This window comes from Phyllobates terribilis, unplaced genomic scaffold, assembly GCF_046119375.1.
Source record: "Phyllobates terribilis strain yellow unplaced genomic scaffold, ASM4611937v1 Scaffold_613__1_contigs__length_973857, whole genome shotgun sequence".
NCBI lineage: Eukaryota > Metazoa > Chordata > Amphibia > Anura > Dendrobatidae > Phyllobates > Phyllobates terribilis.
The window spans coordinates 649,612-721,700 of record NW_027363373.1 but is presented as its reverse complement, the minus strand read 5'-3'; positions in this window follow the sequence as shown (position 1 = coordinate 721,700).

The following is a 72,089-nucleotide window of genomic DNA, read 5'->3' as shown; positions in this document are numbered from 1 at the left end:
TCTGCACGAACCATCACAGAACGTCCACTTCCACGTCCCTTGCCACGCGCCTTGCCCATTATAAATGAAGTAAAATAGCTTACACTTGCACTATCAATGGAAAAAGGGTAATAAAGAGTAGATTAGAACCGTGGCAGAGGAAAACCACAGTTATTGTTTACTGGGGTATACCACACTTTTTTAAATAGAGATATTTGCGGCTGAACAGTGAGCGACACACTCAAACTGCTTTTTTTTTAGATACCAAAGGCCCAAAACTGGATAGTACAGCGATTTGACCCGTGGAACTGCGAAACCACACTGGGATGTCGGGCCTACACAAGACTATTTTCAACAGATATATTTTTGTGTCACAACAGTTAGGAGACACTACTGTTTTTCTTTACGGAAAAAACTACCAAAATATGAATAATAGAGATTTTTTTACCGTGGAACAGCAAAACCACAGTTATAATTTACTGGTGTATACCAGGCTTTTTAAAATATATATATATTTGCGGCTGAACAGTGAGCGACACACTCAAACTGTTTTATTTAGATACAAATGGCCCAAAAGTGGATAATACAGAGGTTTGTACCGTGGAACTGCAAAACCACACTTGTATTTCTTGGGCCTACACCAGACTATTTTCAACAGATATATTTGTGTCTGAAAAATCAGGGAGACACTATTTTTTTTTTTTTTACAGCAAAAAATGCAAAAAGCAGGATAATAGAGATTTTTTACCGTGGAACAGCAAAAGCACACTTCTGTCTCTCTGGCCTACACCAGACTATTTTCAACAGATATATTTGTGTCTGAAAAATCAGGGAGACACTATTATTATTTTTATACAGCAAAAAATGCCAAAAACAGGATAATAGAGATGTTTTACCGTGGAACATCAAAACCACAGTAATAATTTACTGGTGTATACCAGGCTTTTTAAAATATACATATATTTGCGGCTGAACAGTGAGCGACACACTCAAACTGTTTTATTTAGATACAAATGGCCCAAAAGTGGATAATACAGAGGTTTGTACCGTGGAACTGCAAAACCACACTTGTATTTCTTGGGCCTACACCAGACTATTTTCAACAGATATATTTGTGTCTGAAAAATCAGGGAGACACTATTTTTTCTTTTTTTACAGCAAAAAATGCAAAAAGCAGGATAATAGAGATTTTTTACCGTGGAACAGCAAAAGCACACTTCTGTCTCTCTGGCCTACACCAGACTATTTTCAACAGATATATTTGTGTCTGAAAAATCAGGGAGACACTATTATTATTTTTATACAGCAAAAAATGCCAAAAACAGGATAATAGAGATGTTTTACCGTGGAACATCAAAACCACAGTAATAATTTACTGGTGTATACCAGGCTTTTTAAAATATACATATATTTGCGGCTGAACAGTGAGCGACACACTCAAACTGTTTTTTTTAGATACAAATGGCCCAAAAGTGGATAATACAGAGGTTTGTACCGTGGAACTGCAAAACCACACTTGTATTTCTCGGGCCTACACCAGACTATTTTCAACAGATATATTTGTGTCTGAAAAATCAGGGAGACACTATTTTTTTTTTTTTACAACAAAAAATGCAAAAAGCAGGATAATAGAGATTTTTTACCATGGAACAGCAAAAGCACACTTCTGTCTCTCTGGCCTACACTAGACTATTTTCAACAGATATATTTGTGTCTGAAAAATCAGGGAGACACTATTATTATTTTTATACAGCAAAAAATGCCAAAAACAGGATAATAGAGATGTTTTACCGTGGAACATCAAAACCACAGTAATAATTTACTGGTGTATACCAGGCTTTTTAAAATATATATATATTTGCGGCTGAGCGACACACTCAAACTGTTTTTTTTAGATACAAATGGCCCATAGAACTGCAAAACCACACTTCTGTTTCTCTGGCCTACACCAGACTATTTTCAACAGATATATTTGTGTCTGAAAAATCAGAGGCACACTTTTTTTTGGGGGGGGGACGGGACACCAAAAGGTTAATAAGATGGGTATTTGTACATTGTGAAGGAGGAAAAAAAAAAGAGGATTTTGATTAAAAAAAAAGGATTTTTCCTGGCCCCCGGGACCTGGAGCTAAGTCCAGCAATTTCAGCAACAGGAGCAGCACACAGGACTGTAATGCAGCGTTTGCTGGTATAACCACTGCGTCTCCTATACAGCCTGCCTGCCTGATATACCTGGGATGGATATTAGTCCTGAGAAGGACTGTTTGTTTGATCTGGCAGCCTTTACAGACCCTACACTATCTATTTTGCAGGATATATCTCTCCCTAAATCAGCAGCGCTGTCCCTACACTGTCTGATCCGGAGCGACTGTGTCCAAGATGGCGGCACCCGGTTTTAAATACTCGAGGTGACGCTGTGCGGCCAGCCAATCACTGTAATGCCCACAAACAACATGGCTGCGGCATTACAGTGACTGGCTGGCAATCCCTGCATGTTCATTGGCTCTGTAAAGAGCGCCAAACATGCAGGGCGGAGACCCGAGCTCCCGCCCGAGTAACCCGGAAATGCTCGGTGCTCGCCGAACATCCCGAATAGCGTGATGCTCGGGCGAGTACCGAGCAGTGTCGAGCATGTTTGCTCAACACTAGTCCTTACATTTCCAGGAGGGATTACAGAGGAAGTGCGTATAGTAAAGTTCTTACATTTCCATGAGGAATTAAAAAGGAAGCGCACAAAGTACAGTCGTTACATTTCCAGGAGTATTTACAGAGGAAGTGCAAAAAGTAAAGTTCTTACATTTCCAGGAGGGATTACAGAGGAAGGGCATAAAGTAAAGTTCTTACATTTCCAGCAGGGATTACAGAGGAAGTGCATAAACTAAAGCTCTTACATTTCCAAGAGGAATTACAGAGGAAATGCACAACGTTCTTACATTTCCAGGAGGGATTACAGAGGAAGTGCACAAAGTAGATTTCTTACATTTCCAGGAGGGATTACAGAGGAAGTGCATAAAGTAAAGTTCTTACATTTCCAGGAGGGATTACAGAGGAAGGGCATAAAGTAAAGTTCTTACATTTCCAGGAGGGATTACAGAGGAAGTGCACAAAGTAGATTTCTTACATTTCCAGGAGGGATTACAGAGTAAGTGCATAAAGTAAAGTTCTTACAATTCCAGGAGGGATTACAGAGGAAGTGCATAAAGTAAAGTTCTTACATTTCCAGGGGGGATTACAGAGGAAGTGCACAAAGTAAAGTTCTTACATTTCCAGGAGGGATTACAGAGGAAGTGCATATAGTAAAGTTCTTACATTTCCATGAGGAATTAAAGAGGAAGTGCAGAAAGTAGAGTCCTTACATTTCCAGGAGGGATTACAGAGGAAGTGCACAAAGTAGAGTCCTTACATTTCCAGGAGGGATTACAGGGGATGTGCACAAAGTAGAGATCTTACATTTCCAGGAGTATTTACAGAGGAAGTGCAAAAAGTAAAGTTCTTACATTTCCAGGAGGGATTACAGAGGAAGTGCAAAAAGTAAAGTTCTTACATTTCCAGGAGGGATTACAGAGGAAGTGCATAAAGTAAAGTTCTTACATTTCCAGGGGGAATTAAAGAGGAAGTGCAGAAAGTGGAGTCCTTACATTTGCAGGAGGGATTACAGGGGATGTGCACAAAGTAGAGTTTTTACATTTCCAGGAGGATTTACAGAGGAAGTGCAAAAAGTAAAATTCTTACATTTCCAGGAGGGATTACAGAGGAAGTGCATGAAGTAAAATTCTTACATTTCCAGGAGGGATTACAGAGGAAGTGCATAAAGTAAAGTTCTTACATTTCCAGGAGGGATTACAGGGGATATGCACAAAGTAGAGTTCTTACTTTTCCAGGAGGATTTACAGAGGAAGTGCATAAAGTAAAATTCTTACATTTCCAGGAGGGATTACAGGGGATGTGCACAAAGTAGAGTTCTTACATTTCCAGGAGGGATTACAGAGGAAGTGCATAAAGTAAAGTTCTTACATTTCCAGGAGGGATTACAGAGGAAGTGCATAAAGTAAAGTTCTTACATTTCCAGGACAGATTACAGAGGAAGTGCATAAAGTAAAGTTCTTACATTTCCAGGAGGGATTACAGAGGAAATGCATAAAGTAAAGTTCTTACATTTCCAGGAGGGATTACAGGGGATGTGCACAAAGTAGAGTTCTTAAATTTCAGGAGGGATTACAGAGGAAGTGCATAAAGTAAAGTTCTTACATTTCCAGGAGGGATTACAGAGGAAGTGCATAAAGTAAAGTTCTTACATTTCCAGGAGGGATTACAGAGGAAATGCATAAAGTAAAGTTCTTACATTTCCAGGAGGGATTACAGGGGATGTGCACAAAGTAGAGTTCTTAAATTTCAGGAGGGATTACAGAGGAAGTGCATAAAGTAAAGTTCTTACATTTCCAGGAGGGATTACAGAGGAAGTGCATAAAGTAAAATTCTTACATTTCCAGGAGGGATTACAGAGGAAGTGCATAAAGTAAAGTTCTTACATTTCCAGGAGGGATTACAGAGGAAGTGCATAAATTAAAGTTCTTACATTTCCAGGAGTAATTAAAGAGGAAGTGCACAAAGTAGAGTCCTTACATTTCCAGGAGGATTTACAGAGGAAGTGCACAAAGTAAAGTTCTTACATTTCCAGGAGGGATTACAGAGGAAGTGCACAAAGTAGAGTCCTTACATTTCCAGGAGGGATTACAGGGGAAGTGCAGAAAGTAAAGTTCTTACATTTCCAGGAGGAATTACAGAGGAAATGCACAATGTTCTTACATTTCCAGGAGGGATTACAGAGGAAGAGCACAAAGTAGATTTCTTACATTTCCAGGAGAGATTACAGAGGAAGTGCATAAAGTAAAGGTCTTACATTTCCAGGAGGGATTACAGAGGAAGTGCATAAAGTAAAGTTCTTACATTTCCAGGAGAGATTACAGAGGAAGTGCATAAAGTAGAGTTCTTACATTTCCAGGAGGGATTACAGAGGAAGTGCATAAAGTAAAATTCTTACATTTCCAGGAGGGATTACAGAGGAAGTGCATAAAGTAAAGTTCTTACATTTCCAGGAGGGATTACAGGGGATATGCACAAAGTAGAGTTCTTACTTTTCCAGGAGGATTTACAGAGGAAGTGCATAAAGTAAAATTCTTACATTTCCAGGAGGGATTACAGGGGATGTGCACAAAGTAGAGTTCTTACATTTCCAGGAGGGATTACAGAGGAAGTGCATAAAGTAAAGTTCTTACATTTCCAGGAGGGATTACAGAGGAAGTGCATAAAGTAAAGTTCTTACATTTCCAGGACGGATTACAGAGGAAGTGCATAAAGTAAAGTTCTTACATTTCCAGGAGGGATTACAGAGGAAATGCATAAAGTAAAGTTCTTACATTTCGAGGAGGGATTACAGGGGATGTGCACAAAGTAGAGTTCTTAAATTTCAGGAGGGATTACAGAGGAAGTGCATAAAGTAAAGTTCTTACATTTCCAGGAGGGATTACAGAGGAAGTGCATAAAGTAAAGTTCTTACATTTCCAGGAGGGATTACAGAGGAAATGCATAAAGTAAAGTTCTTACATTTCCAGGAGGGATTACAGGGGATGTGCACAAAGTAGAGTTCTTAAATTTCAGGAGGGATTACAGAGGAAGTGCATAAAGTAAAGTTCTTACATTTCCAGGAGGGATTACAGAGGAAGTGCATAAAGTAAAATTCTTACATTTCCAGGAGGGATTACAGAGGAAGTGCATAAAGTAAAGTTCTTACATTTCCAGGAGGGATTACAGAGGAAATGCATAAAGTAAAGTTCTTATATTTCCAGGAGGATTTACAGAGGAAGTGCACAAAGTAAAGTTCTTACATTTCCAGGAGGGATTACAGAGGAAGTGCACAAAGTAGAGTCCTTACATTTCCAGGAGGGATTACAGGGGAAGTGCAGAAAGTAAAGTTCTTACATTTCCAGGAGGAATTACAGAGGAAATGCACAATGTTCTTACATTTCCAGGAGGGATTACAGAGGAAGAGCACAAAGTAGATTTCTTACATTTCCAGGAGAGATTACAGAGGAAGTGCATAAAGTAAAGGTCTTACATTTCCAGGAGGGATTACAGAGGAAGTGCATAAAGTAAAGTTCTTACATTTCCAGGAGAGATTACAGAGGAAGTGCATAAAGTAGAGTTCTTACATTTCCAGGAGGGATTACAGAGGAAGTGCAAAAAGTAAAGTTCTTACATTTCCAGGAGGGATTACAGAGGAAGTGCATAAAGTAAAGTTCTTACATTTCCAGGGGGAATTAACGAGGAAGTGCAGAAAGTGGAGTCCTTACATTTCCAGGAGGGATTACACGGGATGTGCACAAAGTAGAGTTATTACATTTCCAGGAGGATTTACAGAGGAAGTGCAAAAAGTAAAATTCTTACATTTCCAGGAGGGATTACAGAGGAAGTGCATAAAGTAAAGTTCTTACATTTCCAGGAGGGATTACAGAGGAAGTGCACAAAGTATATTTCTTACATTTCCAGGAGGGATTACAGTGGAAGTGCATAAAGTAAAGTTCTTACATTTCCAGGAGGGATTACAGAGGAAGTGCATAAAGTAAAGTTCTTACATTTCCAGGAGGGATTATAGAGGAAGTGCATAAAGTAAAGTTCTTACATTTCCAGGAGTAATTAAAGAGGAAGTGCACAAAGTAGAGTCCTTACATTTCCAGGAGGATTTACAGAGGAAGTGCAAAAAGTAAAGTTCTTACATTTCCAGGAGGGATTACAGAGGAAGGGCATAAAGTAAAGCTCTTACATTTCCAAGAGGAATTACAGAGGAAATGCACAACGTTCTTACATTTCCAGGAGGGATTACAGAGGAAGTGCACAAAGTAGATTTCTTACATTTCCAGGAGGGATTACAGAGGAAGTGCATAAAGTAAAGTTCTTACATTTCCAGGAGGTATTACAGAGGAAGGGCATAAAGTAAAGTTCTTACATTTCCAGGAGGGATTACAGAGGAAGTGCACAAAGTAGATTTCTTACATTTCCAGGAGGGATTACAGAGTAAGTGCATAAAGTAAAGTTCTTACAATTCCAGGAGGGATTACAGAGGAAGTGCATAAAGTAAAGTTCTTACATTTCCAGGGGGGATTACAGAGGAAGTGCACAAAGTAAAGTTCTTACATTTCCAGGAGGGATTACAGAGGAAGTGCATATAGTAAAGTTCTTACATTTCCATGAGGAATTAAAGAGGAAGTGCAGAAAGTAGAGTCCTTACATTTCCAGGAGGGATTACAGAGGAAGTGCACAAAGTAGAGTCCTTACATTTCCAGGAGGGATTACAGGGGATGTGCACAAAGTAGAGATCTTACATTTCCAGGAGTATTTACAGAGGAAGTGCAAAAAGTAAAGTTCTTACATTTCCAGGAGGGATTACAGAGGAAGTGCAAAAAGTAAAGTTCTTACATTTCCAGGAGGGATTACAGAGGAAGTGCATAAAGTAAAGTTCTTACATTTCCAGGGGGAATTAAAGAGGAAGTGCAGAAAGTGGAGTCCTTACATTTGCAGGAGGGATTACAGGGGATGTGCACAAAGTAGAGTTTTTACATTTCCAGGAGGATTTACAGAGGAAGTGCAAAAAGTAAAATTCTTACATTTCCAGGAGGGATTACAGAGGAAGTGCATGAAGTAAAATTCTTACATTTCCAGGAGGGATTACAGAGGAAGTGCATAAAGTAAAGTTCTTACATTTCCAGGAGGGATTACAGGGGATATGCACAAAGTAGAGTTCTTACTTTTCCAGGAGGATTTACAGAGGAAGTGCATAAAGTAAAATTCTTACATTTCCAGGAGGGATTACAGGGGATGTGCACAAAGTAGAGTTCTTACATTTCCAGGAGGGATTACAGAGGAAGTGCATAAAGTAAAGTTCTTACATTTCCAGGAGGGATTACAGAGGAAGTGCATAAAGTAAAGTTCTTACATTTCCAGGACAGATTACAGAGGAAGTGCATAAAGTAAAGTTCTTACATTTCCAGGAGGGATTACAGAGGAAATGCATAAAGTAAAGTTCTTACATTTCCAGGAGGGATTACAGGGGATGTGCACAAAGTAGAGTTCTTAAATTTCAGGAGGGATTACAGAGGAAGTGCATAAAGTAAAGTTCTTACATTTCCAGGAGGGATTACAGAGGAAGTGCATAAAGTAAAGTTCTTACATTTCCAGGAGGGATTACAGAGGAAATGCATAAAGTAAAGTTCTTACATTTCCAGGAGGGATTACAGGGGATGTGCACAAAGTAGAGTTCTTAAATTTCAGGAGGGATTACAGAGGAAGTGCATAAAGTAAAGTTCTTACATTTCCAGGAGGGATTACAGAGGAAGTGCATAAAGTAAAATTCTTACATTTCCAGGAGGGATTACAGAGGAAGTGCATAAAGTAAAGTTCTTACATTTCCAGGAGGGATTACAGAGGAAGTGCATAAATTAAAGTTCTTACATTTCCAGGAGTAATTAAAGAGGAAGTGCACAAAGTAGAGTCCTTACATTTCCAGGAGGATTTACAGAGGAAGTGCACAAAGTAAAGTTCTTACATTTCCAGGAGGGATTACAGAGGAAGTGCACAAAGTAGAGTCCTTACATTTCCAGGAGGGATTACAGGGGAAGTGCAGAAAGTAAAGTTCTTACATTTCCAGGAGGAATTACAGAGGAAATGCACAATGTTCTTACATTTCCAGGAGGGATTACAGAGGAAGAGCACAAAGTAGATTTCTTACATTTCCAGGAGAGATTACAGAGGAAGTGCATAAAGTAAAGGTCTTACATTTCCAGGAGGGATTACAGAGGAAGTGCATAAAGTAAAGTTCTTACATTTCCAGGAGAGATTACAGAGGAAGTGCATAAAGTAGAGTTCTTACATTTCCAGGAGGGATTACAGAGGAAGTGCATAAAGTAAAATTCTTACATTTCCAGGAGGGATTACAGAGGAAGTGCATAAAGTAAAGTTCTTACATTTCCAGGAGGGATTACAGGGGATATGCACAAAGTAGAGTTCTTACTTTTCCAGGAGGATTTACAGAGGAAGTGCATAAAGTAAAATTCTTACATTTCCAGGAGGGATTACAGGGGATGTGCACAAAGTAGAGTTCTTACATTTCCAGGAGGGATTACAGAGGAAGTGCATAAAGTAAAGTTCTTACATTTCCAGGAGGGATTACAGAGGAAGTGCATAAAGTAAAGTTCTTACATTTCCAGGACGGATTACAGAGGAAGTGCATAAAGTAAAGTTCTTACATTTCCAGGAGGGATTACAGAGGAAATGCATAAAGTAAAGTTCTTACATTTCGAGGAGGGATTACAGGGGATGTGCACAAAGTAGAGTTCTTAAATTTCAGGAGGGATTACAGAGGAAGTGCATAAAGTAAAGTTCTTACATTTCCAGGAGGGATTACAGAGGAAGTGCATAAAGTAAAGTTCTTACATTTCCAGGAGGGATTACAGAGGAAATGCATAAAGTAAAGTTCTTACATTTCCAGGAGGGATTACAGGGGATGTGCACAAAGTAGAGTTCTTAAATTTCAGGAGGGATTACAGAGGAAGTGCATAAAGTAAAGTTCTGACATTTCCAGGAGGGATTACAGAGGAAGTGCATAAAGTAAAATTCTTACATTTCCAGGAGGGATTACAGAGGAAGTGCATAAAGTAAAGTTCTTACATTTCCAGGAGGGATTACAGAGGAAATGCATAAAGTAAAGTTCTTATATTTCCAGGAGGATTTACAGAGGAAGTGCACAAAGTAAAGTTCTTACATTTCCAGGAGGGATTACAGAGGAAGTGCACAAAGTAGAGTCCTTACATTTCCAGGAGGGATTACAGGGGAAGTGCAGAAAGTAAAGTTCTTACATTTCCAGGAGGAATTACAGAGGAAATGCACAATGTTCTTACATTTCCAGGAGGGATTACAGAGGAAGAGCACAAAGTAGATTTCTTACATTTCCAGGAGAGATTACAGAGGAAGTGCATAAAGTAAAGGTCTTACATTTCCAGGAGGGATTACAGAGGAAGTGCATAAAGTAAAGTTCTTACATTTCCAGGAGAGATTACAGAGGAAGTGCATAAAGTAGAGTTCTTACATTTCCAGGAGGGATTACAGAGGAAGTGCATAAAGTAAAATTCTTACATTTCCAGGAGGGATTACAGAGGAAGTGCATAAAGTAAAGTTCTTACATTTCCAGGAGGGATTACAGGGGATATGCACAAAGTAGAGTTCTTACTTTTCCAGGAGGATTTACAGAGGAAGTGCATAAAGTAAAATTCTTACATTTCCAGGAGGGATTACAGGGGATGTGCACAAAGTAGAGTTCTTACATTTCCAGGAGGGATTACAGAGGAAGTGCATAAAGTAAAGTTCTTACATTTCCAGGAGGGATTACAGAGGAAGTGCATAAAGTAAAGTTCTTACATTTCCAGGACGGATTACAGAGGAAGTGCATAAAGTAAAGTTCTTACATTTCCAGGAGGGATTACAGAGGAAATGCATAAAGTAAAGTTCTTACATTTCGAGGAGGGATTACAGGGGATGTGCACAAAGTAGAGTTCTTAAATTTCAGGAGGGATTACAGAGGAAGTGCATAAAGTAAAGTTCTTACATTTCCAGGAGGGATTACAGAGGAAGTGCATAAAGTAAAGTTCTTACATTTCCAGGAGGGATTACAGAGGAAATGCATAAAGTAAAGTTCTTACATTTCCAGGAGGGATTACAGGGGATGTGCACAAAGTAGAGTTCTTAAATTTCAGGAGGGATTACAGAGGAAGTGCATAAAGTAAAGTTCTTACATTTCCAGGAGGGATTACAGAGGAAGTGCATAAAGTAAAATTCTTACATTTCCAGGAGGGATTACAGAGGAAGTGCATAAAGTAAAGTTCTTACATTTCCAGGAGGGATTACAGAGGAAATGCATAAAGTAAAGTTCTTATATTTCCAGGAGGATTTACAGAGGAAGTGCACAAAGTAAAGTTCTTACATTTCCAGGAGGGATTACAGAGGAAGTGCACAAAGTAGAGTCCTTACATTTCCAGGAGGGATTACAGGGGAAGTGCAGAAAGTAAAGTTCTTACATTTCCAGGAGGAATTACAGAGGAAATGCACAATGTTCTTACATTTCCAGGAGGGATTACAGAGGAAGAGCACAAAGTAGATTTCTTACATTTCCAGGAGAGATTACAGAGGAAGTGCATAAAGTAAAGGTCTTACATTTCCAGGAGGGATTACAGAGGAAGTGCATAAAGTAAAGTTCTTACATTTCCAGGAGAGATTACAGAGGAAGTGCATAAAGTAGAGTTCTTACATTTCCAGGAGGGATTACAGAGGAAGTGCAAAAAGTAAAGTTCTTACATTTCCAGGAGGGATTACAGAGGAAGTGCATAAAGTAAAGTTCTTACATTTCCAGGGGGAATTAACGAGGAAGTGCAGAAAGTGGAGTCCTTACATTTCCAGGAGGGATTACACGGGATGTGCACAAAGTAGAGTTATTACATTTCCAGGAGGATTTACAGAGGAAGTGCAAAAAGTAAAATTCTTACATTTCCAGGAGGGATTACAGAGGAAGTGCATAAAGTAAAGTTCTTACATTTCCAGGAGGGATTACAGAGGAAGTGCACAAAGTATATTTCTTACATTTCCAGGAGGGATTACAGTGGAAGTGCATAAAGTAAAGTTCTTACATTTCCAGGAGGGATTACAGAGGAAGTGCATAAAGTAAAGTTCTTACATTTCCAGGAGGGATTATAGAGGAAGTGCATAAAGTAAAGTTCTTACATTTCCAGGAGTAATTAAAGAGGAAGTGCACAAAGTAGAGTCCTTACATTTCCAGGAGGATTTACAGAGGAAGTGCAAAAAGTAAAGTTCTTACATTTCCAGGAGGGATTACAGAGGAAGGGCATAAAGTAAAGTTCTTACATTTCCAGCAGGGATTACAGAGGAAGTGCATAAACTAAAGCTCTTACATTTCCAAGAGGAATTACAGAGGAAATGCACAACGTTCTTACATTTCCAGGAGGGATTACAGAGGAAGTGCACAAAGTAGATTTCTTACATTTCCAGGAGGGATTACAGAGGAAGTGCATAAAGTAAAGTTCTTACATTTCCAGGAGGGATTACAGAGGAAGGGCATAAAGTAAAGTTCTTACATTTCCAGGAGGGATTACAGAGGAAGTGCACAAAGTAGATTTCTTACATTTCCAGGAGGGATTACAGAGTAAGTGCATAAAGTAAAGTTCTTACAATTCCAGGAGGGATTACAGAGGAAGTGCATAAAGTAAAGTTCTTACATTTCCAGGGGGGATTACAGAGGAAGTGCACAAAGTAAAGTTCTTACATTTCCAGGAGGGATTACAGAGGAAGTGCATATAGTAAAGTTCTTACATTTCCATGAGGAATTAAAGAGGAAGTGCAGAAAGTAGAGTCCTTACATTTCCAGGAGGGATTACAGAGGAAGTGCACAAAGTAGAGTCCTTACATTTCCAGGAGGGATTACAGGGGATGTGCACAAAGTAGAGATCTTACATTTCCAGGAGTATTTACAGAGGAAGTGCAAAAAGTAAAGTTCTTACATTTCCAGGAGGGATTACAGAGGAAGTGCAAAAAGTAAAGTTCTTACATTTCCAGGAGGGATTACAGAGGAAGTGCATAAAGTAAAGTTCTTACATTTCCAGGGGGAATTAAAGAGGAAGTGCAGAAAGTGGAGTCCTTACATTTGCAGGAGGGATTACAGGGGATGTGCACAAAGTAGAGTTTTTACATTTCCAGGAGGATTTACAGAGGAAGTGCAAAAAGTAAAATTCTTACATTTCCAGGAGGGATTACAGAGGAAGTGCATGAAGTAAAATTCTTACATTTCCAGGAGGGATTACAGAGGAAGTGCATAAAGTAAAGTTCTTACATTTCCAGGAGGGATTACAGGGGATATGCACAAAGTAGAGTTCTTACTTTTCCAGGAGGATTTACAGAGGAAGTGCATAAAGTAAAATTCTTACATTTCCAGGAGGGATTACAGGGGATGTGCACAAAGTAGAGTTCTTACATTTCCAGGAGGGATTACAGAGGAAGTGCATAAAGTAAAGTTCTTACATTTCCAGGAGGGATTACAGAGGAAGTGCATAAAGTAAAGTTCTTACATTTCCAGGACAGATTACAGAGGAAGTGCATAAAGTAAAGTTCTTACATTTCCAGGAGGGATTACAGAGGAAATGCATAAAGTAAAGTTCTTACATTTCCAGGAGGGATTACAGGGGATGTGCACAAAGTAGAGTTCTTAAATTTCAGGAGGGATTACAGAGGAAGTGCATAAAGTAAAGTTCTTACATTTCCAGGAGGGATTACAGAGGAAGTGCATAAAGTAAAGTTCTTACATTTCCAGGAGGGATTACAGAGGAAATGCATAAAGTAAAGTTCTTACATTTCCAGGAGGGATTACAGGGGATGTGCACAAAGTAGAGTTCTTAAATTTCAGGAGGGATTACAGAGGAAGTGCATAAAGTAAAGTTCTTACATTTCCAGGAGGGATTACAGAGGAAGTGCATAAAGTAAAATTCTTACATTTCCAGGAGGGATTACAGAGGAAGTGCATAAAGTAAAGTTCTTACATTTCCAGGAGGGATTACAGAGGAAGTGCATAAAGTAAAATTCTTACATTTCCAGGAGGGATTACAGAGGAAGTGCATAAAGTAAAGTTCTTACATTTCCAGGAGGGATTACAGAGGAAATGCATAAAGTAAAGTTCTTATATTTCCAGGAGGATTTACAGAGGAAGTGCACAAAGTAAAGTTCTTACATTTCCAGGAGGGATTACAGAGGAAGTGCACAAAGTAGAGTCCTTACATTTCCAGGAGGGATTACAGGGGAAGTGCAGAAAGTAAAGTTCTTACATTTCCAGGAGGAATTACAGAGGAAATGCACAATGTTCTTACATTTCCAGGAGGGATTACAGAGGAAGAGCACAAAGTAGATTTCTTACATTTCCAGGAGAGATTACAGAGGAAGTGCATAAAGTAAAGGTCTTACATTTCCAGGAGGGATTACAGAGGAAGTGCATAAAGTAAAGTTCTTACATTTCCAGGAGAGATTACAGAGGAAGTGCATAAAGTAGAGTTCTTACATTTCCAGGAGGGATTACAGAGGAAGTGCATAAAGTAAAATTCTTACATTTCCAGGAGGGATTACAGAGGAAGTGCATAAAGTAAAGTTCTTACATTTCCAGGAGGGATTACAGGGGATATGCACAAAGTAGAGTTCTTACTTTTCCAGGAGGATTTACAGAGGAAGTGCATAAAGTAAAATTCTTACATTTCCAGGAGGGATTACAGGGGATGTGCACAAAGTAGAGTTCTTACATTTCCAGGAGGGATTACAGAGGAAGTGCATAAAGTAAAGTTCTTACATTTCCAGGAGGGATTACAGAGGAAGTGCATAAAGTAAAGTTCTTACATTTCCAGGACGGATTACAGAGGAAGTGCATAAAGTAAAGTTCTTACATTTCCAGGAGGGATTACAGAGGAAATGCATAAAGTAAAGTTCTTACATTTCGAGGAGGGATTACAGGGGATGTGCACAAAGTAGAGTTCTTAAATTTCAGGAGGGATTACAGAGGAAGTGCATAAAGTAAAGTTCTTACATTTCCAGGAGGGATTACAGAGGAAGTGCATAAAGTAAAGTTCTTACATTTCCAGGAGGGATTACAGAGGAAATGCATAAAGTAAAGTTCTTACATTTCCAGGAGGGATTACAGGGGATGTGCACAAAGTAGAGTTCTTAAATTTCAGGAGGGATTACAGAGGAAGTGCATAAAGTAAAGTTCTTACATTTCCAGGAGGGATTACAGAGGAAGTGCATAAAGTAAAATTCTTACATTTCCAGGAGGGATTACAGAGGAAGTGCATAAAGTAAAGTTCTTACATTTCCAGGAGGGATTACAGAGGAAATGCATAAAGTAAAGTTCTTATATTTCCAGGAGGATTTACAGAGGAAGTGCACAAAGTAAAGTTCTTACATTTCCAGGAGGGATTACAGAGGAAGTGCACAAAGTAGAGTCCTTACATTTCCAGGAGGGATTACAGGGGAAGTGCAGAAAGTAAAGTTCTTACATTTCCAGGAGGAATTACAGAGGAAATGCACAATGTTCTTACATTTCCAGGAGGGATTACAGAGGAAGAGCACAAAGTAGATTTCTTACATTTCCAGGAGAGATTACAGAGGAAGTGCATAAAGTAAAGGTCTTACATTTCCAGGAGGGATTACAGAGGAAGTGCATAAAGTAAAGTTCTTACATTTCCAGGAGAGATTACAGAGGAAGTGCATAAAGTAGAGTTCTTACATTTCCAGGAGGGATTACAGAGGAAGTGCAAAAAGTAAAGTTCTTACATTTCCAGGAGGGATTACAGAGGAAGTGCATAAAGTAAAGTTCTTACATTTCCAGGGGGAATTAACGAGGAAGTGCAGAAAGTGGAGTCCTTACATTTCCAGGAGGGATTACACGGGATGTGCACAAAGTAGAGTTATTACATTTCCAGGAGGATTTACAGAGGAAGTGCAAAAAGTAAAATTCTTACATTTCCAGGAGGGATTACAGAGGAAGTGCATAAAGTAAAGTTCTTACATTTCCAGGAGGGATTACAGAGGAAGTGCACAAAGTATATTTCTTACATTTCCAGGAGGGATTACAGTGGAAGTGCATAAAGTAAAGTTCTTACATTTCCAGGAGGGATTACAGAGGAAGTGCATAAAGTAAAGTTCTTACATTTCCAGGAGGGATTATAGAGGAAGTGCATAAAGTAAAGTTCTTACATTTCCAGGAGTAATTAAAGAGGAAGTGCACAAAGTAGAGTCCTTACATTTCCAGGAGGATTTACAGAGGAAGTGCAAAAAGTAAAGTTCTTACATTTCCAGGAGGGATTACAGAGGAAGGGCATAAAGTAAAGTTCTTACATTTCCAGCAGGGATTACAGAGGAAGTGCATAAACTAAAGCTCTTACATTTCCAAGAGGAATTACAGAGGAAATGCACAACGTTCTTACATTTCCAGGAGGGATTACAGAGGAAGTGCACAAAGTAGATTTCTTACATTTCCAGGAGGGATTACAGAGGAAGTGCATAAAGTAAAGTTCTTACATTTCCAGGAGGGATTACAGAGGAAGGGCATAAAGTAAAGTTCTTACATTTCCAGGAGGGATTACAGAGGAAGTGCACAAAGTAGATTTCTTACATTTCCAGGAGGGATTACAGAGTAAGTGCATAAAGTAAAGTTCTTACAATTCCAGGAGGGATTACAGAGGAAGTGCATAAAGTAAAGTTCTTACATTTCCAGGGGGGATTACAGAGGAAGTGCACAAAGTAAAGTTCTTACATTTCCAGGAGGGATTACAGAGGAAGAGCACAAAGTAGATTTCTTACATTTCCAGGAGAGATTACAGAGGAAGTGCATAAAGTAAAGGTCTTACATTTCCAGGAGGGATTACAGAGGAAGTGCATAAAGTAAAGTTCTTACATTTCCAGGAGAGATTACAGAGGAAGTGCATAAAGTAGAGTTCTTACATTTCCAGGAGGGATTACAGAGGAAGTGCATAAAGTAAAATTCTTACATTTCCAGGAGGGATTACAGAGGAAGTGCATAAAGTAAAGTTCTTACATTTCCAGGAGGGATTACAGGGGATATGCACAAAGTAGAGTTCTTACTTTTCCAGGAGGATTTACAGAGGAAGTGCATAAAGTAAAATTCTTACATTTCCAGGAGGGATTACAGGGGATGTGCACAAAGTAGAGTTCTTACATTTCCAGGAGGGATTACAGAGGAAGTGCATAAAGTAAAGTTCTTACATTTCCAGGAGGGATTACAGAGGAAGTGCATAAAGTAAAGTTCTTACATTTCCAGGACGGATTACAGAGGAAGTGCATAAAGTAAAGTTCTTACATTTCCAGGAGGGATTACAGAGGAAATGCATAAAGTAAAGTTCTTACATTTCGAGGAGGGATTACAGGGGATGTGCACAAAGTAGAGTTCTTAAATTTCAGGAGGGATTACAGAGGAAGTGCATAAAGTAAAGTTCTTACATTTCCAGGAGGGATTACAGAGGAAGTGCATAAAGTAAAGTTCTTACATTTCCAGGAGGGATTACAGAGGAAATGCATAAAGTAAAGTTCTTACATTTCCAGGAGGGATTACAGGGGATGTGCACAAAGTAGAGTTCTTAAATTTCAGGAGGGATTACAGAGGAAGTGCATAAAGTAAAGTTCTTACATTTCCAGGAGGGATTACAGAGGAAGTGCATAAAGTAAAATTCTTACATTTCCAGGAGGGATTACAGAGGAAGTGCATAAAGTAAAGTTCTTACATTTCCAGGAGGGATTACAGAGGAAATGCATAAAGTAAAGTTCTTATATTTCCAGGAGGATTTACAGAGGAAGTGCACAAAGTAAAGTTCTTACATTTCCAGGAGGGATTACAGAGGAAGTGCACAAAGTAGAGTCCTTACATTTCCAGGAGGGATTACAGGGGAAGTGCAGAAAGTAAAGTTCTTACATTTCCAGGAGGAATTACAGAGGAAATGCACAATGTTCTTACATTTCCAGGAGGGATTACAGAGGAAGAGCACAAAGTAGATTTCTTACATTTCCAGGAGAGATTACAGAGGAAGTGCATAAAGTAAAGGTCTTACATTTCCAGGAGGGATTACAGAGGAAGTGCATAAAGTAAAGTTCTTACATTTCCAGGAGAGATTACAGAGGAAGTGCATAAAGTAGAGTTCTTACATTTCCAGGAGGGATTACAGAGGAAGTGCAAAAAGTAAAGTTCTTACATTTCCAGGAGGGATTACAGAGGAAGTGCATAAAGTAAAGTTCTTACATTTCCAGGGGGAATTAACGAGGAAGTGCAGAAAGTGGAGTCCTTACATTTCCAGGAGGGATTACACGGGATGTGCACAAAGTAGAGTTATTACATTTCCAGGAGGATTTACAGAGGAAGTGCAAAAAGTAAAATTCTTACATTTCCAGGAGGGATTACAGAGGAAGTGCATAAAGTAAAGTTCTTACATTTCCAGGAGGGATTACAGAGGAAGTGCACAAAGTATATTTCTTACATTTCCAGGAGGGATTACAGTGGAAGTGCATAAAGTAAAGTTCTTACATTTCCAGGAGGGATTACAGAGGAAGTGCATAAAGTAAAGTTCTTACATTTCCAGGAGGGATTATAGAGGAAGTGCATAAAGTAAAGTTCTTACATTTCCAGGAGTAATTAAAGAGGAAGTGCACAAAGTAGAGTCCTTACATTTCCAGGAGGATTTACAGAGGAAGTGCAAAAAGTAAAGTTCTTACATTTCCAGGAGGGATTACAGAGGAAGGGCATAAAGTAAAGTTCTTACATTTCCAGCAGGGATTACAGAGGAAGTGCATAAACTAAAGCTCTTACATTTCCAAGAGGAATTACAGAGGAAATGCACAACGTTCTTACATTTCCAGGAGGGATTACAGAGGAAGTGCACAAAGTAGATTTCTTACATTTCCAGGAGGGATTACAGAGGAAGTGCATAAAGTAAAGTTCTTACATTTCCAGGAGGGATTACAGAGGAAGGGCATAAAGTAAAGTTCTTACATTTCCAGGAGGGATTACAGAGGAAGTGCACAAAGTAGATTTCTTACATTTCCAGGAGGGATTACAGAGTAAGTGCATAAAGTAAAGTTCTTACAATTCCAGGAGGGATTACAGAGGAAGTGCATAAAGTAAAGTTCTTACATTTCCAGGGGGGATTACAGAGGAAGTGCACAAAGTAAAGTTCTTACATTTCCAGGAGGGATTACAGAGGAAGTGCATATAGTAAAGTTCTTACATTTCCATGAGGAATTAAAGAGGAAGTGCAGAAAGTAGAGTCCTTACATTTCCAGGAGGGATTACAGAGGAAGTGCACAAAGTAGAGTCCTTACATTTCCAGGAGGGATTACAGGGGATGTGCACAAAGTAGAGATCTTACATTTCCAGGAGTATTTACAGAGGAAGTGCAAAAAGTAAAGTTCTTACATTTCCAGGAGGGATTACAGAGGAAGTGCAAAAAGTAAAGTTCTTACATTTCCAGGAGGGATTACAGAGGAAGTGCATAAAGTAAAGTTCTTACATTTCCAGGGGGAATTAAAGAGGAAGTGCAGAAAGTGGAGTCCTTACATTTGCAGGAGGGATTACAGGGGATGTGCACAAAGTAGAGTTTTTACATTTCCAGGAGGATTTACAGAGGAAGTGCAAAAAGTAAAATTCTTACATTTCCAGGAGGGATTACAGAGGAAGTGCATGAAGTAAAATTCTTACATTTCCAGGAGGGATTACAGAGGAAGTGCATAAAGTAAAGTTCTTACATTTCCAGGAGGGATTACAGGGGATATGCACAAAGTAGAGTTCTTACTTTTCCAGGAGGATTTACAGAGGAAGTGCATAAAGTAAAATTCTTACATTTCCAGGAGGGATTACAGGGGATGTGCACAAAGTAGAGTTCTTACATTTCCAGGAGGGATTACAGAGGAAGTGCATAAAGTAAAGTTCTTACATTTCCAGGAGGGATTACAGAGGAAGTGCATAAAGTAAAGTTCTTACATTTCCAGGACAGATTACAGAGGAAGTGCATAAAGTAAAGTTCTTACATTTCCAGGAGGGATTACAGAGGAAATGCATAAAGTAAAGTTCTTACATTTCCAGGAGGGATTACAGGGGATGTGCACAAAGTAGAGTTCTTAAATTTCAGGAGGGATTACAGAGGAAGTGCATAAAGTAAAGTTCTTACATTTCCAGGAGGGATTACAGAGGAAGTGCATAAAGTAAATTTCTTACATTTCCAGGAGGGATTACAGAGGAAATGCATAAAGTAAAGTTCTTACATTTCCAGGAGGGATTACAGGGGATGTGCACAAAGTAGAGTTCTTAAATTTCAGGAGGGATTACAGAGGAAGTGCATAAAGTAAAGTTCTTACATTTCCAGGAGGGATTACAGAGGAAGTGCATAAATTAAAGTTCTTACATTTCCAGGAGTAATTAAAGAGGAAGTGCACAAAGTAGAGTCCTTACATTTCCAGGAGGATTTACAGAGGAAGTGCACAAAGTAAAGTTCTTACATTTCCAGGAGGGATTACAGAGGAAGTGCACAAAGTAGAGTCCTTACATTTCCAGGAGGGATTACAGGGGAAGTGCAGAAAGTAAAGTTCTTACATTTCCAGGAGGAATTACAGAGGAAATGCACAATGTTCTTACATTTCCAGGAGGGATTACAGAGGAAGAGCACAAAGTAGATTTCTTACATTTCCAGGAGAGATTACAGAGGAAGTGCATAAAGTAAAGGTCTTACATTTCCAGGAGGGATTACAGAGGAAGTGCATAAAGTAAAGTTCTTACATTTCCAGGAGAGATTACAGAGGAAGTGCATAAAGTAGAGTTCTTACATTTCCAGGAGGGATTACAGAGGAAGTGCATAAAGTAAAATTCTTACATTTCCAGGAGGGATTACAGAGGAAGTGCATAAAGTAAAGTTCTTACATTTCCAGGAGGGATTACAGGGGATATGCACAAAGTAGAGTTCTTACTTTTCCAGGAGGATTTACAGAGGAAGTGCATAAAGTAAAATTCTTACATTTCCAGGAGGGATTACAGGGGATGTGCACAAAGTAGAGTTCTTACATTTCCAGGAGGGATTACAGAGGAAGTGCATAAAGTAAAGTTCTTACATTTCCAGGAGGGATTACAGAGGAAGTGCATAAAGTAAAGTTCTTACATTTCCAGGACGGATTACAGAGGAAGTGCATAAAGTAAAGTTCTTACATTTCCAGGAGGGATTACAGAGGAAATGCATAAAGTAAAGTTCTTACATTTCGAGGAGGGATTACAGGGGATGTGCACAAAGTAGAGTTCTTAAATTTCAGGAGGGATTACAGAGGAAGTGCATAAAGTAAAGTTCTTACATTTCCAGGAGGGATTACAGAGGAAGTGCATAAAGTAAAGTTCTTACATTTCCAGGAGGGATTACAGAGGAAATGCATAAAGTAAAGTTCTTACATTTCCAGGAGGGATTACAGGGGATGTGCACAAAGTAGAGTTCTTAAATTTCAGGAGGGATTACAGAGGAAGTGCATAAAGTAAAGTTCTTACATTTCCAGGAGGGATTACAGAGGAAGTGCATAAAGTAAAATTCTTACATTTCCAGGAGGGATTACAGAGGAAGTGCATAAAGTAAAGTTCTTACATTTCCAGGAGGGATTACAGAGGAAATGCATAAAGTAAAGTTCTTATATTTCCAGGAGGATTTACAGAGGAAGTGCACAAAGTAAAGTTCTTACATTTCCAGGAGGGATTACAGAGGAAGTGCACAAAGTAGAGTCCTTACATTTCCAGGAGGGATTACAGGGGAAGTGCAGAAAGTAAAGTTCTTACATTTCCAGGAGGAATTACAGAGGAAATGCACAATGTTCTTACATTTCCAGGAGGGATTACAGAGGAAGAGCACAAAGTAGATTTCTTACATTTCCAGGAGAGATTACAGAGGAAGTGCATAAAGTAAAGGTCTTACATTTCCAGGAGGGATTACAGAGGAAGTGCATAAAGTAAAGTTCTTACATTTCCAGGAGAGATTACAGAGGAAGTGCATAAAGTAGAGTTCTTACATTTCCAGGAGGGATTACAGAGGAAGTGCAAAAAGTAAAGTTCTTACATTTCCAGGAGGGATTACAGAGGAAGTGCATAAAGTAAAGTTCTTACATTTCCAGGGGGAATTAACGAGGAAGTGCAGAAAGTGGAGTCCTTACATTTCCAGGAGGGATTACAGGGGATGTGCACAAAGTAGAGTTCTTACATTTCCAGGAGGATTTACAGAGGAAGTGCAAAAAGTAAAATTCTTACATTTCCAGGAGGGATTACAGAGGAAGTGCATAAAGTAAAGTTCTTACATTTCCAGGAGGGATTACAGAGGAAGTGCACAAAGTATATTTCTTACATTTCCAGGAGGGATTACAGTGGAAGTGCATAAAGTAAAGTTCTTACATTTCCAGGAGGGATTACAGAGGAAGTGCATAAAGTAAAGTTCTTACATTTCCAGGAGGGATTATAGAGGAAGTGCATAAAGTAAAGTTCTTACATTTCCAGGAGTAATTAAAGAGGAAGTGCACAAAGTAGAGTCCTTACATTTCCAGGAGGATTTACAGAGGAAGTGCACAAGGTAAAGTTCTTACATTTACAGGAGGGACTACAGAGGAAGTGCACAAAGTAGAGTCCTTACATTTCCAGGAGGGATTACAGGGGAAGTGCAGAAAGTAAAGTTCTTACATTTCCAGGAGGAATTACAGATGAAATGCACAACGTTCTTACATTTCCAGGAGGGATTACAGAGGAAGTGCACAAAGTAGATTTCTTACATTTCCAGGAGGGATTACAGAGGAACTGCATAAAGTAAAGTTCTTACATTTCCAGGAGGGATTACAGAGGAAGTGCATAAAGTAAAGTTCTTACATTTCCAGGAGGGATTACAGAGGAAGTGCATAAAGCAAAGTTCTTACTTTTCCAGGAGGGATTACAGAGGAAGTGCATAAAGTAAAGTTCTTACATTTCCAGGAGGAATTACAGAGGAAGTCCATAAAGTAAAGTTCTTACATTTCCAGGAGGGATTACAGGGGAAGTGCAGAAAGTAAAGTTCTTACATTTCCAGGAGGAATTACAGAGGAAATGCACAACGTTCTTACATTTCCAGGAGGGATTACAGAGGAAGTGCACAAAGTAGATTTCTTACGTTTCCAGGAGGGATTACAGAGGAAGTGCATAAAGTAAAGTTCTTACATTTCCAGGAGGGATTACAGAGGAAGTGCATAAAGTAAAGTTCATACATTTCCAGGAGGGATTACAGAGGAAGTGCATAAAGCAAAGTTCTTACATTTCCAGGAGGGATTACAGAGGAAGTGCATAAAGTAAAGTTATTACATTTCCAGGAGGAATTACAGAGGAAGTCCATAAAGTAAAGTTCTTACATATCCAGGAGGAATTACAGAGGAAGTGCAAAAAGTAAAGTTCTTACATTTCCAGGAGGGATTACAGAGGAAGTCCATAAAGTAAAGTTCTTACATTTCCAGGAGGAATTACAGAGGAAATGCACAACGTTCTTACATTTCCAGGAGGGATTACAGAGGAAGTGCACAAAGTAGATTTCTTACATTTCCAGGAGGGATTACGGAGGAAGTGAAGTAAAGTTCTTGCATTTCCAGGAGGGATTACAGAGGAAGTGCATAAAGTTCTTACATTTCCAGGAGGGATTACAGAGGAAGTGCATAAAGTAAAGTTCTTACATTTCCAGGAGGGATTACAGAGGAAGTGCATAAAGTAAAGTTCTTACATTTCCAGGAGGGATTACAGAGGAAGTGCACAAAGTAAAGTTCTTACATTTCCAGGAGGGACTACAGAGGAAGTGCACAAAGTAGAGTCCTTACATTTCCAGGAGGGATTACAGGGGAAGTGCAGAAAGTAAAGTTCTTACATTTCCAGGAGGGACTACAGAGGAAGTGCACAAAGTAGAGTCCTTACATTTCCAGGAGGGATTACAGGGGAAGTGCATAAAGTAAAGTTCTTACATTTCCAGGAGGAATTACAGAGGAAATGCACAACGTTCTTACATTTCCAGGAGGGATTACAGAGGAAGTGCACAAAGTAGATTTCTTACATTTCCAGGAGGGATTACAGAGGAAGTGCATAAAGTAAAGTTCTTACATTTCCAGGAGGGATTACAGAGGAAGTGCATAAAGTAAAGTTCTTACATTTCCAGGAGGGATTACAGAGGAAGTGCATAAAGCAAAGTTCTTACTTTTCCAGGAGGGATTACAGAGGAAGTGCATAAAGTAAAGTTCTTACATTTCCAGGAGGAATTACAGAGGAAGTCCATAAAGTAAAGTTCTTACATTTCCAGGAGGGATTACAGGGGAAGTGCAGAAAGTAAAGTTCTTACATTTCCAGGAGGAATTACAGAGGAAATGCACAACGTTCTTACATTTCCAGGAGGGATTACAGAGGAAGTGCACAAAGTAGATTTCTTACATTTCCAGGAGGGATTACAGAGGAAGTGCATAAAGTAAAGTTCTTACATTTCCAGGAGGGATTACAGAGGAAGGGCATAAAGTAAAGTTCTTACATTTCCAGGAGGGATTACAGAGGAAGTGCACAAAGTAGATTTCTTACATTTCCAGGAGGGATTACAGTGTAAGTGCATAAAGTAAAGTTCTTACAATTCCAGGAGGGATTACAGAGGAAGTGCATAAAGTAAAGTTCTTACATTTCCAGGGGGGATTACAGAGGAAGTGCATAAAGTAAAGTTCTTACATTTCCAGGAGTAATTAAAGAGGAAGTGCACAAAGTAGAGTCCTTACATTTCCAGGAGGATTTACAGAGGAAGTGCACAAAGTAAAGTTCTTACATTTCCAGGAGTATTTACAGAGGTAGTGCAAAAAGTAAAGTTCTTACATTTCCAGGAGGGATTACAGAGGAAATGCATAAAGTAAAGTTCTCACATTTCCATGAGGAATTAAAGAGGAAATGCACAAAGTAGAGTTCTTACATTTCCAGGAGGGATTACAGAGGAAGTGCATAAAGTAGAGTTCTTACATTTCCAGGAGGGATTACAGAGGAAGTGCAAAAAGTAAAGTTCTTACATTTCCAGGAGAGATTACAGAGGAAGTGCATAAAGTAAAGTTCTTACATTTCCAGGGGGAATTAAAGAGGAAGTGCAGAAAGTGGAGTCCTTACATTTCCAGGAGGGATTACAGGGGATGTGCACAAAGTAGAGTTCTTACATTTCCAGGAGGATTTACAGAGGAAGTGCAAAAAGTAAAATTCTTACATTTCCAGGAGGGATTACAGAGGAAGTGCATAAAGTAAAATTCTTACATTTCCAGGAGGGATTACAGAGGAAGTGCATAAAGTAAAGTTCTTACATTTCCAGGAGGGATTACAGGGGATATGCACAAAGTAGAGTTCTTACTTTTCCAGGAGGATTTACAGAGGAAGTGCATAAAGTAAAATTCTTACATTTCCAGGAGGGATTACAGGGGATGTGCACAAAGTAGAGTTCTTACATTTCCAGGAGGGATTACAGAGGAAGTGCATAAAGTAAAGTTCGTACATTTCCAGGAGGGATTACAGAGGAAGTGCATAAAGTAAAGTTCTTACATTTCCAGGACGGATTACAGAGGAAGTGCATAAAGTAAAGTTCTTACATTTCCAGGAGGGATTACAGAGGAAATGCATAAAGTAAAGTTCTTACATTTCCAGGAGGGATTACAGGGGATGTGCACAAAGTAGAGTTCTTAAATTTCAGGAGGGATTACAGAGGAAGTGCATAAAGTAAAGTTCTTACATTTCCAGGAGGGATTACAGAGGAAGTGCATAAAGTAAAGTTCTTACATTTCCAGGAGGGATTACAGAGGAAATGCATAAAGTAAAGTTCTTACATTTCCAGGAGGGATTACAGGGGATGTGCACAAAGTAGAGTTCTTAAATTTCAGGAGGGATTACAGAGGAAGTGCATAAAGTAAAGTTCTTACATTTCCAGGAGGGATTACAGAGGAAGTGCATAAAGTAAAATTCTTACATTTCCAGGAGGGATTACAGGGGAAGTGCAGAAAGTAGGGTTCTTACATTTCCAGGAGGGATTACAGAGGAAGTGCATTAATTAAAGTTCTTACATTTCCAGGAGTAATTAAAGAGGAAGTGCACAAAGTAGAGTCCTTACATTTCCAGGAGGATTTACAGAGGAAGTGCACAAAGTAAAGTTCTTACATTTCCAGGGGGGATTACAGAGGAAGTGCACAAAGTAGAGTCCTTACATTTCCAGGAGGGATTACAGGGGAAGTGCAGAAAGTAAAGTTCTTACATTTCCAGGAGGAATTACAGAGGAAATGCACAATGTTCTTACATTTCCAGGAGGGATTACAGAGGAAGAGCACAAAGTAGATTTCTTACATTTCCAGGAGAGATTACAGAGGAAGTGCATAAAGCAAAGGTCTAACATTTCCAGGAGGGATTACAGAGGAAGTGCATAAAGTAAAGTTCTTACATTTCCAGGAGAGATTACAGAGGAAGTGCATAAAGTAGAGTTCTTACATTTCCAGGAGGGATTACAGAGGAAGTGCAAAAAGTAAAGTTCTTACATTTCCAGGAGGGATTACAGAGGAAGTGCATAAAGTAAAGTTCTTACATTTCCAGGGGGAATTAACAAGGAAGTGCAGAAAGTGGAGTCCTTACATTTCCAGGAGGGATTACAGGGGATGTGCACAAAGTAGAGTTCTTACATTTCCAGGAGGATTTACAGAGGAAGTGCAAAAAGTAAAATTCTTACATTTCCAAGAGGGATTACAGAGGAAGTGCATAAAGTAAGGTTCTTACATTTCCAGGAGGGATTACAGAGGAAGTGCACAAAGTAGATTTCTTACATTTCCAGGAGGGATTACAGAGGAAGTGCATATAGTAAAGCTCTTACATTTCCAGGAGGGATTATAGAGGAAGTGCATAAAGTAAAGTTCTTACATTTCCAGGAGTAATTAAAGAGGAAGTGCACAAAGTAGAGTCCTTACATTTCCAGGAGCATTTACAGAGAAAGTGCACAAAGTAAAGTTCTTACATTTCCAGGAGGGACTACAGGGGAAGTGCAGAAAGTAAAGTTCTTACATTTCCAGGAGGGATTACAGAGGAAGTGCATAAAGTAGATTTCTTACATTTCCAGGAGGGATTACAGAGGAAGTGCATAAAGTAAAGTTCTTACATTTCCAGGAGGGATTACAGAGGAAGTGCATAAAGTAAAGTTCTTACATTTCCAGGAGGGATTACAGAGGAAGTGCATAAAGCAAAGTTCTTACTTTTCCAGAAGGGATTACAGAGGAAGTGCATAAAGTAAAGTTCTTACATTTCCAGGAGGAATTACAGAGGAAGTCCATAAAGTAAAGTTCTTACATTTCCAGGAGGGATTACAGGGGAAGTGCAGAATGTAAAGTTCTTACATTTCCAGGAGGAATTACAGAGGAAATGCACAACGTTCTTACATTTCCAGGAGGGATTACAGAGGAAGTGCACAAAGTAGATTTCTTACGTTTCCAGGAGGGATTACAGAGGAAGTGCATAAAGTAAAGTTCTTACATTTCCAGGAGGGATTACAGAGGAAGTGCATAAAGTAAAGTTCATACATTTCCAGGAGGGATTACAGAGGAAGTGCATAAAGCAAAGTTCTTACATTTCCAGGAGGGATTACAGAGGAAGTGCATAAAGTAAAGTTCTTACATTTCCAGGAGGGATTACAGAGGAAGTGCAAAAAGTAAAGTTCTTACATTTCCAGGAGGGATTACAGAGGAAGTCCATAAAGTAAAGTTCTTACATTTCCAGGAGGAATTACAGAGGAAATGCACAACGTTCTTACATTTCCAGGAGGGATTACAGAGGAAGTGCACAAAGTAGATTTCTTACATTTCCAGGAGGGATTACGGAGGAAGTGAAGTAAAGTTCTTACATTTCCAGGAGGGATTACAGAGGAAGTGCACAAAGTAAAGTTCTTACATTTCCAGGAGGATTTACAGAGGAAGTGCACAAAGTAAAGTTCTTACATTTCCAGGAGGGACTACAGAGGAAGTGCACAAAGTAGAGTCCTTACATTTCCAGGAGGATTTACAGAGGAAGTGCACAAAGTAAAGTTCTTACATTTCCAGGAGGGACTACAGAGGAAGTGCACAAAGTAGAGTCCTTACATTTCCAGGAGGGATTACAGGGGAAGTGCAGAAAGTAAAGTTCTTACATTTCCAGGAGGGACTACAGAGGAAGTGCACAACGTTCTTACATTTCCAGGAGGGATTACAGAGGAAGTGCACAAAGTAGATTTCTTACATTTCCAGGAGGGATTACAGAGGAAGTGCACAAAGTAAAGTTCTTACATTTCCAGGAAGAATTACAGAGGAAGTGCACAAAGTAAAGTTCTTACATTTCCAGGAGGGATTACAGGGGAAGTGCAGAAAGTAAAGTTCTTACATTTCCAGGAGGAATTACAGATGAAATGCACAACGTTCTTACATTTCCAGGAGGGATTACAGAGGAAGTGCACAAAGTAGATTTCTTACATTTCCAGGAGGGATTACAGAGGAAGTGCATAAAGTAAAGTTCTTACATTTCCAGGAGGGATTACAGAGGAAGTGCATAAAGTAAAGTTCTTACATTTCCAGGAGGGATTACAGAGGAAGTGCATAAAGCAAAGTTCTTACTTTTCCAGGAGGGATTACAGAGGAAGTGCATAAAGTAAAGTTCTTACATTTCCAGGAGGAATTACAGAGGAAGTCCATAAAGTAAACTTCTTACATTTCCAGGAGGGATTACAGGGGAAGTGCAGAAAGTAAAGTTCTTACATTTCCAGGAGGAATTACAGAGGAAATGCACAACGTTCTTACATTTCCAGGAGGGATTACAGAGGAAGTGCACAAAGTAGATTTCTTACGTTTCCAGGAGGGATTACAGAGGAAGTGCATAAAGTAAAGTTCTTACATTTCCAGGAGGGATTACAGAGGAAGTGCATAAAGTAAAGTTCATACATTTCCAGGAGGGATTACAGAGGAAGTGCATAAAGCAAAGTTCTTACATTTCCAGGAGGGATTACAGAGGAAGTGCATAAAGTAAAGTTCTTACATTTCCAGGAGGAATTACAGAGGAAGTCCATAAAGTAAAGTTCTTACATTTCCAGGAGGAATTACAGAGGAAGTCCATAAAGTAAAGTTCTTACATTTCCAGGAGGAATTACAGAGGAAATGCACAACGTTCTTACATTTCCAGGAGGGATTACAGAGGAAGTGCACAAAGTAGATTTCTTACATTTCCAGGAGGGATTACGGAGGAAGTGAAGTAAAGTTCTTGCATTTCCAGGAGGGATTACAGAGGAATTGCATAAAGTTCTTACATTTCCAGGAGGGATTACATAGGAAGTGCATAAAGTAAAGTTCTTACATTTCCAGGAGGGATTACAGAGGAAGTGCATAAAGGAAAGTTCTTACATTTCCAGGAGGGATTACAGAGGAAGTGCATAAAGTAAAGTTCTTACATTTTCAGGAGTAATAAAAGAGGAAGTGCACAAAGTAGAGTCCTTACATTTCCAGGAGGATTTACAGAGGAAGTGCACAAAGTAAAGTTCTTACATTTCCAGGAGGGATTACTGAGGAAGTGCACAAAGTAGAGTCCTTACATTTCCAGGAGGGATTACAGGGGAAGTGCAGAAAGTAAAGTTCTTACATTTCCAGGAGGAATTACAGAGGAAATGCACAACGTTCTTACATTTCCAGGAGGGATTACAGAGGAAGTGCACAAAGTAGATTTCTCACATTTCCAGGAGGGATTACAGAGGAAGTGAAGTAAAGTTCTTTCATTTCCAGGAGGGATTACAGAGGAAGTGCATAAAGTAAAGTTCTTACATTTCCAGGAGGGATTACAGAGGAAGTGCATAAAGTAAAGTTCTTACATTTCCAGGAGGGATTACAGAGGAAGTGCATAAAGTAAAGTTCTTACATTTCCAGGAGTAATAAAAGAGGAAGTGCACAAAGTAGAGTCCTTACATTTCCAGGAGGATTTACAGAGGAAGTGCACAAAGTAAAGTTCTTACATTTCCAGGAGGGATTACAGAGGAAGTGCACAAAGTAGAGTGCTTACATTTCCAGGAGGGATTACAGGGGAAGTGCAGAAAGTAAAGTTCTTACATTTCCAGGAGGAATTACAGAAGAAATGCACAACGTTCTTACATTTCCAGGAGGGATTACAGAGGAAGTGCACAAAGTAGATTTCTTACATTTCCAGGAGGGATTACAGAGGAAGTGCATAAAGTAAAGTTCTTACATTTCCAGGAGGGATTACAGAGGAAGTGCATAAAGTAAAGTTCTTACATTTCCAGGAGGGATTACAGAGGAAGTGCATAAAGCAAAGTTCTTACTTTTCCAGGAGGGATTATAGAGGAAGTGCATAAAGTAAAGTTCTTACATTTCCAGGAGGAATTACAGAGGAAGTCCATAAAGTAAAGTTCTTACATTTCCAGGAGGGATTACAGGGGAAGTGCAGAAAGTAAAGTTCTTACATTTCCAGGAGGAATTACAGAGGAAATGCACAACGTTCTTACATTTCCAGGAGGGATTACAGAGGAAGTGCACAAAGTAGATTTCTTACGTTTCCAGGAGGGATTACAGAGGAAGTTCATAAAGTAAAGTTCTTACATTTCCAGGAGGGATTACAGAGGAAGTGCATAAAGTAAAGTTCATACATTTCCAGGAGGGATTACAGAAGAAGTCCATAAAGCAAAGTTCTTACATTTCCAGGAGGGATTACAGAGGAAGTGCATAAAGTAAAGTTCTTACATTTCCAGGAGGAATGACAGAGGAAGTCCATAAAGTAAAGTTCTTACATTTCCAGGAGGAATTACAGAGGAAGTGCAAAAAGTAAAGTTCTTACATTTCCAGGAGGGATTACAGAGCAAGTCCATAAAGTAAAGTTCTGACATTTCCAGGAGGAATTACAGAGTAAATGCACAACGTTCTTACATTTCCAGGAGGGATTACAGAGGAAGTGCACAAAGTAGATTTCTTACATTTCCAGGAGGGATTACGGAGGAAGTGAAGTAAAGTTCTTGCATTTCCAGGAGGGATTACAGAGGAAGTGCATAAAGTAAAGTTCTTACATTTCCAGGAGGGATTACAGAGGAAGTCCATGAAGTAAAGTTCTTACATTTCCAGGAGGGATTACAGAGGAAGTGCATAAAGTAAAGTTCTTACATTTCCAGGAGTAATAAAAGAGGAAGTGCACAAAGTAGAGTCCTTACATTTCCAGGAGGATTTACAGAGGAAGTGCACAAAGTAAAGTTCTTACATTTCCAGGAGGGATTACAGAGGAAGTGCACAAAGTAGAGTCCTTACATTTCCAGGAGGGATTACAGGGGAAGTGCAGAAAGTAAAGTTCATACATTTCCAGGAGGGATTACAGAGGAAGTGCATAAAGCAAAGTTCTTACATTTCCAGGAGGGATTACAGAGGAAGTGCATAAAGTAAAGTTCTTACATTTCCAGGAGGAATTACAGAGGAAGTCCATAAAGTAAAGTTCTTACATTTCCAGGAGTAATTAAAGAGGAAGTGCACAAAGTAGAGTCCTTACATTTCCAGGAGGATTTACAGAGGAAGTGCACAAAGTAAAGTTCTTACATTTCCAGGAGGATTTACAGAGGAAGTGCACAAAGTAAAGTTCTTACATTTCCAGGAGGGACTACAGAGGAAGTGCACAAAGTAGAGTCCTTACATTTCCAGGAGGATTTACAGAGGAAGTGCACAAAGTAAAGTTCTTACATTTCCAGGAGGGACTACAGAGGAAGTGCACAAAGTAGAGTCCTTACATTTCCAGGAGGGATTACAGGGGAAGTGCAGAAAGTAAAGTTCTTACATTTCCAGGAGGGACTACAGAGGAAGTGCACAACGTTCTTACATTTCCAGGAGGGATTACAGAGGAAGTGCACAAAGTTGATTTCTTACATTTCCAGGAGGGATTACAGAGGAAGTGCACAAAGTAAAGTTCTTACATTTCCAGGAGGAATTACAGAGGAAGTGCACAAAGTAAAGTTCTTACATTTCCAGGAGGGATTACAGGGGAAGTGCAGAAAGTAAAGTTCTTACATTTCCAGGAGGAATTACAGATGAAATGCACAACGTTCTTACATTTCCAGGAGGGATTACAGAGGAAGTGCACAAAGTAGATTTCTTACATTTCCAGGAGGGATTACAGAGGAAGTGCATAAAGTAAAGTTCTTACATTTCCAGGAGGGATTACAGAGGAAGTGCATAAAGTAAAGTTCTTACATTTCCAGGAGGGATTACAGAGGAAGTGCATAAAGCAAAGTTCTTACTTTTCCAGGAGGGATTACAGAGGAAGTGCATAAAGTAAAGTTCTTACATTTCCAGGAGGAATTACAGAGGAAGTCCATAAAGTAAACTTCTTACATTTCCAGGAGGGATTACAGGGGAAGTGCAGAAAGTAAAGTTCTTACATTTCCAGGAGGAATTACAGAGGAAATGCACAACGTTCTTACATTTCCAGGAGGGATTACAGAGGAAGTGCACAAAGTAGATTTCTTACGTTTCCAGGAGGGATTACAGAGGAAGTGCATAAAGTAAAGTTCTTACATTTCCAGGAGGGATTACAGAGGAAGTGCATAAAGTAAAGTTCATACATTTCCAGGAGGGATTACAGAGGAAGTGCATAAAGCAAAGTTCTTACATTTCCAGGAGGGATTACAGAGGAAGTGCATAAAGTAAAGTTCTTACATTTCCAGGAGGAATTACAGAGGAAGTCCATAAAGTAAAGTTCTTACATTTCCAGGAGGAATTACAGAGGAAGTCCATAAAGTAAAGTTCTTACATTTCCAGGAGGAATTACAGAGGAAATGCACAACGTTCTTACATTTCCAGGAGGGATTACAGAGGAAGTGCACAAAGTAGATTTCTTACATTTCCAGGAGGGATTACGGAGGAAGTGAAGTAAAGTTCTTGCATTTCCAGGAGGGATTACAGAGGAATTGCATAAAGTTCTTACATTTCCAGGAGGGATTACATAGGAAGTGCATAAAGTAAAGTTCTTACATTTCCAGGAGGGATTACAGAGGAAGTGCATAAAGGAAAGTTCTTACATTTCCAGGAGGGATTACAGAGGAAGTGCATAAAGTAAAGTTCTTACATTTTCAGGAGTAATAAAAGAGGAAGTGCACAAAGTAGAGTCCTTACATTTCCAGGAGGATTTACAGAGGAAGTGCACAAAGTAAAGTTCTTACATTTCCAGGAGGGATTACTGAGGAAGTGCACAAAGTAGAGTCCTTACATTTCCAGGAGGGATTACAGGGGAAGTGCAGAAAGTAAAGTTCTTACATTTCCAGGAGGAATTACAGAGGAAATGCACAACGTTCTTACATTTCCAGGAGGGATTACAGAGGAAGTGCACAAAGTAGATTTCTCACATTTCCAGGAGGGATTACAGAGGAAGTGCATAAAGTAAAGTTCTTACATTTCCAGGAGGGATTACAGAGGAAGTGCATAAAGTAAAGTTCTTACATTTCCAGGAGTAATAAAAGAGGAAGTGCACAAAGTAGAGTCCTTACATTTCCAGGAGGATTTACAGAGGAAGTGCACAAAGTAAAGTTCTTACATTTCCAGGAGGGATTACAGAGGAAGTGCACAAAGTAGAGTGCTTACATTTCCAGGAGGGATTACAGGGGAAGTGCAGAAAGTAAAGTTCTTACATTTCCAGGAGGAATTACAGAGGAAATGCACAACGTTCTTACATTTCCAGGAGGGATTACAGAGGAAGTGCACAAAGTAGATTTCTTACATTTCCAGGAGGGATTACAGAGGAAGTGCATAAAGTAAAGTTCTTACATTTCCAGGAGGGATTACAGAGGAAGTGCATAAAGTAAAGTTCTTACATTTCCAGGAGGGATTACAGAGGAAGTGCATAAAGCAAAGTTCTTACTTTTCCAGGAGGGATTATAGAGGAAGTGCATAAAGTAAAGTTCTTACATTTCCAGGAGGAATTACAGAGGAAGTCCATAAAGTAAAGTTCTTACATTTCCAGGAGGGATTACAGGGGAAGTGCAGAAAGTAAAGTTCTTACATTTCCAGGAGGAATTACAGAGGAAATGCACAACGTTCTTACATTTCCAGGAGGGATTACAGAGGAAGTGCACAAAGTAGATTTCTTACGTTTCCAGGAGGGATTACAGAGGAAGTTCATAAAGTAAAGTTCTTACATTTCCAGGAGGAATTACAGAGGAAGTGCATAAAGTAAAGTTCATACATTTCCAGGAGGGATTACAGAAGAAGTCCATAAAGCAAAGTTCTTACATTTCCAGGAGGGATTACAGAGGAAGTGCATAAAGTAAAGTTCTTACATTTCCAGGAGGAATGACAGAGGAAGTCCATAAAGTAAAGTTCTTACATTTCCAGGAGGAATTACAGAGGAAGTGCAAAAAGTAAAGTTCTTACATTTCCAGGAGGGATTACAGAGCAAGTCCATAAAGTAAAGTTCTGACATTTCCAGGAGGAATTACAGAGTAAATGCACAACGTTCTTACATTTCCAGGAGGGATTACAGAGGAAGTGCACAAAGTAGATTTCTTACATTTCCAGGAGGGATTACGGAGGAAGTGAAGTAAAGTTCTTGCATTTCCAGGAGGGATTACAGAGGAAGTGCATAAAGTAAAGTTCTTACATTTCCAGGAGGGATTACAGAGGAAGTCCATGAAGTAAAGTTCTTACATTTCCAGGAGGGATTACAGAGGAAGTGCATAAAGTAAAGTTCTTACATTTCCAGGAGTAATAAAAGAGGAAGTGCACAAAGTAGAGTCCTTACATTTCCAGGAGGATTTACAGAGGAAGTGCACAAAGTAAAGTTCTTACATTTCCAGGAGGGATTACAGAGGAAGTGCACAAAGTAGAGTCCTTACATTTCCAGGAGGGATTACAGGGGAAGTGCAGAAAGTAAAGTTCATACATTTCCAGGAGGGATTACAGAGGAAGTGCATAAAGCAAAGTTCTTACATTTCCAGGAGGGATTACAGAGGAAGTGCATAAAGTAAAGTTCTTACATTTCCAGGAGGAATTACAGAGGAAGTCCATAAAGTAAAGTTCTTACATTTCCAGGAGGGATTACAGGGGAAGTGCAGAAAGTAGGGTTCTTACATTTCCAGGAGGGATTACAGAGGAAGTGCATAAATTAAAGTTCTTACATTTCCAGGAGTAATTAAAGAGGAAGTGCACAAAGTAGAGTCCTTACATTTCCAGGAGGATTTACAGAGGAAGTGCACAAAGTAAAGTTCTTACATTTCCAGGGGGGATTACAGAGGAAGTGCACAAAGTAGAGTCCTTACATTTCCAGGAGGGATTACAGGGGAAGTGCAGAAAGTAAAGTTCTTACATTTCCAGGAGGAATTACAGAGGAAATGCACAATGTTCTTACATTTCCAGGAGGGATTACAGAGGAAGAGCACAAAGTAGATTTCTTACATTTCCAGGAGAGATTACAGAGGAAGTGCATAAAGTAAAGGTCTAACATTTCCAGGAGGGATTACAGAGGAAGTGCATAAAGTAAAGTTCTTACATTTCCAGGAGAGATTACAGAGGAAGTGCATAAAGTAGAGTTCTTACATTTCCAGGAGGGATTACAGAGGAAGTGCAAAAAGTAAAGTTCTTACATTTCCAGGAGGGATTACAGAGGAAGTGCATAAAGTAAAGTTCTTACATTTCCAGGGGGAATTAACAAGGAAGTGCAGAAAGTGGAGTCCTTCCATTTCCAGGAGGGATTACAGGGGATGTGCACAAAGTAGAGTTCTTACATTTCCAGGAGGATTTACAGAGGAAGTGCAAAAAGTAAAATTCTTACATTTCCAAGAGGGATTACAGAGGAAGTGCATAAAGTAAGGTTCTTACATTTCCAGGAGGGATTACAGAGGAAGTGCACAAAGTAGATTTCTTACATTTCCAGGAGGGATTACAGAGGAAGTGCATATAGTAAAGCTCTTACATTTCCAGGAGGGATTATAGAGGAAGTGCATAAAGTAAAGTTCTTACATTTCCAGGAGTAATTAAAGAGGAAGTGCACAAAGTAGAGTCCTTACATTTCCAGGAGGATTTACAGAGAAAGTGCACAAAGTAAAGTTCTTACATTTCCAGGAGGGACTACAGAGGAAGTGCACAAAGTAGAGTCCTTACATTTCCAGGAGGGATTACAGGGGAAGTGCAGAAAGTAAAGTTCTTACATTTCCAGGAGGAATTACAGATGAAATGCACAACGTTCTTACATTTCCAGGAGGGATTACAGAGGAAGTGCACAAAGTAGATTTCTTACATTTCCAGGAGGGATTACAGAGGAAGTGCATAAAGTAAAGTTCTTACATTTCCAGGAGGGATTACAGAGGAAGTGCATAAAGTAAAGTTCTTACATTTCCAGGAGGGATTACAGAGGAAGTGCATAAAGCAAAGTTCTTACTTTTCCAGGAGGGATTACAGAGGAAGTGCATAAAGTAAAGTTCTTACATTTCCAGGAGGAATTACAGAGGAAGTCCATAAAGTAAAGTTCTTACATTTCCAGGAGGGATTACAGGGGAAGTGCAGAAAGTAAAGTTCTTACATTTCCAGGAGGAATTACAGAGGAAATGCACAACGTTCTTACATTTCCAGGAGGGATTACAGAGGAAGTGCACAAAGTAGATTTCTTACGTTTCCAGGAGGGATTACAGAGGAAGTGCATAAAGTAAAGTTCTTACATTTCCAGGAGGGATTACAGAGGAAGTGCATAAAGTAAAGTTCATACATTTCCTGGAGGGATTACAGAGGAAGTGCATAAAGCAAAGTTCTTACATTTCCAGGAGGGATTACAGAGGAAGTGCATAAAGTAAAGTTCTTACATTTCCAGGAGGAATTACAGAGGAAGTCCATAAAGTAAAGTTCTTACATTTCCAGGAGGAATTAAAGAGGAAGTGCAAAAAGTAAAGTTCTTACATTTCCAGGAGGGATTACAGAGGAAGTCCATAAAGTAAAGTTCTTACATTTCCAGGAGGAATTACAGAGGAAATGCACAACGTTCTTACATTTCCAGGAGGGATTACAGAGGAAGTGCACAAAGTAGATTTCTTACATTTCCAGGAGGGATTACGGAGGAAGTGAAGTAAAGTTCTTGCACTTCCAGGAGGGATTACAGAGGAAGTGCATAAAGTTCTTACATTTCCAGGAGGGATTACAGAGGAAGTGCATAAAGTAAAGTTCTTACATTTCCAGGAGGGATTACAGAGGAAGTGCATAAAGTAAAGTTCTTACATTTCCAGGAGGGATTACAGAGGAAGTGCATAAAGTAAAGTTCTTACATTTCCAGGAGTAATAAAAGAGGAAGTGCACAAAGTAGAGTCCTTACATTTCCAGGAGGATTTACAGAGGAAGTGCACAAAGTAAAGTTCTTACATTTCCAGGAGGGACTACAGAGGAAGTGCACAAAGTAGAGTCCTTACATTTCCAGGAGGGATTACAGGGGAAGTGCAGAAAGTAAAGTTCTTACATTTCCAGGAGGGACTACAGAGGAAGTGCACAACTTTCTTACATTTCCAGGAGGGATTACAGTGGAAGTGCACAAAGTAGATTTCTTACATTTCCAGGAGGGATTACAGAGGAAGTGCACAAAGTAAAGTTCTTACATTTCCAGGAGGAATTACAGAGGAAGTGCACAATGTAAAGTTCTTACATTTCCAGGAGGGATTACAGGGGAAGTGCAGAAAGTAAAGTTCTTACATTTCCAGGAGGAATTACAGATGAAATGCACAACGTTCTTACATTTCCAGGAGGGATTACAGAGGAAGTGCACAAAGTAGATTTCTTACATTTCCAGGAGGGATTACAGAGGAAGTGCATAAAGTAAAGTTCTTACATTTCCAGGAGGGATTACAGAGGAAGTGCATAAAGTAAAGTTCTTACATTTCCAGGAGGGATTACAGAGGAAGTGCATAAAGCAAAGTTCTTACTTTTCCAGGAGGGATTACAGAGGAAGTGCATAAAGTAAAGTTCTTACATTTCCAGGAGGAATTACAGAGGAAGTCCATAAAGTAAAGTTCTTACATTTCCAGGAGGGATTACAGGGGAAGTGCAGAAAGTAAAGTTCTTACATTTCCAGGAGGAATTACAGAGGAAATGCACAACGTTCTTACATTTCCAGGAGGGATTACAGAGGAAGTGCATAAAGCAAAGTTCTTACATTTCCAGGAGGGATTACAGAGGAAGTGCATAAAGTAAAGTTCTTACATTTCCAGGAGGAATTACAGAGGAAGTCCATAAAGTAAAGTTCTTACATTTCCAGGAGGAATTACAGAGGAAGTGCAAAAAGTAAAGTTCTTATATTTCCAGGAGGGATTACAGAGGAAGTCCATAAAGTAAAGTTCTTACATTTCCAGGAGGAATTACAGAGGAAATGCACAACGTTCTTACATTTCCAGGAGGGATTACAGAGGAAGTGCACAAAGTAGATTTCTTACATTTCCAGGAGGGATTACGGAGGAAGTGAAGTAAAGTTCTTGCATTTCCAGGAGGGATTACAGAGGAATTGCATAAAGTTCTTACATTTCCAGGAGGGATTACATAGGAAGTGCATAAAGTAAAGTTCTTACATTTCCAGGAGGGATTACAGAGGAAGTGCAGAAAGTAAAGTTCTTACATTTCCAGGAGGAATTACAGAGGAAATGCACAACGTTCTTACATTTCCAGGAGGGATTACAGAGGAAGTGCACAAAGTAGATTTCTTACATTTCCAGGAGGGATTACAGAGGAAGTGCATAAAGTAAAGTTCTTACATTTCCAGGAGGGATTACAGAGGAAGTGCATAAAGTAAAGTTCTTACATTTCCAGGAGGGATTACAGAGGAAGTGCATAAAGCAAAGTTCTTACTTTTCCAGGAGGGATTATAGAGGAAGTGCATAAAGTAAAGTTCTCACATTTCCAGGAGGAATTACAGAGGAAGTCCATAAAGTAAAGTTCTTACATTTCCAGGAGGGATTACAGGGGAAGTGCAGAAAGTAAAGTTCTTACATTTCCAGGAGGAATTACAGAGGAAATGCACAACGTTCTTACATTTCCAGGAGGGATTACAGAGGAAGTGCACAAAGTAGATTTCTTACGTTTCCAGGAGGGATTACAGAGGAAGTTCATAAAGTAAAGTTCTTACATTTCCAGGAGGGATTACAGAGGAAGTGCATAAAGTAAAGTTCATACATTTCCAGGAGGGATTACAGAAGAAGTCCATAAAGCAAAGTTCTTACATTTCCAGGAGGGATTACAGAGGAAGTGCATAAAGTAAAGTTCTTACATTTCCAGGAGGAATGACAGAGGAAGTCCATAAAGTAAAGTTCTTACATTTCCAGGAGGAATTACAGAGGAAGTGCAAAAAGTAAAGTTCTTACATTTCCAGGAGGGATTACAGAGCAAGTCCATAAAGTAAAGTTCTGACATTTCCAGGAGGAATTACAGAGTAAATGCACAACGTTCTTACATTTCCAGGAGGGATTACAGAGGAAGTGCACAAAGTAGATTTCTTACATTTCCAGGAGGGATTACAGAGGAAGTGAAGTAAAGTTCTTGCATTTCCAGGAGGGATTACAGAGGAAGTGCATAAAGTAAAGTTCTTACATTTCCAGGAGGGATTACAGAGGAAGTCCATGAAGTAAAGTTCTTACATTTCCAGGAGGGATTACAGAGGAAGTGCATAAAGTAAAGTTCTTACATTTCCAGGAGTAATAAAAGAGGAAGTGCACAAAGTAGAGTCCTTACATTTCCAGGAGGATTTACAGAGGAAGTGCACAAAGTAAAGTTCTTACATTTCCAGGAGGGATTACAGAGGAAGTGCACAAAGTAGAGTCCTTACATTTCCAGGAGGGATTACAGGGGAAGTGCAGAAAGTAAAGTTCATACATTTCCAGGAGGGATTACAGAGGAAGTGCATAAAGCAAAGTTCTTACATTTCCAGGAGGGATTACAGAGGAAGAGCACAAAGTAGATTTCTTACATTTCCAGGAGAGATTACAGAGGAAGTGCATAAAGTAAAGGTCTAACATTTCCAGGAGGGATTACAGAGGAAGTGCATGAAGTAAAGTTCTTACATTTCCAGGAGAGATTACAGAGGAAGTGCATAAAGTAGAGTTCTTACATTTCCAGGAGGGATTACAGAGGAAGTGCAAAAAGTAAAGTTCTTACATTTCCAGGAGGGATTACAGAGGAAGTGCATAAAGTAAAGTTCTTACATTTCCAGGGGGAATTAACAAGGAAGTGCAGAAAGTGGAGTCCTTACATTTCCAGGAGGGATTACAGGGGATGTGCACAAAGTAGAGTTCTTACATTTCCAGGAGGATTTACAGAGGAAGTGCAAAAAGTAAAATTCTTACATTTCCAAGAGGGATTACAGAGGAAGTGCATAAAGTAAGGTTCTTACATTTCCAGGAGGGATTACAGAGGAAGTGCACAAAGTAGATTTCTTACATTTCCAGGAGGGATTACAGAGGAAGTGCATATAGTAAAGCTCTTACATTTCCAGGAGGGATTATAGAGGAAGTGCATAAAGTAAAGTTCTTACATTTCCAGGAGTAATTAAAGAGGAAGTGCACAAAGTAGAGTCCTTACATTTCCAGGAGGATTTACAGAGAAAGTGCACAAAGTAAAGTTCTTCCATTTCCAGGAGGGACTACAGAGGAAGTGCACAAAGTAGAGTCCTTACATTTCCAGGAGGGATTACAGATGAAATGCACAACGTTCTTACATTTCCAGGAGGGATTACAGAGGAAGTGCACAAAGTAGATTTCTTACATTTCCAGGAGGGATTACAGAGGAAGTGCATAAAGTAAAGTTCTTACATTTCCAGGAGGGATTACAGAGGAAGTGCACAAAGTAGATTTCTTACGTTTCCAGGAGGGATTACAGAGGAAGTTCATAAAGTAAAGTTCTTACATTTCCAGGAGGGATTACAGAGGAAGTGCATAAAGTAAAGTTCATACATTTCCAGGAGGGATTACAGAAGAAGTCCATAAAGCAAAGTTCTTACATTTCCAGGAGGGATTACAGAGGAAGTGCATAAAGTAAAGTTCTTACATTTCCAGGAGGAATGACAGAGGAAGTCCATAAAGTAAAGTTCTTACATTTCCAGGAGGAATTACAGAGGAAGTGCAAAAAGTAAAGTTCTTACATTTCCAGGAGGGATTACAGAGCAAGTCCATAAAGTAAAGTTCTGACATTTCCAGGAGGAATTACAGAGTAAATGCACAACGTTCTTACATTTCCAGGAGGGATTACAGAGGAAGTGCACAAAGTAGATTTCTTACATTTCCAGGAGGGATTACAGAGGAAGTGAAGTAAAGTTCTTGCATTTCCAGGAGGGATTACAGAGGAAGTGCATAAAGTAAAGTTCTTACATTTCCAGGAGGGATTACAGAGGAAGTCCATGAAGTAAAGTTCTTACATTTCCAGGAGGGATTACAGAGGAAGTGCATAAAGTAAAGTTCTTACATTTCCAGGAGTAATAAAAGAGGAAGTGCACAAAGTAGAGTCCTTACATTTCCAGGAGGATTTACAGAGGAAGTGCACAAAGTAAAGTTCTTACATTTCCAGGAGGGATTACAGAGGAAGTGCACAAAGTAGAGTCCTTACATTTCCAGGAGGGATTACAGGGGAAGTGCAGAAAGTAAAGTTCATACATTTCCAGGAGGGATTACAGAGGAAGTGCATAAAGCAAAGTTCTTACATTTCCAGGAGGGATTACAGAGGAAGTGCATAAAGTAAAGTTCTTACATTTCCAGGAGGAATTACAGAGGAAGTCCATAAAGTAAAGTTCTTACATTTCCAGGAGGGATTACAGGGGAAGTGCAGAAAGTAGGGTTCTTACATTTCCAGGAGGGATTACAGAGGAAGTGCATAAATTAAAGTTCTTACATTTCCAGGAGTAATTAAAGAGGAAGTGCACAAAGTAGAGTCCTTACATTTCCAGGAGGATTTACAGAGGAAGTGCACAAAGTAAAGTTCTTACATTTCCAGGGGGGATTACAGAGGAAGTGCACAAAGTAGAGTCCTTACATTTCCAGGAGGGATTACAGGGGAAGTGCAGAAAGTAAAGTTCTTACATTTCCAGGAGGAATTACAGAGGAAATGCACAATGTTCTTACATTTCCAGGAGGGATTACAGAGGAAGAGCACAAAGTAGATTTCTTACATTTCCAGGAGAGATTACAGAGGAAGTGCATAAAGTAAAGGTCTAACATTTCCAGGAGGGATTACAGAGGATGTGCATAAAGTAAAGTTCTTACATTTCCAGGAGAGATTACAGAGGAAGTGCATAAAGTAGAGTTCTTACATTTCCAGGAGGGATTACAGAGGAAGTGCAAAAAGTAAAGTTCTTACATTTCCAGGAGGGATTACAGAGGAAGTGCATAAAGTAAAGTTCTTACATTTCCAGGGGGAATTAACAAGGAAGTGCAGAAAGTGGAGTCCTTACATTTCCAGGAGGGATTACAGGGGATGTGCACAAAGTAGAGTTCTTACATTTCCAGGAGGGATTACAGGGGAAGTGCAGAAAGTAAAGTTCTTACATTTCCAAGAGGGATTACAGAGGAAGTGCATAAAGTAAGGTTCTTACATTTCCAGGAGGGATTAAAGAGGAAGTGCACAAAGTAGATTTCTTACATTTCCAGGAGGGATTACAGAGGAAGTGCATATAGTAAAGCTCTTACATTTCCAGGAGGGATTATAGAGGAAGTGCATAAAGTAAAGTTCTTACATTTCCAGGAGTAATTAAAGAGGAAGTGCACAAAGTAGAGTCCTTACATTTCCAGGAGGATTTACAGAGAAAGTGCACAAAGTAAAGTTCTTACATTTCCAGGAGGGACTACAGAGGAAGTGCACAAAGTAGAGTCCTTACATTTCCAGGAGGGATTACAGGGGAAGTGCAGAAAGTAAAGTTCTTACATTTCCAGGAGGAATTACAGATGAAATGCACAACGTTCTTACATTTCCAGGAGGGATTACAGAGGAAGTGCACAAAGTAGATTTCTTACATTTCCAGGAGGGATTACAGAGGAAGTGCATAAAGTAAAGTTCTTACATTTCCAGGAGGGATTACAGAGGAAGTGCATAAAGTAAAGTTCTTACATTTCCAGGAGGGATTACAGAGGAAGTGCATAAAGCAAAGTTCTTACTTTTCCAGGAGGGATTACAGAGGAAGTGCATAAAGTAAAGTTCTTACATTTCCAGGAGGAATTACAGAGGAAGTCCATAAAGTAAAGTTCTTACATTTCCAGGAGGGATTACAGGGGAAGTGCAGAAAGTAAAGTTCTTACATTTCCAGGAGGAATTACAGAGGAAATGCACAACGTTCTTACATTTCCAGGAGGGATTACAGAGGAAGTGCACAAAGTAGATTTCTTACGTTTCCAGGAGGGATTACAGAGGAAGTGCATAAAGTAAAGTTCTTACATTTCCAGGAGGGATTACAGAGGAAGTGCATAAAGTAAAGTTCATACATTTCCAGGAGGGATTACAGAGGAAGTGCATAAAGCAAAGTTCTTACATTTCCAGGAGGGATTACAGAGGAAGTGCATAAAGTAAAGTTCTTACATTTCCAGGAGGAATTACAGAGGAAGTCCATAAAGTAAAGTTCTTACATTTCCAGGAGGAATTACAGAGGAAATGCACAACGTTGTTACATTTCCAGGAGGGATTACAGAGGAAGTGCACAAAGTAGATTTCTTACATTTCCAGGAGGGATTACGGAGGAAGTGAAGTAAAGTTCTTGCACTTCCAGGAGGGATTACAGAGGAAGTGCATAAAGTTCTTACATTTCCAGGAGGGATTACAGAGGAAGTGCATAAAGTAAAGTTCTTACATTTCCAGGAGGGATTACAGAGGAAGTGCATAAAGTAAAGTTCTTACATTTCCAGGAGGGATTACAGAGGAAGTGCATAAAGTAAAGTTCTTACATTTCCAGGAGTAATAAAAGAGGAAGTACACAAAGTAGAGTCCTTACATTTCCAGGAGGATTTACAGAGGAAGTGCACAAAGTAAAGTTCTTACATTTCCAGGAGGGACTACAGAGGAAGTGCACAAAGTAGAGTCCTTACATTTCCAGGAGGGATTACAGGGGAAGTGCAGAAAGTAAAGTTCTTACATTTCCAGGAGGGACTACAGAGGAAGTGCACAACGTTCTTACATTTCCAGGAGGGATTACAGAGGAAGTGCACAAAGTAGATTTCTTACATTTCCAGGAGGGATTACAGAGGAAGTGCACAAAGTAAAGTTCTTACATTTCCAGGAGGAATTACAGAGGAAGTGCACAATGTAAAGTTCTTACATTTCCAGGAGGGATTACAGGGGAAGTGCAGAAAGTAAAGTTCTTACATTTCCAGGAGGAATTACAGATGAAATGCACAACGTTCTTACATTTCCAGGAGGGATTACAGAGGAAGTGCACAAAGTAGATTTCTTACATTTCCAGGAGGGATTACAGAGGAAGTACATAAAGTAAAGTTCTTACATTTCCAGGAGGGATTACAGAGGAAGTGCATAAAGTAAAGTTCTTACATTTCCAGGAGGGATTACAGAGGAAGTGCATAAAGCAAAGTTCTTACTTTTCCAGGAGGGATTACAGAGGAAGTGCATAAAGTAAAGTTCTTACATTTCCAGGAGGAATTACAGAGGAAGTCCATAAAGTAAAGTTCTTACATTTCCAGGAGGGATTACAGGGGAAGTGCAGAAAGTAAAGTTCTTACATTTCCAGGAGGAATTACAGAGGAAATGCACAACGTTCTTACATTTCCAGGAGGGATTACAGAGGAAGTGCATAAAGCAAAGTTCTTACATTTCCAGGAGGGATTACAGAGGAAGTGCATGAAGTAAAGTTCTTACATTTCCAGGAGGAATTACAGAGGAAGTCCATAAAGTAAAGTTCTTACATTTCCAGGAGGAATTACAGAGGAAGTGCAAAAAGTAAAGTTCTTATATTTCCAGGAGGGATTACAGAGGAAGTCCATAAAGTAAAGTTCTTACATTTCCAGGAGGAATTACAGAGGAAATGCACAACGTTCTTACATTTCCAGGAGGGATTACAGAGGAAGTGCACAAAGTAGATTTCTTACATTTCCAGGAGGGATTACGGAGGAAGTGAAGTAAAGTTCTTTCATTTCCAGGAGGGATTACAGAGGAAGTGCATAAAGTAAAGTTCTTACATTTCCAGGAGGGATTACAGAGGAAGTGCATAAAGTAAAGTTCTTACATTTCCAGGAGGGATTACAGAGGAAGTGCATAAAGTAAAGTTCTTACATTTCCAGGAGTAATAAAAGAGGAAGTGCACAAAGTAGAGTCCTTACATTTCCAGGAGGATTTACAGAGGAAGTGCACAAAGTAAAGTTCTTACATTTCCAGGAGGGATTACAGAGGAAGTGCACAAAGTAGAGTCCTTACATTTCCAGGAGGGATTACAGAGGAAGTGCATAAAGTAAAGTTCTTACATTTCCAGGAGGGATTATAGAGGAAGTGCATAAAGCAAAGTTCTTACATTTCCAGGAGGGATTACAGAGGAAGTGCATAAAGTAAAGTTCTTACATTTCCAGGAGGAATTACAGAGGAAGTCCATAAAGTAAAGTTCTTACATTTCCAGGAGGAATTACAGAGGAAGTGCAAAAAGTAAAGTTCTTACATTTCCAGGAGGGATTACAGAAGAAGTCCATAAAGTAAAGTTCTTACATTTCCAGGAGGAATTACAGAGGAAATGCACAACGTTCTTACATTTCCAGGAGGAATTACAGAGGAAGTGCACAAAGTAGATTTCTTACATTTCCAGGAGGGTTTACGGAGGAAGTGAAGTAAAGTTCTTGCATTTCCAGGAGGGATTACAGAGGAAGTGCATAAAGTAAAGTTCTTACATTTCCAGGAGGGATTACAGAGGAAGTGCATAAAGTAAAGTTCTTACATTTCCAGGAGGGATTACAGAGGAAGTGCATAAAGTAAAGTTCTTACATTTCCAGGAGGGATTACAGAGGAAGTGCATAAAGTAAAGTTCTTACATTTCCAGGAGTAATTAAAGGGGAAGTGCACAAAGTAGAGTCCTTACATTTCCAGGAGGATTTACAGAGGAAGTGCACAAAGTAAAGTTCTTACATTTCCAGGAGGGATTACAGAGGAAGTGTATAAAGTAAAGTTCTTACATTTCCAGGAGTATTTACAGAGGAAGTGCATATAGTAAAGTTCTTACATTTCCATGAGGAATTAAAGAGGAAGTTCAGAAAGCAGAGTCCTTACATTTCCAGGAGGGATTACAGAGGAAGTGCGTAAAGTTCTTACATTTCCATGAGGAATTAAAGAGGAAGTGCACAAAGTAGAGTCCTTACATTTCCAGGAGGGATTACAGAGGAATTGCATAAAGTTCTTACATTTCCAGGAGGGATTACATAGGAAGTGCATAAAGTAAAGTTCTTACATTTCCAGGAGGGATTACAGAGGAAGTGCATAAAGTAAAGTTCTTACATTTCCAGGAGGGATTACAGAGGAAGTGCATAAAGTAAAGTTCTTACATTTTCAGGAGTAATAAAAGAGGAAGTGCACAAAGTAGAGTCCTTACATTTCCAGGAGGATTTACAGAGGAAGTGCACAAAGTAAAGTTCTTACATTTCCAGGAGGGATTACTGAGGAAGTGCACAAAGTAGAGTCCTTACATTTCCAGGAGGGATTACAGGGGAAGTGCAGAAAGTAAAGTTCTTACATTTCCAGGAGGAATTACAGAGGAAATGCACAACGTTCTTACATTTCCAGGAGGGATTACAGAGGAAGTGCACAAAGTAGATTTCTTACATTTCCAGGAGGGATTACGGAGGAAGTGAAGTAAAGTTCTTTCATTTCCAGGAGGGATTACAGAGGAAGTGCATAAAGTAAAGTTCTTACATTTCCAGGAGGGATTACAGAGGAAGTGCATAAAGTAAAGTTCTTACATTTCCAGGAGGGATTACAGAGGAAGTGCATAAAGTAAAGTTCTTACATTTCCAGGAGTAATAAAAGAGGAAGTGCACAAAGTAGAGTCCTTACATTTCCAGGAGGATTTACAGAGGAAGTGCACAAAGTAAAGTTCTTACATTTCCAGGAGGGATTACAGAGGAAGTGCACAAAGTAGAGTCCTTACATTTCCAGGAGGGATTACAGAGGAAGTGCATAAAGTAAAGTTCTTACATTTCCAGGAGGGATTACAGAGGAAGTGCATAAAGCAAAGTTCTTACATTTCCAGGAGGGATTACAGAGGAAGTGCATAAAGTAAAGTTCTTACATTTCCAGGAGGAATTACAGAGGAAGTCCATAAAGTAAAGTTCTTACATTTCCAGGAGGAATTACAGAGGAAGTGCAAAAAGTAAAGTTCTTACATTTCCAGGAGGGATTACAGAAGAAGTCCATAAAGTAAAGTTCTTACATTTCCAGGAGGAATTACAGAGGAAATGCACAACGTTCTTACATTTCCAGGAGGAATTACAGAGGAAGTGCACAAAGTAGATTTCTTACATTTCCAGGAGGGTTTACGGAGGAAGTGAAGTAAAGTTCTTGCATTTCCAGGAGGGATTACAGAGGAAGTGCATAAAGTAAAGTTCTTACATTTCCAGGAGGGATTACAGAGGAAGTGCATAAAGTAAAGTTCTTACATTTCCAGGAGGGATTACAGAGGAAGTGCATAAAGTAAAGTTCTTACATTTCCAGGAGGGATTACAGAGGAAGTGCATAAAGTAAAGTTCTTACATTTCCAGGAGTAATTAAAGGGGAAGTGCACAAAGTAGAGTCCTTACATTTCCAGGAGGATTTACAGAGGAAGTGCACAAAGTAAAGTTCTTACATTTCCAGGAGGGATTACAGAGGAAGTGCATATAGTAAAGTTCTTACATTTCCATGAGGAATTAAAGAGGAAGTGCAGAAAGTAGAGTCCTTACATTTCCAGGAGGGATTACAGAGGAAGTGCGTAAAGTTCTTACATTTCCATGAGGAATTAAAGAGGAAGTGCACAAAGTAGAGTCCTTACATTTCCAGGAGTATTTACAGAGGAAGTGCAAAAAGTAAAGTTCTTACATTTCCAGGAGGGATTACAGAGGAAGTGCATAAAGTAAAGTTCTTACATTTCCAGGAGGGATTACAGAGGAAGTGCATAAAGCAAAGTTCTTACTTTTCCAGGAGGGATTATAGATGAAGTGCAAAAAGTAAAGTTCTTACATTTCCAGGAGGAATTACAGAGGAAGTCCATAAAGTAAAGTTCTTACATTTCCAGGAGGGATTACAGGGGAAGTGCAGAAAGTAAAGTTCTTACATTTCCAGGAGGAATTACAGAGGAAATGCACAACGTTCTTACATTTCCATGAGGGATTACAGAGGAAGTGCACAAAGTAGATTTCTTACGTTTCCAGGAGGGATTACAGAGGAAGTGCATAAAGTAAAGTTCTTACATTTCCAGGAGGGATTACAGAGGAAGTGCATAAAGTAAAGTTCATACATTTCCAGGAGGGATTACAGAAGAAGTCCATAAAGCAAAGTTATTACATTTCCAGGAGGGATTACAGAGGAAGTGCATAAAGTAAAGTTCTTACATTTCCAGGAGGAATTACAGAGGAAGTCCATAAAGTAAAGTTCTTACATTTCCAGGAGGGATTACAGAGGAAGTCCATAAAGTAAAGTTCTTACATTTCCAGGAGGAATTACAGAGGAAATGCACAACGTTCTTACATTTCCAGGAGGGATTACAGAGGAAGTGCACAAAGTAGATTTCTTACATTTCCAGGAGGGATTACGGAGGAAGTGAAGTAAAGTTCTTGCATTTCCAGGAGGGATTACAGAGGAAGTGCATAAAGTAAAGTTCTTACATTTCCAGGAGGGATTACAGAGGAAGTGCATAAAGTAAAGTTCTTACATTTCCAGGAGGGATTACAGAGGAAGTGCTTAAAGTAAAGTTCTTACATTTCCAGGAGGGATTACAGAGGAAGTGCATAAAGTAAAGTTCTTACATTTCCAGGAGTAATAAAAGAGGAAGTGCACAAAGTAGAGTCCTTACATTTCCAGGAGGATTTACAGAGGAAGTGCACAAAGTAAATTTCTTACATTTCAAGGAGGGATTACAGAGGAAGTGCACAAAGTAGAGTCCTTACATTTCCAGGAGGGATTACAGGGGAAGTGCAGAAAGTAAAGTTCTTACATTTCCAGGAGAAATTTCAGAGGAAATGCACAACGTTCTTACATTTCCAGGAGGGATTACAGAGGAAGTGCACAAAGTAGATTTCTTACATTTCCAGGAGGGATTACAGAGGAAGTCCATAAAGTAAAGTTCTTACATTTCCAGGAGGAATTACAGAGGAAATGCACAACGTTCTTACATTTCCAGGAGGGATTACAGAGGAAGTGCACAAAGTAGATTTCTTACATTTCCAGGAGGGATTACGGAGGAAGTGAAGTAAAGTTCTTGCATTTCCAGGAGGGATTACAGAGGAAGTGCATAAAGTAAAGTTCTTACATTTCCAGGAGGGATTACAGAGGAAGTGCATAAAGTAAAGTTCTTACATTTCCAGGAGGGATTACAGAGGAAGTGCTTAAAGTAAAGTTCTTACATTTCCAGGAGGGATTACAGAGGAAGTGCATAAAGTAAAGTTCTTACATTTCCAGGAGTAATAAAAGAGGAAGTGCACAAAGTAGAGTCCTTACATTTCCAGGAGGATTTACAGAGGAAGTGCACAAAGTAAATTTCTTACATTTCAAGGAGGGATTACAGAGGAAGTGCACAAAGTAGAGTCCTTACATTTCCAGGAGGGATTACAGGGGAAGTGCAGAAAGTAAAGTTCTTACATTTCCAGGAGAAATTTCAGAGGAAATGCACAACGTTCTTACATTTCCAGGAGGGATTACAGAGGAAGTGCACAAAGTAGATTTCTTACATTTCCAGGAGGGATTACAGAGGAAGTGCATAAAGTAAAGTTCTTACATTTCCAGGAGGGATTACAGAGGAAGTGCATAAAGTAAAGTTCTTACATTTCCAGGAGGGATTACAGAGGAAGTGCATAAAGTAAAGTTCTTACATTTCCAGCAGGAATTACAGAGGAAGTCCATAAAGTAAAGTTCTTACATTTCCAGGAGGGATTACAGGGGAAGTGCAGAAAGTAAAGTTCTTACATTTCCAGGAGGAATTACAGAGGAAATGCACAACGTTCTTACATTTAAAGGAGGGATTACAAAGGAAGTGCACAAAGTAGATTTCTTACGTTTCCAGGAGGGATTACAGAGGAAGTGCATAAAGTAAAGTTCATACATTTCCAGGAGGGATTACAGAAGAAGTCCATAAAGCAAAGTTCTTACATTTCCAGGAGGGATTACAGAGGAAGTGCATAAAGTAAAGTTCTTACATTTCCATGAGGAATTACAGAGGAAGTCCATAAAGTAAAGTTCTTACATTTCCAGGAGGGATTACAGAGGAAGTCCATAAAGTAAAGTTCTTACATTTCCAGGAGGAATTACAGAGGAAATGCACAACGTTCTTACATTTCCAGGAGGGATTACAGAGGAAGTGCACAAAGTAGATTTCTTACATTTCCAGGAGGGATTACGGAGGAAGTGAAGTAAAGTTCTTGCATTTCCAGGAGGGATTAAAGAGGAAGTGCATAAAGTAAAGTTCTTACATTTCCAGGAGGGATTACAGAGGAAGTGCATAAAGTAAAGTTCTTACATTTCCAGGAGGGATTACAGAGGAAGTGCATAAAGTAAAGTTCATACATTTCCAGGAGGGATTAAAGAGGAAGTGCATAAAGTAAAGTCCTTACATTTCCAGGAGGATTTACAGAGGAAGTGCACAAAGTAAAGTTCTTACATTTCCAGGAGGGATTACAGAGGAAATGCACAAAGTAGAGTCCTTACATTTCCAGGAGGGATTACAGCGGAAGTGCAGAAAGTAAAGTTCTTACATTTCCAGGAGGAATTACAGAGGAAATGCACAACGTTCTTACATTTCCAGGAGGGATTACAGAGGAAGTGCACAAAGTAGATTTCTTACATTTCCAGGAGGGATTACAGAGGAAGTGCATAAAGTAAAGTTCTTACATTTCCAGGAGGGATTACAGAGGAAGTGCATAAAGTAAAGTTCTTACATTTCCAGGAGGGATTACAGAGGAAGTGCATAAAGCAAAGTTCTTACATTTCCAGGAGGGATTACAGAGGAAGTGCATAAAGTAAAGTTCTTACATTTCCAGGAGGAATTACAGAGGAAGTCCATAAAGTAAAGTTCTTACATTTCCAGGAGGAATTACAGAGGAAGTGCAAAAAGTAAAGTTCTTACACTTCCAGGAGGGATTACAGAGGAAGTCCATAAAGTAAAGTTCTTACATTTCCAGGAGGAATTACAGAGGAAATGCACAACGTTCTTACATTTCCAGGAGGAATTACAGAGGAAGTGCACAAAGTAGATTTCTTACATTTCCAGGAGGGTTTACGGAGGAAGTGAAGTAAAGTTCTTGCATTTCCAGGAGGGATTACAGAGGAAGTGCACAAAGTAAAGTTCTTACATTTCCAGGAGGGATTACAGAGGAAGTGCATAAAGTAAAGTTCTTACATTTCCAGGAGGGATTACAGAGGAAGTCCATAAAGTAAAGTTCTTACATTTCCAGGAGTAATTAAAGGGGAAGTGCACAAAGTAAAGTTCTTACATTTCCAGGAGGGATTACAGAGGAAGTGCATAAAGTAAAGTTCTTACATTTCCAGGAGTATTTACAGAGGAAGTGCATATAGTAAAGTTCTTACATTTCCATGAGGAATTAAAGAGGAAGTGCAGAAAGTAGAGTCCTTACATTTCCAGGAGGGATTACAGAGGAAGTGCGTATAGTAAAGTTCTTACATTTCCATGAGGAATTAAAGAGGAAGTGCACAAAGTAGAGTCCTTACATTTCCAGGAGTATTTACAGAGGAAGTGCAAAAAGTAAAGTTCTTACATTTCCAGGGGGGATTACAGAGGAAGAGCATAAAGTAAAGTTCTTACATTTCCAGGAGGGATTACAGAGGAAATGCACAACGTTCTTACATTTCCAGGAGGGATTAAAGAGAAAGTGCACAAAGTAGATTTCTTACATTTCCAGGAGGGATTACAGAGGAAGTGCATAAAGTAAAGTTCTTACATTTCCAGGAGGGATTACAGAGGAAGTGCATCAAGTAAAGTTCTTACATTTCCAGGAGGGATTACAGAGGAAGTGCACAAAGTAGATTTCTTACATTTCCAGGAGGGATTACAGTGGAAGTGCATAAAATAAAGTTCTTACATTTCCAGGAGGGATTACAGAGGAAGTGCATAAAGCAAAGTTCTTACATTTCCAGGAGGGATTAAAGAGGAAGTGCATAAAGTAAAGTTCTTACATTTCCAGGAGGGATTACAGAGGAAGTGCATAAAGTAAAGTTCTTACATTTCCAGGAGGGATTACAGAGGAAGTGCAAAAAGTAAAGTTCTTACATTTCCAGGAGGGATTACAGAGGAAGTCCATAAAGTAAAGTTCTTACATTTCCAGGAGGAATTACAGAGGAAATGCACAACGTTCTTACATTTCCAGGAGGAATTACAGAGGAAGTGCACAAAGTAGATTTCTTACATTTCCAGGAGGGTTTACGGAGGAAGTGAAGTAAAGTTCTTGCATTTCCAGGAGGGACTAAAGAGGAAGTGCATAAAGTAAAGTTCTTACATTTCCAGGAGGGATTACAGAGGAAGTGCATAAAGTAAAGTTCTTACATTTCCAGGAGGGATTACAGAGGAAGTGCATAAAGTAAAGTTCTTACATTTCCAGGAGGGATTACAGAGGAAGTGCATAAAGTAAAGTTCTTACATTTCCAGGAGTAATTAAAGGGGAAGTGCACAAAGTAGAGTCCTTACATTTCCAGGAGGATTTACAGAGGAAGTGCACAAAGTAAAGTTCTTACATTTCCAGGAGGGATTACGGAGGAAGTGAAGTAAAGTTCTTGCATTTCCAGGAGGGATTACAGAGGAAGTGCATAAAGTAAAGTTCTTACATTTCCAGGAGGGATTACAGAGGAAGTGCATAAAGTAAAGTTCTTACATTTCCAGGAGGGATTACAGAAGACGTGCATAAAGTAAAGTTCTTACATTTCCAGGAGGGATTACAGAGGAAGTGCATAAAGTAAAGTTCTTACATTTCCAGGAGTAATAAAAGAGGAAGTGCACAAAGTAGAGTCCTTACATTTCCAGGAGGATTTACAGAGGAAGTGCACAAAGTAAAGTTCTTACATTTCCAGGAGGGATTACAGAGGAAGTGCACAAAGTAGAGTCCTTACATTTCCAGGAGGGATTACAGGGGAAGTGCAGAAAGTAAAGTTCTTACATTTCCAGGAGGAATTACAGAGGAAATGCACAACGTTCTTACATTTCCAGGAGGGATTACAGAGGAAGTGCACAAAGTAGATTTCTTACATTTCCAGGAGGGATTACAGAGGAAGTGCATAAAGTAAAGTTCTTACATTTCCAGGAGGGATTACAGAGGAAGTGCATAAAGTAAAGTTCTTACATTTCCAGGAGGGATTACAGAGGAAGTGCATAAAGCAAAGTTCTTACTTTTCCAGGAGGGATTATAGAGGAAGTGCATAAAGTTCTTACATTTCCAGGAGGAATTACAGAGGAAGTCCATAAAGTAAAGTTCTTACATTTCCAGGAGGGATTACAGGGGAAGTGCAGAAAGTAAAGTTCTTACATTTCCAGGAGGAATTACAGAGGAAATGCACAACGTTCTTACATTTCCATGAGGGATTACAGAGGAAGTGCACAAAGTAGATTTCTTACATTTCCAGGAGGGATTACAGAGGAAGTGCATAAAGTAAAGTTCTTACATTTCCAGGAGGGATTACAGAGGAAGTGCATAAAGTAAAGTTCATACATTTCCTGGAGGGATTACAGAGGAAGTGCATAAAGTAAAGTTCTTACATTTCCAGGAGGGATTACAGAGGAAGTGCATAAAGTAAAGTTCTTACATTTTCAGGAGGGATTACAGAGGAAGTGCATAAAGTAAAGTTCTTACATTTTCAGGAGGGATTACAGAGGAAGTGCATAAAGTAAAGTTCATACATTTCCAGGAGGGATTACAGAAGAAGTCCATAAAGCAAAGTTCTTACATTTCCAGGAGGGATTACAGAGGAAGTGCATAAAGTAAAGTTCATACATTTCCAGGAGGGATTACAGAGGAAGTGCATAAAGTAAAGTTCTTACATTTCCAGGAGGGATTACAGAGGAAGTGCATAAAGTAAAGTTCTTACATTTTCAGGAGGGATTACAGAGGAAGTGCATAAAGTAAAGTTCTTACATTTCCAGGAGTAATTAAAGAAGAAGTGCACAAAGTAAAGTCCTTACATTTCCAGGAGGATTTACAGAGGAAGTGCACAAAGTAAAGTTCTTACATTTCCAGGAGGGATTACAGAGGAAATGCACAAAGTAGAGTCCTTACATTTCCAGGAGGGATTACAGGGGAAGTGCAGAAAGTAAAGTTCTTACATTTCCAGGAGGAATTACAGAGGAAATGCACAACGTTCTTACATTTCCAGGATGGATTACAGAGGAAGTGCACAAAGTAGATTTCTTACATTTCCAGGAGGGATTACAGAGGAAGTGCATAAAGTAAAGTTCTTACATTTCCAGGAGGGATTACAGAGGAAGTGCATAAAGTAAAGTTCTTACATTTCCAGGAGGGATTACAGAGGAAGTGCATAAAGCAAAGTTCTTACATTTCCAGGAGGGATTACAGAGGAAGTGCATAAAGTAAAGTTCTTACATTTCCAGGAGGGATTACAGAGGAAGTGCATAAAGTAAAGTTCTTACATTTCCAGGAGGGATTACAGAGGAAGTGCAAAAAGTAAAGTTCTTACATTTCCAGGAGGGATTACAGAGGAAGTCCATAAAGTAAAGTTCTTACATTTCCAGGAGGAATTACAGAGGAAATGCACAACGTTCTTACATTTCCAGGAGGAATTACAGAGGAAGTGCACAAAGTAGATTTCTTACATTTCCAGGAGGGTTTACGGAGGAAGTGAAGTAAAGTTCTTGCATTTCCAGGAGGGATTACAGAGGAAGTGCATAAAGTAAAGTTCTTACATTTCCAGGAGGGATTACAGAGGAAGTGCATAAAGTAAAGTTCTTACATTTCCAGGAGGGATTACAGAGGAAGTGCATAAAGTAAAGTTCTTACATTTCCAGGAGGGATTACAGAGGAAGTGCATAAAGTAAAGTTCTTACATTTCCAGGAGTAATTAAAGGGGAAGTGCACAAAGTAGAGTCCTTACATTTCCAGGAGGATTTACAGAGGAAGTGCACAAAGTAAAGTTCTTACATTTCCAGGAGGGATTACAGAGGAAGTGCATAAAGTAAAGTTCTTACATTTCCAGGAGTATTTACAGAGGAAGTGCATATAGTAAAGTTCTTACATTTCCATGAGGAATTAAAGAGGAAGTGCAGAAAGTAGAGTCCTTACATTTCCAGGAGGGATTACAGAGGAAGTGCGTATAGTAAAGTTCTTACATTTCCATGAGGAATTAAAGAGGAAGTGCACAGAGTAGAGTCCTTACATTTCCAGGAGTATTTACAGAGGAAGTGCAAAAAGTAAAGTTCTTACATTTCCAGGAGGGATTACAGAGGAAGTGCATAAAGTAAAGTTCTTACATTTCCAGGAGGGATTACAGAGGAAGTGCATAAAGCAAAGTTCTTACTTTTCCAGGAGGGATTATAGAGGAAGTGCAAAATGTAAAGTTCTTACATTTCCAGGAGGAATTACAGAGGAAGTGCATAAAGTAAAGTTCTTACATTTCCAGGAGGGATTACAGGGGAATTGCATAAAGTAAAGTTCATACATTTCCAGGAGGGATTACAGAAGAAGTCCATAAAGCAAAGTTCTTACATTTCCAGGAGGGATTACAGAGGAAGTGCATAATGTAAAGTTCTTACATTTCCAGGAGGAATTACAGAGGAAGTCCATAAAGTAAAGTTCTTACATTTCCAGGAGGAATTACAGAGGAAGTGCAAAAAGTAAAGTTCTTACATTTCCAGGAGGGATTACAGAGGAAGTCCATAAAGTAAAGTTCTTACATTTCCAGGAGGAATTACAGAGGAAATGCACAACGTTCTTACATTTCCAGGAGGGATTACAGAGGAATTGCACAAAGTAGATTTCTTACATTTCCAGGAGGGATTACGGAGGAAGTGAAGTAAAGTTCTTGCATTTCCAGGAGGGATTACAGAGGAAGTGCATAAAGTAAAGTTCTTACATTTCCAGGAGGGATTACAGAGGAAGTGCATAAAGTAAAGTTCTTACATTTCCAGGAGGGATTACAGAGGAAGTGCTTAAAGTAAAGTTCTTACATTTCCAGGAGGGATTACAGAGGAAGTGCATAAAGTAAAGTTCTTACATTTCCAGGAGTAATAAAAGAGGAAGTGCACAAAGTAGAGTCCTTACATTTCCAGGAGGGATTACAGAGGAAGTGCACAAAGTAGAGTCCTTACATTTCCAGGAGGGATTACAGGGGAAGTGCAGAAAGTAAAGTTCTTACATTTCCAGGAGGAATTTCAGAGGAAATGCACAACGTTCTTACATTTCCAGGAGGGATTACAGAGGAAGTGCACAAAGTAGATTTCTTACATTTCCAGGAGGGATTACAGAGGAAGTGCATAAAGTAAAGTTCTTACATTTCCAGGAGGGATTACAGAGGAAGTGCATAAAGTAAAGTTCTTACATTTCCAGGAGGGATTACAGAGGAAGTGCATAAAGTAAAGTTCTTACATTTCCAGGAGGAATTACAGAGGAAGTCGATAAAGTAAAGTTCTTACATTTCCAGGAGGGATTACAGGGGAAGTGCAGAAAGTAAAGTTCTTACATTTCCAGGAGGAATTACAGAGGAAATGCACAACGTTCTTACATTTCCAGGAGGGATTAGAGAGGAAGTGCACAAAGTAGATTTCTTACGTTTCCAGGAGGGATTACAGAGGAAGTGCGTAAAGTAAAGTTCTTACATTTCCAGGAGGGATTACAGAGGAAGTGCATAAAGTAAAGTTCATACATTTCCAGGAGGGATTACAGAAGAAGTCCATAAAGCAAAGTTCTTACATTTCCAGGAGGAATTACAAAGGAAGTGCAAAAAGTAAAGTTCTTACATTTCCAGGAGGGATTACAGAGGAAGTCCATAAAGTAAAGTTCTTACATTTCCAGGAGGAATTACAGAGGAAATGCACAACGTTCTTACATTTCCAGGAGGGATTACAGAGGAAGTGCACAAAGTAGATTTCTTACATTTCCAGGAGGGATTACGGAGGAAGTGAAGTAAAGTTCTTGCATTTCCAGGAGGGATTAATGAGGAAGTGCATAAAGTAAAGTTCTTACATTTCCAGGAGGGATTACAGAGGAAGTGCATAAAGTAAAGTTCATACATTTCCAGGAGGGATTACAGAGGAAGTGCATAAAGTAAAGTTCTTACATTTCCAGGAGTAATTAAAGAAGAAGTGCACAAAGTAGAGTCCTTACATTTCCAGGAGGATTTACAGAGGAAGTGCACAAAGTAAAGTTCTTACATTTCCAGGAGGGATTAACAGAGGAAATGCACAAAGTTGAGTCCTTACATTTCCAGGAGGGATTACAGCGGAAGTGCAGAAAGTAAAGTTCTTACATTTCCAGGAGGATTACAGAGGAAATGCACAACGTTCTTACATTTCCAGGAGGGATTACAGAGGAAGTGCACAAAGTAGATTTCTTACATTTCCAGGAGGGATTACAGAGGAAGTGCATAAAGTAAAGTTCTTACATTTCCAGGAGGGATTACAGAGGAAGTGCATAAAGTAAAGTTCTTACATTTCCAGGAGGGATTACAGAGGAAGTGCATAAAGCAAAGTTCTTACATTTCCAGGAGGGATTACAGAGGAAGTGCATAAAGTAAAGTTCTTACATTTCCAGGAGGAATTACAGAGGAAGTCCATAAAGTAAAGTTCTTACATTTCCAGGAGGAATTACAGAGGAAGTGCAAAAAGTAAAGTTCTTACTTTTCCAGGAGGGATTACAGAGGAAGTCCATAAAGTAAAGTTCTTACATTTCCAGGAGGAATTACAGAGGAAATGCACAACGTTCTTACATTTCCAGGAGGAATTACAGAGGAAGTGCACAAAGTAGATTTCTTACATTTCCAGGAGGGTTTACGGAGGAAGTGAAGTAAAGTTCTTGCATTTCCAGGAGGGATTACAGAGGAAGTGCACAAAGTAAAGTTCTTACATTTCCAGGAGGGATTACAGAGGAAGTGCATAATGTAAAATTCTTACATTTCCAGGAGGAATTACAGAGGAAATGCACAACATTCTTACATTTCCAGGAGGGATTAAAGAGAAAGTGCACAAAGTAGATTTCTTACATTTCCAGGAGGGATTACAGAGGAAGTGCATAAAGTAAAGTTCTTACATTTCCAGGAGGGATTACAGAGGAAGTGCATAAAGTAAAGTTCTTACATTTCCAGGAGGGATTACAGAGGAAGTGCACAAAGTAGATTTCTTACATTTCCAGGAGGGATTACAGTGGAAGTGCATAAAATAAAGTTCTTACATTTCCAGGAGGGATTACAGAGGAAGTGGATAAAGTAAAGTTCTTACATTTCCAGGAGGGATTACAGAGGAAGTGCGTAAAGTAAAGTTCTTACATTTCCAGGAGTAATTAAAGAGGAAGTGCACAAAGTAGAGTCCTTACATTTCCAGGAGGATTTACAGAGGAAGTGCACAAAGTAAAGTTCTTACATTTCCAGGAGGGATTACGGAGGAAGTGAAGTAAAGTTCTTGCATTTCCAGGAGGGATTACAGAGGAAGTGCATAAAGTAAAGTTCTTACATTTCCAGGAGGGATTACAGAGGAAGTGCATAAAGTAAAGTTCTTACATTTCCAGGAGGGATTACAGAGGAAGTGCATAAAGTAAAGTTCTTACATTTCCAGGAGGGATTACAGAGGAAGTGCATAAAGTAAAGTTCTTACATTTCCAGGAGTAATAAAAGAGGAAGTGCACAAAGTAGAGTCCTTACATTTCCAGGAGGATTTACAGAGGAAGTGCACAAAGTAAAGTTCTTACATTTCCAGGAGGGATTACAGAGGAAGTGCACAAAGTAGAGTCCTTACATTTCCAGGAGGGATTACAGGGGAAGTGCAGAAAGTAAAGTTCTTACATTTCCAGGAGGAATTACAGAGGAAATGCACAACGTTCTTACATTTCCAGGAGGGATTACAGAGGAAGTGCACAAAGTAGATTTCTTACATTTCCAGGAGGGATTACAGAGGAAGTGCATAAAGTAAAGTTCTTACATTTCCAGGAGGGATTACAGAGGAAGTGCATAAAGTAAAGTTCTTACATTTCCAGGACGGATTACAGAGGAAGTGCATAAAGCAAAGTTCTTACTTTTCCAAGAGGGATTATAGAGGAAGTGCATAAAGTTCTTACATTTCCAGGAGGAATTACAGAAGAAGTCCATAAAGTAAAGTTCTTACATTTCCAGGAGGGATTACAGAGGAAGTGCATAAAGTAAAGTTCTTACATTTCCAGGAGGGATTACAGAGGAAGTGCACAAAGTAGATTTCTTACATTTCCAGGAGGGATTACAGTGGAAGTGCATAAAATAAAGTTCTTACATTTCCAGGAGGGATTACAGAGGAACTGCATAAAGTAAAGTTCTTACATTTCCAGGAGGGATTACAGAGGAAGTGCGTAAAGTAAAGTTCTTACATTTCCAGGAGTAATTAAAGAGGAAGTGCACAAAGTAGAGTCCTTACATTTCCAGGAGGATTTACAGAGGAAGTGCACAAAGTAAAGTTCTTACATTTCCAGGAGGGATTACGGAGGAAGTGAAGTAAAGTTCTTGCATTTCCAGGAGGGATTACAGAGGAAGTGCATAAAGTAAAGTTCTTACATTTCCAGGAGGGATTACAGAGGAAGTGCATAAAGTAAAGTTCTTACATTTCCAGGAGGGATTACAGAGGAAGTGCATAAAGTAAAGTTCTTACATTTCCAGGAGGGATTACAGAGGAAGTGCATAAAGTAAAGTTCTTACATTTCCAGGAGTAATAAAAGAGGAAGTGCACAAAGTAGAGTCCTTACATTTCCAGGAGGATTTACAGAGGAAGTGCACAAAGTAAAGTTCTTACATTTCCAGGAGGGATTACAGAGGAAGTGCACAAAGTAGAGTCCTTACATTTCCAGGAGGGATTACAGGGGAAGTGCAGAAAGTAAAGTTCTTACATTTCCAGGAGGAATTACAGAGGAAATGCACAACGTTCTTACATTTCCAGGAGGGATTACAGAGGAAGTGCACAAAGTAGATTTCTTACATTTCCAGGAGGGATTACAGAGGAAGTGCATAAAGTAAAGTTCTTACATTTCCAGGAGGGATTACAGAGGAAGTGCATAAAGTAAAGTTCTTACATTTCCAGGAGGGATTACAGAGGAAGTGCATAAAGCAAAGTTCTTACTTTTCCAGGAGGGATTATAGAGGAAGTGCATAAAGTTCTTACATTTCCAGGAGGAATTACAGAAGAAGTCCATAAAGTAAAGTTCTTACATTTCCAGGAGGGATTACAGAGGAAGTGCATAAAGTAAAGTTCTTACATTTCCAGGAGGGATTACAGAGGAAGTGCACAAAGTAGATTTCTTACATTTCCAGGAGGGATTACAGTGGAAGTGCATAAAATAAAGTTCTTACATTTCCAGGAGGGATTACAGAGGAAGTGCATAAAGTAAAGTTCTTACATTTCCAGGAGGGATTACAGAGGAAGTGCGTAAAGTAAAGTTCTTACATTTCCAGGAGTAATTAAAGAGGAAGTGCACAAAGTAGAGTCCTTACATTTCCAGGAGGATTTACAGAGGAAGTGCACAAAGTAAAGTTCTTACATTTCCAGGAGGGATTACGGAGGAAGTGAAGTAAAGTTCTTGCATTTCCAGGAGGGATTACAGAGGAAGTGCATAAAGTAAAGTTCTTACATTTCCAGGAGGGATTACAGAGGAAGTGCATAAAGTAAAGTTCTTACATTTCCAGGAGGGATTACAGAGGAAGTGCATAAAGTAAAGTTCTTACATTTCCAGGAGGGATTACAGAGGAAGTGCATAAAGTAAAGTTCTTACATTTCCAGGAGTAATAAAAGAGGAAGTGCACAAAGTAGAGTCCTTACATTTCCAGGAGGATTTACAGAGGAAGTGCACAAAGTAAAGTTCTTACATTTCCAGGAGGGATTACAGAGGAAGTGCACAAAGTAGAGTCCTTACATTTCCAGGAGGGATTACAGGGGAAGTGCAGAAAGTAAAGTTCTTACATTTCCAGGAGGAATTACAGAGGAAATGCACAACGTTCTTACATTTCCAGGAGGGATTACAGAGGAAGTGCACAAAGTAGATTTCTTACATTTCCAGGAGGGATTACAGAGGAAGTGCATAAAGTAAAGTTCTTACATTTCCAGGAGGGATTACAGAGGAAGTGCATAAAGTAAAGTTCTTACATTTCCAGGAGGGATTACAGAGGAAGTGCATAAAGCAAAGTTCTTACTTTTCCAGGAGGGATTATAGAGGAAGTGCATAAAGTTCTTACATTTCCAGGAGGAATTACAGAAGAAGTCCATAAAGTAAAGTTCTTACATTTCCAGGAGGGATTACAGGGGAAGTGCAGAAAGTAAAGTTCTTACATTTGCAGGAGGAATTACAGAGGAAATGCACAACGTTCTTACATTTCCATGAGGGATTACAGAGGAAGTGCACAAAGTAGATTTCTTACATTTCCAGGAGGGATTACAGAGGAAGTGCATAAAGTAAAGTTCTTACATTTCCAGGAGGGATTACAGAGGAAGTGCATAAAGTAAAGTTCATACATTTCCAGGAGGGATTACAGAAGAAGTACATAAAGCAAAGTTCTTACATTTCCAGGAGGGATTACAGAGGAAGTGCATAAAGTAAAGTTCTTACATTTCCAGGAGGAATTACAGAGGAAGTCCATAAAGTAAAGTTCTTACATTTCCAGGAGGAATTACAGAGGAAGTGCAAAATATAAAGTTCTTACATTTCCAGGAGAGATTACAGAGGAAGTCCATAAAGTAAAGTTCTTACATTTCCAGGAGGAATTACAGAGGAAATGCACAACGTTCTTACATTTCCAGGAGGGATTACAGAGGAAGTGCACAAAGTAGATTTCTTACATTTCCAGGAGGGATTACGGAGGAAGTGAAGTAAAGTTCTTGCATTTCCAGGAGGGATTACAGAGGAAGTGCATAAAGTAAAGTTCTTACATTTCCAGGAGGGATTACAGAGGAAGTGCATAAAGTAAAGTACTTACATTTTCAGGAGGGATTACAGAGGAAGTGCATAAAGTAAAGTTCTTACATTTCCAGGAGTAATTAAAGAAGAAGTGCACAAAGTAAAGTCCTTACATTTCCAGGAGGATTTACAGAGGAAGTGCACAAAGTAAAGTTCTTACATTTCCAGGAGGGATTACAGAGGAAATGCACAAAGTAGAGTCCTTACATTTCCAGGAGGGATTACAGGGGAAGTGCAGAAAGTAAAGTTCTTACATTTCCAGGAGGAATTACAGAGGAAATGCACAACGTTCTTACATTTCCAGGATGGATTACAGAGGAAGTGCACAAAGTAGATTTCTTACATTTCCAGGAGGGATTACAGAGGAATTGCATAAAGTAAAGTTCTTACATTTCCAGGAGGGATTACAGAGGAAGTGCATAAAGTAAAGTTCTTACATTTCCAGGAGGGATTACAGAGGAAGTGCATAAAGCAAAGTTCTTACATTTCCAGGAGGGATTACAGAGGAAGTGCGTAAAGTAAAGTTCTTACATTTCCAGGAGAGATTACAGAGGAAGTGCATAAAGTAAAGTTCTTACATTTCCAGGAGGGATTACAGAGGAAGTGCAAAAAGTAAAGTTCTTACATTTCCAGGAAGGATTACAGAGGAAGTCCATAAAGTAAAGTTCTTACATTTCCAGGAGGAATTACAGAGGAAATGCACAACGTTCTTACATTTCCAGGAGGAATTACAGAGGAAGTGCACAAAGTAGATTTCTTACATTTCCAGGAGGGTTTACGGAGGAAGTGAAGTAAAGTTCTTGCATTTCCAGGAGGGATTACAGAGGAAGTGCATAAAGTAAAGTTCTTACATTTCCAGGAGGGATTACAGAGGAAGTGCATAAAGTAAAGTTCTTACATTTCCAGGAGGGATTACAGAGGAAGTGCATAAAGTAAAGTTCTTACATTTCCAGGAGGGATTACAGAGGAAGTGCATAAAGTAAAGTTCTTACATTTCCAGGAGTAATTAAAGGGGAAGTGCACAAAGTAGAGTCCTTACATTTCCAGGAGGATTTACAGAGGAAGTGCACAAAGTAAAGTTCTTACATTTCCAGGAGGGATTACAGAGGAAGTGCATAAAGTAAAGTTCTTACATTTCCAGGAGTATTTACAGAGGAAGTGCATATAGTAAAGTTCTTACATTTCCATGAGGAATTAAAGAGGAAGTGCACAAAGTAGAGTCCTTACATTTCCAGGAGTATTTACAGAGGAAGTGCAAAAAGTAAAGTTCTTACATTTCCAGGAGGGATTACAGAGGAAGTGCATAAAGTAAAGTTCTTACATTTCCAGGAGGGATTACAGAGGAAGTGCATAAAGCAAAGTTCTTACTTTTCCAGGAGGGATTATAGAGGAAGTGCAAAATGTAAAGTTCTTACATTTCCAGGAGGAATTACAGAGGAAGTGCATAAAGTAAAGTTCTTACATTTCCAGGAGGGATTACAGGGGAAGTGCATAAAGTAAAGTTCATACATTTCCAGGAGGGATTACAGAAGAAGTCCATAAAGCAAAGTTCTTACATTTCCAGGAGGGATTACAGAGGAAGTGCATAATGTAAAGTTCTTACATTTCCAGGAGGAATTACAGAGGAAGTCCATAAAGTAAAGTTCTTACATTTCCAGGAGGAATTACAGAGGAAGTGCAAAAAGTAAAGTTCTTACATTTCCAGGAGGGATTACAGAGGAAGTCCATAAAGTAAAGTTCTTACATTTCCAGGAGGAATTACAGAGGAAATGCACAACGTTCTTACATTTCCAGGAGGGATTACAGAGGAAGTGCACAAAGTAGATTTCTTACATTTCCAGGAGGGATTACGGAGGAAGTGAAGTAAAGTTCTTGCATTTCCAGGAGGGATTACAGAGGAAGTGCATAAAGTAAAGTTCTTACATTTCCAGGAGGGATTACAGAGTAAGTGCATAAAGTAAAGTTCTTACATTTCCAGGAGGGATTACAGAGGAAGTGCTTAAAGTAAAGTTCTTACATTTCCAGGAGGGATTACAGAGGAAGTGCATAAAGTAAAGTTCTTACATTTCCAGGAGTAATAAAAGAGGAAGTGCACAAAGTAGAGTCCTTACATTTCCAGGAGGATTTACAGAGGAAGTGCGCAAAGTAAATTTCTTACATTTCCAGGAGGGATTACAGAGGAAGTGCACAAAGTAGAGTCCTTACATTTCCAGGAGGGATTACAGGGGAAGTGCAGAAAGTAAAGTTCTTACATTTCCAGGAGGAATTTCAGAGGAAATGCACAACGTTCTTACATTTCCAGGAGGGATTACAGAGGAAGTGCACAAAGTAGATTTCTTACATTTCCAGGAGGGATTACAGAGGAAGTGCATAAAGTAAAGTTCTTACATTTCCAGGAGGGATTACAGAGGAAGTGCATAAAGTAAAGTTCTTACATTTCCAGGAGGGATTACAGAGGAAGTGCATAAAGTAAAGTTCTTACATTTCCAGGAGGAATTACAGAGGAAGTCGATAAAGTAAAGTTCTTACATTTCCAGGAGGGATTACAGGGGAAGTGCAGAAAGTAAAGTTCTTACATTTCCAGGAGGAATTACAGAGGAAATGCACAACGTTCTTACATTTCCAGGAGGGATTAGAGAGGAAGTGCACAAAGTAGATTTCTTACGTTTCCAGGAGGGATTACAGAGGAAGTGCGTAAAGTAAAGTTCTTACATTTCCAGGAGGGATTACAGAGGAAGTGCATAAAGTAAAGTTCATACATTTCCAGGAGGGATTACAGAAGAAGTTCATAAAGCAAAGTTCTTACATTTCCAGGAGGAATTACAAAGGAAGTGCAAAAAGTAAAGTTCTTACATTTCCAGGAGGGATTACAGAGGAAGTCCATAAAGTAAAGTTCTTACATTTCCAGGAGGAATTACAGAGGAAATGCACAACGTTCTTACATTTCCAGGAGGGATTACAGAGGAAGTGCACAAAGTAGATTTCTTACATTTCCAGGAGGGATTACGGAGGAAGTGAAGTAAAGTTCTTGCATTTCCAGGAGGGATTAATGAGGAAGTGCATAAAGTAAAGTTCTTACATTTCCAGGAGGGATTACAGAGGAAGTGCATAAAGTAAAGTTCATACATTTCCAGGAGGGATTACAGAGGAAGTGCATAAAGTAAAGTTCTTACATTTCCAGGAGTAATTAAAGAAGAAGTGCACAAAGTAGAGTCCTTACATTTCCAGGAGGATTTACAGAGGAAGTGCACAAAGTAAAGTTCTTACATTTCCAGGAGGGATTAACAGAGGAAATGCACAAAGTTGAGTCCTTACATTTCCAGGAGGGATTACAGCGGAAGTGCAGAAAGTAAAGTTCTTACATTTCCAGGAGGATTACAGAGGAAATGCACAACGTTCTTACATTTCCAGGAGGGATTACAGAGGAAGTGCACAAAGTAGATTTCTTACATTTCCAGGAGGGATTACAGAGGAAGTGCATAAAGTAAAGTTCTTACATTTCCAGGAGGGATTACAGAGGAAGTGCATAAAGTAAAGTTCTTACATTTCCAGGAGGGATTACAGAGGAAGTGCATAAAGCAAAGTTCTTACATTTCCAGGAGGGATTACAGAGGAAGTGCATAAAGTAAAGTTCTTACATTTCCAGGAGGAATTACAGAGGAAGTCCATAAATTAAAGTTCTTACATTTCCAGGAGGAATTACAGAGGAAGTGCAAAAAGTAAAGTTCTTACATTTCCAGGAGGGATTACAGAGGAAGTCCATAAAGTAAAGTTCTTACATTTCCAGGAGGAATTACAGAGGAAATGCACAACGTTCTTACATTTCCAGGAGGAATTACAGAGGAAGTGCACAAAGTAGATTTCTTACATTTCCAGGAGGGTTTACGGAGGAAGTGAAGTAAAGTTCTTGCATTTCCAGGAGGGATTACAGAGGAAGTGCACAAAGTAAAGTTCTTACATTTCCAGGAGGGATTACAGAGGAAGTGCATAATGTAAAATTCTTACATTTCCAGGAGGAATTACAGAGGAAATGCACAACATTCTTACATTTCCAGGAGGGATTAAAGAGAAAGTGCACAAAGTAGATTTCTTACATTTCCAGGAGGGATTACAGAGGAAGTGCATAAAGTAAAGTTCTTACATTTCCAGGAGGGATTACAGAGGAAGTGCATAAAGTAAAGTTCTTACATTTCCAGGAGGGATTACAGAGGAAGTGCACAAAGTAGATTTCTTACATTTCCAGGAGGGATTACAGTGGAAGTGCATAAAATAAAGTTCTTACATTTCCAGGAGGGATTACAGAGGAAGTGGATAAAGTAAAGTTCTTACATTTCCAGGAGGGATTACAGAGGAAGTGCGTAAAGTAAAGTTCTTACATTTCCAGGAGTAATTAAAGAGGAAGTGCACAAAGTAGAGTCCTTACATTTCCAGGAGGATTTACAGAGGAAGTGCACAAAGTAAAGTTCTTACATTTCCAGGAGGGATTACGGAGGAAGTGAAGTAAAGTTCTTGCATTTCCAGGAGGGATTACAGAGGAAGTGCATAAAGTAAAGTTCTTACATTTCCAGGAGGGATTACAGAGGAAGTGCACAAAGTAGAGTCCTTACATTTCCAGGAGGGATTACAGGGGAAGTGCAGAAAGTAAAGTTCTTACATTTCCAGGAGGAATTACAGAGGAAATGCACAACGTTCTTACATTTCCAGGAGGGATTACAGAGGAAGTGCACAAAGTAGATTTCTTACATTTCCAGGAGGGATTACAGAGGAAGTGCATAAAGTAAAGTTCTTACATTTCCAGGAGGGATTACAGAGGAAGTGCATAAAGTAAAGTTCTTACATTTCCAGGAGGGATTACAGAGGAAGTGCATAAAGCAAAGTTCTTACTTTTCCAGGAGGGATTATAGAGGAAGTGCATAAAGTTCTTACATTTCCAGGAGGAATTACAGAAGAAGTCCATAAAGTAAAGTTCTTACATTTCCAGGAGGGATTACAGAGGAAGTGCATAAAGTAAAGTTCTTACATTTCCAGGAGGGATTACAGAGGAAGTGCACAAAGTAGATTTCTTACATTTCCAGGAGGGATTACAGTGGAAGTGCATAAAATAAAGTTCTTACATTTCCAGGAGGGATTACAGAGGAAGTGCATAAAGTAAAGTTCTTACATTTCCAGGAGGGATTACAGAGGAAGTGCGTAAAGTAAAGTTCTTACATTTCCAGGAGTAATTAAAGAGGAAGTGCACAAAGTAGAGTCCTTACATTTCCAGGAGGATTTACAGAGGAAGTGCACAAAGTAAAGTTCTTACATTTCCAGGAGGGATTACGGAGGAAGTGAAGTAAAGTTCTTGCATTTCCAGGAGGGATTACAGAGGAAGTGCATAAAGTAAAGTTCTTACATTTCCAGGAGGGATTACAGAGGAAGTGCATAAAGTAAAGTTCTTACATTTCCAGGAGGGATTACAGAGGAAGTGCATAAAGTAAAGTTCTTACATTTCCAGGAGGGATTACAGAGGAAGTGCATAAAGTAAAGTTCTTACATTTCCAGGAGTAATAAAAGAGGAAGTGCACAAAGTAGAGTCCTTACATTTCCAGGAGGATTTACAGAGGAAGTGCACAAAGTAAAGTTCTTACATTTCCAGGAGGGATTACAGAGGAAGTGCAAAGTAGAGTCCTTACATTTCCAGGAGGGATTACAGGGGAAGTGCAGAAAGTAAAGTTCTTACATTTCCAGGAGGAATTACAGAGGAAATGCACAACGTTCTTACATTTCCAGGAGGGATTACAGAGGAAGTGCACAAAGTAGATTTCTTACATTTCCAGGAGGGATTACAGAGGAAGTGCATAAAGTAAAGTTCTTACATTTCCAGGAGGGATTACAGAGGAAGTGCATAAAGTAAAGTTCTTACATTTCCAGGAGGGATTACAGAGGAAGTGCATAAAGCAAAGTTCTAACTTTTCCAGGAGGGATTATAGAGGAAGTGCATAAAGTTCTTACATTTCCAGGAGGAATTACAGAAGAAGTCCATAAAGTAAAGTTCTTACATTTCCAGGAGGGATTACAGGGGAAGTGCAGAAAGTAAAGTTCTTACATTTGCAGGAGGAATTACAGAGGAAATGCACAACGTTCTTACATTTCCATGAGGGATTACAGAGGAAGTGCACAAAGTAGATTTCTTACATTTCCAGGAGGGATTACAGAGGAAGTGCATAAAGTAAAGTTCTTACATTTCCAGGAGGGATTACAGAGGAAGTGCATAAAGTAAAGTTCATACATTTCCAGGAGGGATTACAGAAGAAGTACATAAAGCAAAGTTCTTACATTTCCAGGAGGGATTACAGAGGAAGTGCATAAAGTAAAGTTCTTACATTTCCAGGAGGAATTACAGAGGAAGTCCATAAAGTAAAGTTCTTACATTTCCAGGAGGAATTACAGAGGAAGTGCAAAATGTAAAGTTCTTACATTTCCAGGAGAGATTACAGAGGAAGTCCATAAAGTAAAGTTCTTACATTTCCAGGAGGAATTACAGAGGAAATGCACAACGTTCTTACATTTCCAGGAGGGATTACAGAGGAAGTGCACAAAGTAGATTTCTTACATTTCCAGGAGGGATTACGGAGGAAGTGAAGTAAAGTTCTTGCATTTCCAGGAGGGATTACAGAGGAAGTGCATAAAGTAAAGTTCTTACATTTCCAGGAGGGATTACAGAGGAAGTGCATAAAGTAAAGTACTTACATTTTCAGGAGGGATTACAGAGGAAGTGCATAAAGTAAAGTTCTTACATTTCCAGGAGTAATTAAAGAAGAAGTGCACAAAGTAAAGTCCTTACATTTCCAGGAGGATTTACAGAGGAAGTGCACAAAGTAAAGTTCTTACATTTCCAGGAGGGATTACAGAGGAAATGCACAAAGTAGAGTCCTTACATTTCCAGGAGGGATTACAGGGGAAGTGCAGAAAGTAAAGTTCTTACATTTCCAGGAGGAATTACAGAGGAAATGCACAACGTTCTTACATTTCCAGGATGGATTACAGAGGAAGTGCACAAAGTAGATTTCTTACATTTCCAGGAGGGATTACAGAGGAATTGCATAAAGTAAAGTTCTTACATTTCCAGGAGGGATTACAGAGGAAGTGCATAAAGTAAAGTTCTTACATTTCCAGGAGGGATTACAGAGGAAGTGCATAAAGCAAAGTTCTTACATTTCCAGGAGGGATTACAGAGGAAGTGCGTAAAGTAAAGTTCTTACATTTCCAGGAGAGATTACAGAGGAAGTGCATAAAGTAAAGTTCTTACATTTCCAGGAGGGATTACAGAGGAAGTGCAAAAAGTAAAGTTCTTACATTTCCAGGAAGGATTACAGAGGAAGTCCATAAAGTAAAGTTCTTACATTTCCAGGAGGAATTACAGAGGAAATGCACAACGTTCTTACATTTCCAGGAGGAATTACAGAGGAAGTGCACAAAGTAGATTTCTTACATTTCCAGGAGGGTTTACGGAGGAAGTGAAGTAAAGTTCTTGCATTTCCAGGAGGGATTACAGAGGAAGTGCATAAAGTAAAGTTCTTACATTTCCAGGAGGGATTACAGAGGAAGTGCATGAAGTAAAGTTCTTACATTTCCAGGAGGGATTACAGAGGAAGTGCATAAAGTAAAGTTCTTACATTTCCAGGAGGGATTACAGAGGAAGTGCATAAAGTAAAGTTCTTACATTTCCAGGAGTAATTAAAGGGGAAGTGCACAAAGTAGAGTCCTTACATTTCCAGGAGGATTTACAGAGGAAGTGCACAAAGTAAAGTTCTTACATTTCCAGGAGGGATTACAGAGGAAGTGCATAAAGTAAAGTTCTTACATTTCCAGGAGTATTTACAGAGGAAGTGCATATAGTAAAGTTCTTACATTTCCATGAGGAATTAAAGAGGAAGTGCACAAAGTAGAGTCCTTACATTTCCAGGAGTATTTACAGAGGAAGTGCAAAAAGTAAAGTTCTTACATTTCCAGGAGGGATTACAGAGGAAGTGCATAAAGTAAAGTTCTTACATTTCCAGGAGGGATTACAGAGGAAGTGCATAAAGCAAAGTTCTTACTTTTCCAGGAGGGATTATAGAGGAAGTGCAAAAAGTAAAGTTCTTACATTTCCAGGAGGAATTACAGAGGAAGTCCATAAAGTAAAGTTCTTACATTTCCAGGAGGGATTACAGGGGAAGTGCAGAAAGTAAAGTTCTTACATTTCCAGGAGGAATTACAGAGGAAATGCACAACGTTCTTACATTTCCATGAGGGATTACAGAGGAAGTGCACAAAGTAGATTTCTTACGTTTCCAGGAGGGATTACAGAGGAAGTGCATAAAGTAAAGTTCTTACATTTCCAGGAGGGATTACAGAGGAAGTGCATAAAGTAAAGTTCATACATTTCCAGCAGGGATTACAGAAGAAGTCCATAAAGCAAAGTTCTTACATTTCCAGGAGGGATTACAGAGGAAGTGCATAAAGTAAAGTTCTTACATTTCCAGGAGGCATTATAGAGGAAGTCCATAAAGTAAAGTTCTTACATTTCCAGGAGGAATTACAGAGGAAGTGCAAAAAGTAAAGTTCTTACATTTCCAGGAGGGATTACAGAGGAAGTCCATAAAGTAAAGTTCTTACATTTCCAGGAGGAATTACAGAGGAAATGCACAACGTTCTTACATTTCCAGGAGGGATTACAGAGGAAGTGCACAAAGTAGATTTCTTACATTTCCAGGAGGGATTACGGAGGAAGTGCATAAAGTACTTACATTTCCAGAAGGGATTACAGAGGAAGTGCATAAAGTAAAGTTCTTACATTTCCAGGAGGGATTACAGAGGAAGTGCTTAAAGTAAAGTTCTTACATTTCCAGGAGGGATTACAGAGGAAGTGCATAAAGTAAAGTTCTTACATTTCCAGGAGTAATAAAAGAGGAAGTGCACAAAGTAGAGTCCTTACATTTCCAGGAGGATTTACAGAGGAAGTGCACAAAGTAAATTTCTTACATTTCCAGGAGGGATTACAGAGGAAGTGCACAAAGTAGAGTCCTTACATTTCCAGGAGGGATTACAGGGGAAGTGCAGAAAGTAAAGTTCTTACATTTCCAGGAGGAATTTCAGAGGAAATGCACAACGTTCTTACATTTCCAGGAGGGATTACAGAGGAAGTGCACAAAGTAGATTTCTTACATTTCCAGGAGGGATTACAGAGGAAGTGCATAAAGTAAAGTTCTTACATTTCCAGGAGGGATTACAGAGGAAGTGCATAAAGTCAAGTTCTTACATTTCCAGGAGGGATTACAGAGGAAGTGCATAAAGTAAAGTTCTTACATTTCCAGGAGGAATTACAGAGGAAGTCCATAAAGTAAAGTTCTTACATTTCCAGGAGGGATTACAGGGGAAGTGCAGAAAGTAAAGTTCTTACATTTCCAGGAGGAATTACAGAGGAAATGCACAACGTTCTTACATTTCCAGGAGGGATTACAGAGGAAGTGCACAAAGTAGATTTCTTACATTTCCAGGAGGGATTACGGAGGAAGTGAAGTAAAGTTCTTGCATTTCCAGGAGGGATTAATGAGGAAGTGCATAAAGTAAAGTTCTTACATTTCCAGGAGGGATTAGAGAGGAAGTGCATAAAGTAAAGTTCTTACATTTCCAGGAGGGATTACAGAGGAAGTGTATAAAGTAAAGTTCATACATTTCCAGGAGGGATTACAGAGGAAGTGCATAAAGTAAAGTTCTTACATTTCCAGGAGTAATTAAAGAAGAAGTGCACAAAGTAGAGTCCTTACATTTCCAGGAGGATTTACAGAGGAAGTGCACAAAGTAAAGTTCTTACATTTCCAGGAGGGATTACAGAGGAAATGCACAAAGTTGAGTCCTTACATTTCCAGGAGGGATTACAGCGGAAGTGCAGAAAGTAAAGTTCTTACATTTCCAGGAGGATTACAGAGGAAATGCACAACGTTCTTACATTTCCAGGAGGGATTACAGAGGAAGTGCACAAAGTAGATTTCTTACATTTCCAGGAGGGATTACAGAGGAAGTGCATAAAGTAAAGTTCTTACATTTCCAGGAGGGATTACAGAGGAAGTGCATAAAGTAAAGTTCTTACATTTCCAGGAGGGATTACAGAGGAAGTGCATAAAGCAAAGTTCTTACA